The sequence below is a fragment of the Synchiropus splendidus genome, chromosome 4 (genome assembly GCF_027744825.2).
Source record: "Synchiropus splendidus isolate RoL2022-P1 chromosome 4, RoL_Sspl_1.0, whole genome shotgun sequence".
Classification (NCBI taxonomy): Eukaryota; Metazoa; Chordata; class Actinopteri; order Syngnathiformes; family Callionymidae; genus Synchiropus; species Synchiropus splendidus.
In genome coordinates, this window is record NC_071337.1 from 33,109,697 (window position 1) to 33,163,909 (window position 54,213).

Sequence of the window (54,213 nt, forward strand, 5' to 3'; positions counted from 1 at the left end):
TCCCACTTCTGACACCAAAATATGTTGGCCAAAAAAACAGAACTGGACAACAAATAATGTTTGGGATCGTTTATCTATTAGATCCTAATAGGATTGTTCACATAATTACAAAAAGATAAAGAAAATGAACCTGTCACACTAAAACAAACCGGTATTGCAGAGGACACTTCTACAAATGAAAACAACACACCACATTACACACGGAACAAATAAAATATGAACATATGGACCGCTAACCTACTTCTCTTTTGTTTGAACCGCTCTTAATCACACACGTGCCTGCTCCCGTTCACTCTGTTAAATGAAAACACACGACATAAACATGATGACACGTAACATTACAGGTAACATAGTTGAACACGCACGTAAACACTCAATTACACATAGCAAACATGAACATAACAAAACCATCTTATCCAAACACCGTATCTCCCATATAAATGTGCGTCACGCATCTGCACCCCGAAACTACTTCGAACTAAAAGTGACCATCAATATTTTGTGAAACGCCTAAAATACGACAGAGTTCACACATATTAAACACTTACGTTTTCTTCTAATGCAGGATGACAAAACACTGAACACACCGATGTAGACTTTGTTCGCTGCAGGCTACTCAGACTGACGTAATGACGCAAAGGGCTTAAGGTGGTCACAATCTACAGGCCACGTGTTTTTTGGGGGAAAAGCTATGAGACTCTTGACTTCAACTTTCTTTAGCTATTCGGTAAGAATAGTCATGTCAAACTTTAGCATATTGGCTAACTTCAGCTGTTGGTACTGATATCCGCTATGTTTATTCTGAGCTTTTATTTCCGCATGTTGATATGATTGGTTATATATATTTTGTGTGGCTTACATCAGGTGCAATTCCATTAGGTATAATGGTATTTCAGACAGTCAGACCATGTTTCTTTCGACAGTCACACATACTAATGTGGCTAATTCTTGTTTGCATGTTAATACGCAGTTTGTCAATGGCGAATATCTGTGCCCTGATCTCAGATTTCAGTTTGTTTTGCATTTCGAGCGACACAAAACTAATATCGCTTTTGTGCAGTTGAAAACGTGCAACAATGCTTTTCAAAGTGCAGTACAATGGAAAGGGTTACATTAGTTACATTAAACATTAGGTGTTACATTAAACTGAACGGTGCTTCATATTCTGAATTCCTCAGAGCAGGTAAGTCAACTTTATTTAACGCATTTGGAATGGCTCATTGGTTAAAGTGGCCATCTTATAAACCAACCGGTTCCGGAGGAGCTGGTCTTAGCCCTGTGGCCTAGGCTTGTCATCTCCCGCCATTTAGTGTGTGAAATAATACGTACTGTGTAAAGTTCAGTCAACCACCCACTGTCAAGAACAGTTGACAATGTTTCAAGGAACCATGTAGCTAATGTAGCTAAAGAGTATACATTTTTTCTGAATTTTGGTCGCCGGAACCGTTTGTAAACTGGTATAAAATAAATTATGGAATATTTTCATCTGTTTTCATATTTAATCATTCCAGGCTTCATTCAACTCTTTTCCTATATTCAAAGCTAAAGAGAAGTTCAACAACCCCACTGAGTCAGGTATATATCTGCTGGATGACACTGGAACAGAGGTTGATGAAGAAGTCTTCAGTGACATCCAGGAGGAAAAATCGGAATTCCTGTGGACGATTGCTGATGTTCTTTCAGTTTCTGGTAAATGGACTTTGGATTATGTTTTACAATGTTTACAGTACTGTGGTCATTGTAGTTGACTTTCCATCATGAAAAGTCAAGGTTCTCACCAATATCCTGTTTCAACTGATAAGCGTACTAACCTAAATACTTGCTTGCTTACGAGCAGACATGGCCTAAAGTGCTTGAATAAACTGTCAAAAATCTCATAAAGCACAGTTTCTTTCTAAGCATAACTCAACCTGTGGGTCCATGAATTAAATCACAAATGAAAAAAAAGTTTTTGAAAACAATTTTGTGTCCCCTCCTTTCAGACTCTCCTGTCCCATTCACATGCACAAACACCTTGTCGCTATCTTAACGCTCCTCAGACTTTCTGATGTCCCCTAAAAGACAAACATATCGATGACTCCTTTCTGATGACTCCAAAGCGACTGTGCATTGATGATACCAATCCAAAGCCCTCCAAAAGTCTATTGAGAATATTGATGACACTTCTTGGCACAATATGTTGTAATTATATGTGTTTTTGACATAATATATATTGTAATATTTTATATGATCTAATCTTTTTCTTATTGTTGTTAGCAAACTTGTCAAAAGAGTTCTGGAAGAGATGCCTGATATGGTGGAAAAGTATGGGTAAATTTGTGCATGATTAGTGCATGATTTAGTGAAGAGTATATTTTTGTGCTTATTTGAATGCAATTACAGATATTGGCAGACTCAAATATTGAAATGTAAATGACAACGATAAAAGAGAACTGAGAATATTGAAATGTGACTGTGGGTCATCACAGATTTTTTCATTTATTCCACAGAAGTGCTCCACCAAAGGCAAAAAAAAACACAATATGCACTGGGGGTTGTGACTTCCATCTCTGAAAGATCCCTACTCCAAAAAAGCCTATGTGAGTATATATTTTAAAGTGTGGTTATTTTTGGCTGACCTTTCAGGTTACCGCAATCGATACTTATGCTGTCTCTTGGGCCTGCTGTAGGCAGACTTCCATATTACCAATATTACTACATGTGCAGACAGCACGGGACCAATCAACATTGTATATGATAACTATTATCATGTTTGTAAATCTTTTCACACTTGCTTTTTACAGCTATCATGCCAAAACTCAATTTCCAACTATGGTTTGGTTTTTAGGAACATTTCTTTGATGCTGATAGCACTGAGGGCGCACAGTGGGACCTCAACAGTGGCAGTGGAGTCAGGAGAGGGACGTCTCACTCTCCACTCGTCAGCGGACCTGAGTTGCAGAGAGAATTGGCTAAAGAGCACCATCTGGAAGGAGACCAATGTTGTGAGGCCATTGCTCTTCTGAAACACAGCACAGACCATGAACAGGTCTTCGTGAAAATGAGAGCAACCTTCAGCCATAGACAAAAGCTGATCCACGATCGTCAGAAATTTACACAAAAGGCCTTGTAACTACACATTGTTTAAAATTCATTGTCTCTCAACAGGTTTGCTGAGCTGTATATGGTATTTCTTCTCACTACACCGCTGTAAAATGAACTTACACATAATTTCTCCATTTATAGGTTTTGCAGGACTTTGAGCTGTTGTATGGAGCTGAGACCTCTCAAAACTACTCCTTGAGAAATGGAGAACACTACTGAAGGCAAAAGTGATAGAGCATGCCAAAAACCTCAGTAAGACACCCCTGCTTGTGCAGCGGAGAACCCTGATGAGGATGAAGAGGTGCCAGGTAAATTACATTAAAAAAAAAAAAAAAAGATATTTGTTTGTTTGGCTGCCTAATTTTATGGAGTACAATCAATGACTGCGTTAACAATCTTAAAAGTGTGTCAGTCTTTTGCATTTCAAAAGCTCAAAATCAGCCTCACCACTCCTTTCTCAGGTTGAAATGGTGACATTTCCTTACTACTACCACTGGTCTTCTTCCTGCCACCACGACCACGAAAGAAAGGAGCTGTGAAGATCAGTATCCGGGAAGCTGTTACTGGTGTTGTCAAATTTCAAAAGGCATTTTACACTATCCAATATACAATTGTGTAACTTAATAAAACTGTCAGATCTGTAGTACAGTAAACACTTTTTCATACAGAGGATATAAGTATGGATTTAATGTCATCTTGGAGTCCCTTGTACGTGATCTCAAAGTACTGCAGTTTGTGGACCCATTGCACAGGAGGACAATTTAGGATTACACAGCGTTCTTGGAAACTATTTTTGCTGTTTTTGTCTGGTCGACAAACAGACCTCACAAACAGCTTTCAGTGACGATGATCCAAAAATAGCATTCTGCAATAAAGCACTGCATGCCCAGCACTGCAAAGACCTCATTGCAGACCCTAGTCTGCCATCGACATTTGGAGTTAAGCAGGTTTGTTTATTTAATGATCTACAGTACTTCTATGTTTCTAATAACTATGCAGTGGACAGAATCTATGGCATCTTGGAAGGAGCGGCACAATTTGACCTCACAGACAATAACATCATATCCAAGACAGATGTTTGTAAGCGCATATATTCATACAACTATGGCTTTCTTGAGCGAAAAAATCGAACAACCAGAATCTATTTGGAACAGACTGGAAATTGCATTGGTCTCAATGCCATTCAAGCATTTGGAGATGTTGTGCAACAAGGAAATGAACACTGGAGACTTTTGTTACTTCTGTTACAAATTATAAACATCATATCCTCTCCAGTCATTACTGATGGCATGACAGTAAGTCTAAGGCATGTCATTGTTGAACATCATCAGCTTTGGTCAGCTAAACATCACTTCATGACTCATTACCCCAAGTGCATACAAAAAATAGGTCCAATTCTTCATGTTTGGTCAATGCGATTTGAAGCCAAGCATATGTTTTTCAAGACCACAATCAAAAATACAAAAATACAAATAAAACATAACAAAGCAAAAAGCACCAGATGCCAATAGCATTCGACTGGGAATCAATTCCATTTAAAACTATTGACTGCTGACCTGCAAAAGCTGTTCAGCTCAATGCCTTAGAAAATGGTGAGGTTGTTGCTGAAGAACTGCAAGTTGACTTGGATTGTGAAGTCTTGTGATATCTTGGATCTCTTGTTGTGGGACAGAGTATCACCCAGGGCTGCTGGTTAGCACAAATGCAGATTATTTGCCAACGTTTAGTCAGATGAAAGACATTGTTGCGCTCAATGGTGACTATTTCCTTGTTGCAGAGGATGTCGAGACAATTTGTTTTGCTGAGCATTTTCATTCTTTTCATGTGAGACAGAGAGATAATCATAATGCTTCAATGCTGAAAGTTAACGGCTAGCATTTCTTTGAGCCATTTGATATGCAGACAACTTATGGTTTTGACAAGGAAGAGCAGTATGTGGTGCCTATGTGTTCATATGAGAAACCTGTTCAAAGTGTTTTTTTGTAGTCTGCTGTAGTCTGATTTTGTATAACAAGTGTACACTTTATTTTCATTTTGCACCAATTTAGAATCAAATTTTATGTTAGGTCGAGTTGCAATTGTTTACATCATTGTCATGTGTGAAACCATTTCGAAATTAAACTTTGAAACGGTGATTTTTCAGAACTGCTCTCCCTCTCTGGAATGTCTCATCGTGAACTGTAAGCCATTTCAGAGTGAGTTCACTTCATTCTTTCTGGCTGCCATATATATCCCGCCCAGCACGGATGTACGTGAAGCTCAGAGTGTACTCGCGGATCAGGTACTGCATGTGGAGCGAACTTTCCCGGACTCTCCTGTGATTGTGCTTGGTGACTTCAACAAGGCGAATCTGAGCGAGGAGTTTCCCAAGCACCTCTCTGGTGGGGCATACTCAGCACTCCGCAACTCTTATACCGCCCTCCCTCGAGCTGCACTGGGACTCTCTCACCACTTGATGGTTCATCTTGGTCCCACATACAAGCAGAATCTGAAGCTTGCAAAGCCTGTTGTGAGGACAAGCGAAGCTAGAGAGGAGCTGCAGGCTTGTATGGAGACCACAGACTGGGAGGCGTTCAGGGCTCCGACCAATAATCTGGATGAGTATACAGACACTGTGACTTCATGGATCAGGTACTGTGAAGAGTGCATAGTTCCAACGCGCACCAAGGTGAGTTATGCAAATGACAAACCTTGGTTCACAGCTAAACTCAGCCAGATTAGGTGGGAGAAGGAGGCAGCTCGCAAGAGTGGGGACAGGAACTGCTATACAAAGAGTTGAAGTATCGGTTTCTGAGGGAACTGAAGAGAGCTAAGGCTGCATACTCTGACAAACTTATGCAGCAGTTCTCAGCCAATGACTCGGCTGCAGTGTGGAGAGGGCTCAAAGTGGTCACAAACTACAGGCCACGTGACCCCACCCCTCACCCCCACCCTGAACAACCTCGCTCTTGCACAGGACTTGAACAACTTTTACTGTCGCTTCGAGCAGCCATATTGCCCCAACACCTCTGTGGTCTCTCCAGCACCCTGTTCCACTTTACAGCAAAGGACTATGCTGTCTCTTAGTGACACAATTAAGACAAACAATGTCACTGACAGAGCAAAGTTGACCACAATCACAGATGAGCCACCCCCTCCCCTCTTTCTCTTGACATCATGGAGCAGGCTGTGTTCAGGAAGCTGAACCTTTGGAAGGCTGCGGGTCCGGACCGAGTTTCCCCTGCCATCCTGAAGCATTGTGCTGCTGAGCTGGCTCCAGTGTTCACGGACATCTTCAATTCTTCCTTGGTGTCCTGTCATATTCCTGCCTGCTTTAAGTCCTCCACTATCATTCCTGTTCCCAAGAAGGCCAGGATCACAGGACTGAATGACTACAGACCGGTGGCACTCACGTCTGTGGTCATGAAGTCCTTTGAGCGCCTGGTTCTCTCTCACCTGAAATCTATCACTGCTTCTCACCTGGACTCATTGCAGTTTGCCTACAGAGCCAACAGATCTGTGGACGATGCAGTGAACCAGGCCCTTCATTTCGTTCTGGAGCATCTGGACTCTGCAGGAACCTATGCCATGATCCTGTTTGTAGACTTCAGCTCTGCCTTGAACACGATTCTTCCAGCTCTGCTTGAAGACAAGCTTCGCCAGCTCAACGTGCCAGACTCCCTCTGCAGATAGATTACAGACTTCCTGACCAGCCGGAGTCAGTGTGTGCGGCCAATACTCGGCCCCTCAATCATCAGGTCTCCTCAGGGCTGTGTTCTCTCTCCATTGCTCTTCTCCCTCTACACGAACTGCTGCCCCTCCAGCCACCAGTCCGTGAAGCTGATCAAGTTTGCAGATGACACTACCATCATCGGGCTCATCTCAGATGCATTTTAATTCATTTTAAAAGCTCTTGCATTACATTTACCATGTGCAGCATGTTTTAAAACAAATAATTCTTCCATAGTGTCTTTCAGTTATTTTTTTCACATTCACAGCCTTATATAAGCACACTTGCGTAGACATCAGTGCTGCTTGTTGTATGCTGATGTCCATGATTTCGCAGACTTGATCTGTTCCAGAGAAGGTTTCACTTGATGGCAGAAATCGTCACAGTTAGTTTCATTTGGAGGACAGAAGTCAGAGTGTCCGTTCCCATGGTCTTTCGATACTCTGTGTGTATTTTCCTCACATGGCTGAAAACTCGCTCACTATCATCATTGCTATAAGGCAGGCAGAGTAGAACCTGGTAGATCTTCTTCATCTGTGGAAAATGATCTTGCCCACACCCAGTTTTCAGTTTTCTGTAATCAAGCTGCACTTTCTTTCTAGGATCCAAGACCACTAAATCCCAGAGGACTTCATTTTCGAATGGAATTTTCTTCATCATTTTGCTCACAACTACCTGGTAGAATTTGCGCACACTGGTGAAGAAGAGTGACTCAATTGCTGGTGTGATGCTCGGTTTGCTTTCATCCCCATCATCATTGAAGAGAGCCCTTTTGCTAAGGCCAACAGCAATCCTGCTATCTTCATCCTGTAGAGATCTGGCTGTGTAGTCCACTTTCAACAAGGAGTCAGTAGATTTGATGTGCTCCATTCGCACAAATTTTACCAGTAACTTGCTCAGAAGTCTCTCCATTCTGGCAGAAGGTCACCAATCATGCATTCTTCTGTTTGGAGAAGAACATTGAATCGATTGAGTTGAGGCAGGATGAAGTTGAGGAAGTGCAGTGTGAGAAGAGTGAGAGAATCCTGCAGCCTGTCATTGATTGATTTGACTTTTCCTGCCCTTTCTACATCTCCATGACTTGCAAAGTAGCTTTTGAGCACTTCAAATTGTGATAGAGTTCTTCCCACTACTTTCGCCAGAGAGAGCCATCGTGTCGGACATTGCTTGAGAATTTGTTCATGATCAGTGTTTGTGAAGTCCTGGAGCTCTTTAAACTCCTCAAGTTTTGGAGCTGTGTTTGAAGAAAAAAAAAATGTCCACGAGCAAATCATCGACATTCACTGGCAAAGCCTTCGGACCACCTTTTATGCATTGCCAAGGTGACAAATGCACCCAATGCTGAAGACTGCTCCGTTTTTTTCAATGATTCTCGATAGAACTGAGTTTTTCTTGCCAACCATTGTGTTGCAATTATCACTCGCAAAGTCCACAATGTTTGTCCATGGAATGTCTTTCTCTTCGAACAATTCATCAGTGACTGCAAAGATAGAAGATGCTGTGCCACATGTCAACTCGGGTAAATCTAGTCGAGTTTTTGTGTTCTCGCCATCCAAGAAGTGAGCCAATATAACAAGTCGCTTTTTGGTTGTACGGTCATTGCTCTCATCCATCATGAGGGTAAATAGATGGGTTCTGCAGTGCTCGAAGACGGGTTCTGTGTAGTCATGCGCAATGCTCTGCTTTATGATCATCATTGCCTTGGTACGCAGACAAGCAAACTCCTACAAAAATACACACCACATATTTAAAATAAATAATAGTTCAATCACTTCTACATTTTAATTACAAATTTTGATCACAAATTTTAAATCTAGATGTTTCAGTCGCAAAATGTACTCGCACGAGTGTACTCGAGAGTTTATACTTTTTACAATTGAACAGACAGAGATACAGAGAATTATGTCTAAACAAATTTGTTCTACCAGGGACAAAACTTTCAGGCAGAAACAAGGGTGAATATTATAATGGAATGAGAAATAAAAAAGATAATTACCTTAGCTGTCTGCGAATCCAGGAACATAGATTTTACCAAGTCTGAGAAGTGGTCCGCAGCCGTGAATGGAATGTCGTGCTCCGCAAGGAAATGGCAGAAGAGATTCTCAGCATTTGTAGCCTTGTGGGATGAAGCTGGATTGGCAGCATAGACGAAGTGCTTGGTCAACAAGACGTGTGATTTGGTTTTCGTCACATTGTCCACGTCCTGCAGTTTTAAAATGGCTTTTCAACCACTGGCAGCTACTTTCACATCTTTCTTACAAGGGACGGAGAACGATAATTGGGGACCTTTCATTGATGATTTAATCCGGCCAGCATATTCACCTTGAAGAGACTCCCATTCTTTTTTATGTAGGCCCGCTCCTTGTACTCTTCTCTTCTTACTAGGTGGTAATTAGGATTCTTCCATGCTTACTTCTATAATTTTTCTCTGAATGATTCCTCTTGCAACAACGGATGTGGATCGCAGGGCAACGCTCCTATCATCAAAGCCGAAAGCAACAAGAAAAATAAATGCGCGATTGAGGACTTTTGCTAGTATGATGCGCTGACAGTCGTCAGCTACCAGCGAGATGAGACCATCCGCTTTGGAAGTCGATATCGGTCTGGTGTGAAATGTCAGTTATACGGTGTGCATGATTTGAAATTGTAAAAAACGTATGCAATACGGGGAAAACGTGTAAGTTGACAGGTATGCTAAAAGACTGTACATCCCACACGTTGCCATAACCGATGCTCTCAGGGGCTAGCTGATTAACGTTTAAGGCTTCCATACCGACAAGCGAGGTGTGGCCTATAATGTATATACGAAAATATTTTATATTTTCTAGTTTTCTTTCGAAACTTTGACCTTTGCACATCATATATTCAATGATGCTATGATTATTATAAACATATGTTGCATAGAAAGAGCAGAACAGGGACCTCTAAGTAAAAACGAACTCATAACTGACTAAAAAGACAGTGTGTAATGTGTGTAACTGTGATGAGTGTGATACTATGTGGCATTACAAATGATATTGTGTGTATTTCTGTGAGGCTGAATTTTGAATTAATGCATGCAATTTTCTTGGCATAAAATGGATGTGGAATTTGAGGTTGTATGTGTGAGCAGTGAGTTCATGTGTGTGTGAGAGCTGGAATGGAATGCTCTCCAGAAAAATGAGAGAGTGAGAGAGCAAGTGAAAGAGAAAGTAGTCAAATCAAGCTTTGCACTATTGTCCAACTATTTGATATGCTAGTGTGTTAGATGTTATGCAGAGTAAGACGCTGTACAAAATGCTAATTGTAAAGGTTGACATCGCTGCTAGATGTATGTAAATAGAGATCTGTTTAAATGAGAATCAGCTAGGAGTTGTTTTGGCGTAGGGTGCGACTGAACAAGTTGGAAAAAAAAAAAAAAACATTAATCTGATCAAAATGTATTAGTAGCCTAAGAGGGGAGACAATAACATATGGATTTCTGGAAAAATAGTCAAAAACAGTGGGTTACGCAGTTCAAAAATTGGGTAGAGGCCATGTATCGCAATTAAAATTCATGCAATCAAGGTGTGATCCTGTGAGAGAGCACAGCTCCATAGAAAGATCAAAGTGATTCTGAGGCAAATTCATTGTTGTAGAATAATTTGACGTGTCATTAGGGACACATGCAGCGGTTAGTTAAATGAACTTGTTTCTCTGTACCAATGGAATGTACCACTCTGTATTCCAAATACGCCAGAGAAGGCTACCTTGGGGTGAAGACAGGACTGTCTGTTTTGTCTGGAGCTCCCTGAAGGTCCCTGAGACGTGCTTGTGTATTTTGAGAAACGCTGTGAACTGAGAAAAGCATTGTTATGAGTTACTGCAGTCTCTTGATGCCCAAGAGTTGTTTTTCTTTTTCTGGTGAATTAAGACAGGGGAATGTGGCCAGATGGATAAGGGACGAAATCGCCCAGTGGCCTCCAGTTTCTGAAATAGAAACTGGACATCCATGGCCGTTGCTCTCAGGGGCTTTAAGGCTTCCATACCATTCCATATCATATTTTATATGGATTCCTTTAGAGAGTTTGACTTCTCCACGTCAAAGTCTCTAAAAGAATATCACGGATGAGAATCTGGTGGAGACAAATTGTGACAAATAGTAGAAAAATACAAAAGTCCAGGCGACCAGGTCGTGAGATCCTGAATAGTACAGCACAGTCACTAGGGGCTCATAATTAATGACGCTATTATTATTGTGAACAAATACTACATAGAAAGAGCAGAACAGAGACCTCTGACATAGACTAATAATGTATAATAATGTTTATGTGTGTGTGGCCATGATGTGTTGACATGAGGTGACATTGTGTGCATTCGTGTGTTGAAGTGTTGAACTTTTTTTCACTGTATGCAGTTTCTGTGACATAGAACGAACAGAGCTGTGGACGTGGGCGTGTGTGAAGGCGTTCAGCCATACGCCGGGACAAGAAATATAGAATCAACAGATTAGAATGGTCAATGGGTGACTGATTGATTAAAAAAAAGGGGGGGAGGAAAGGATGAGGAGTATATAAGTCCAACCAGACGATATTCTAAAAACCGGCTCAAAGTTCCCGGACTCACTCTCTCTCTGTCTTTTTTCATGCAACATTATGTGAATAAGATCCAGATATAAGCTGTGTGACAGAAGCTGGGTGTGGTCCAGCGGAAGAGAGTTTCTCTTCAACTTCTCATCCCTCAAGTTGCAGACATCTGGAAAGAGCGCACTGCCTGCACTATGTATCACTCCCACATGATCTGGCTGCTTGACATGTCAAATACGATGACACAGAAGATGAAGATAAGTGTGACTACAAAACAGGAATGTTGAAATCTAAGCACAGAGATGTCCCAGAAACTGATGAGGTATCGCATTCAAACTCATCGAAGTACACATTTTCCAATGAGTTGTTGAGCTGACAGCCAATGCCGGCAGCACACTTGAGGGGGCTCTACAAGGGGCCTCCACTTGAGCAACTACAATCTGAACACAGAAGTTAAATGAAGCAAAGCCTTGTGCCTTTGTTCAGCAACAAAAGGGGAAAAAACAGGGCAGTGAAGTCAATGATTAAGATAGTCAAAATGTTAATGATTAGGCTTCTTTGGTTTGGTTGTCACCAGGAGACGAGCTCGCACGGCGACGTACGGGAACCAGGGGATCAAAGTCTCGACCGTGACACCTAAAGTTCCAGCTAAAAAACTCAGCGACTCAGTTCAATGAGGAAACTGTGTCTGCGAATGATCGGGAAGCAAGAATGTGTCTGTGTCTGCGAATGATCGGAGAGACAAGAATACACCCTGTATTGCCCACATGTATTTTTGTGTGAGGTCTGGCGGGACGAAAGGTTTGAAAGGGGGAAGAGAGCACCTACTGAGGTCATTTTGATGAGAGGAAAACAAAGCCCTCAAACTTAGTACCAGTAAAGAGTCTGGTCCACTCCCTGATGTCAGAAATGACCAGACAATTTGGCAGTGTGAAGTCCATCGACAAGCTTGCTGATGCAACTCTCCTGGATCCCAGAACGAGCTTTTGTCAACCAGCAGAGGCAGTGGAGACGGCAAAGAGGGTCATACAGCTGCAGCAGCGATGTCCTCAAAATGGCCTAGTGACTTACCACAATCGGCATCGTGCATGGACTTGGTTGATGGAGAAGCAAAATTGCCGAACCTCGTGAGCTGCCCTCGTCCGCTGGAGGTCGCACAAAATGGCCGACCGTCATCTCACACACCTTGGACTTAGGGGTTCGTGAAGATGGCGGCAGCGTCGTACCTCCTACTGGGAGAACACATCGAAAAGGCCTCAGCAAAGCCGGAACCGCGGAACCCCGTGGCGCATCACCACACAATGACACAGTACCATCAACAGTACATGAATCACCAGGCAGAGATTCTTAATTTTTTTAATGAACTTGCCAGATGGGGGTGCAGAGTAGGGACGTTTGAAGGAGCCCAATCTGGCACGAACTTGGCCTCGAGCCTCCTCCTTCTGTGGAGGGGCCTGGCCTCAACTCGCTCACCTCCAGCTCGCGGGTCCGTGACGGCTCCCGCCTCCAGTCCTGTCTGCTGTCATCCCGGCGTGGACCCCTCCGGTCCTCTTTGGAAGCGGACCGGGAAGCCGTTTAAACTTTAAAGTTTAAACTTCCTCTCCAAGCCCACGCGCATCATGCTCGACAGCGAGCCCGCCGTCTTGCGTGAACTCTCCAGCTTCTCCACGTGGTCAGTAATCCCCTCACCAAACAGCGAGCCCTCAAAAATGGGGACACCAGCGAGGATGCATCTCTCTTTGTTCTCCAGTCTCGAAAGGCCAAGCCACATGCTCCGCGCTGTCATTTGCAACAGTGCTTGGCTCCGGCATCCGGCCTTGATGAAGGCCTGCGCCATCTGTAAGAAGGCCGCCATGGGCAATCTGAGGTCAGGTCCTCTTTGCCATAGAGCATCCGTCCATGGAGCAGGCCAGAAGAGACATATTGTTGGCCAATGCCGTGACCTGGGTCGCACAATTATATGCCCTGTCCACCAGGGCATAAATATAGCTAGAATGCTCGTCCGGGAGGACCTGCTTCCCCGTCGCCCAGAGGGAAGTGGTCGGCTCCAGGCACAAGGCCAGCGTGACGCCCTGCGGAGGGAGGCCTTTCCTCCAGTCGACTCCGTCCACCTTTGCATACGGTTCGTATGTATCAGCTGGAGTCTTAACGTTCGCTGGGGCCTCCATGTCCGTCTTTAAGAATCCCCATAACGACGGAATCTTCGGGCACGGCCTCCTCTTTGGTTTAGATTTGAGCTCGTGCACCGAGCAAGCCAAGTCTTCTTCCTCAGGAGGCACTGGGTCCTGCGGGGGTTTTAATCCCAACCGCTCCATCGCCGACGGGAAGAGCTCCGGTATACCGTCGAGAAGGAAACGTCTTGGTGGAGGAGCAGCCGCTTCCTCCTCTACATCCTCACTCGGGCCTTTCCGCAGGACCAAGTCCTGAGCCGGTGTGGGGACGTCGTCGACGAACAGAAGCTCCGGGTCCTCCTCCACGAAGACCTGGACCTCGTCGTTCTCATTGTACTCGTCCCAGGACTTCATCTGTGGCCGCTTGCCCTTACCTTGGGTGGAGAGTTAAGCCAATCAATTCTCAGGCGTGAGGCGGAGCCTCGGAGTGGTTAAACCAATAGCGAAGCCCGTTAGGGGGCAAAGTACGTATGACATAGAACTAATTGTTCGCAGTTCACAGTTCTTTGAACGGGAAATAGAATTGAACGAAAGAACTAATCGTTCGCAGTTCACAGTTCTTTGAACGGGAAATAGAATTGATCGAAAGAACTAATCGTTCGCAGTTCACAATTCTTGAACGGGAAATAGAATTGAACGAAAGAACTAATTGTTCGCAGTTCACAGTTCTTTGAACGGGACGTAGAATTGAATGAAAGAACTAATCGTTTGCAGTTCTTTGAATGGAAAATAGAACCGAACGAAACTCTACACTGGAAAGGGTAGGGAACGAGAGAAGCAAACAATACAACGGCTGTTACATGGAATATCTTCTTGATCATGATCCATGCACTCATATTGAGGAAATATTAATCCAACAACAAAGCAGAGGAACCCAGCACTTCTGTTGGAGTTACAGCGGACGGTTAAGTGTTATTTATTAGTCATGACATGACGTGCGGTGGTGTCTTTCAAAATAAACTAAAAAATGACGGTGAAGTGAGGAAACTGTATCTGCGCATGCGCAAAAGTGAACTAATCACTCAAATGAACGAATCGTTTACCCATCACTAGCCAGCAGCAACATCACTAAAGTCTCCTACCCAGCCGATACTGGTTGTTAACATCTAACAAACAACCCCTTGGACAATGTGATCAAGCAAGGAAGGCCTTGACAGTTCAAGAGAGCTTTCAAGGATCAATATGACGCCAGACAATCATCAAGACATGAACAAGCCTAAATTGTGGGCACTTATGGATATTAGAAGATAATTTATATATAATATATTAGAATATGTTTTAATTATATTATGAAATTAAAAGTAAACTGCTCTAGTGGGACGAACCATCACAAACTGTACAACATATAGTTGACAGGACATGATCATAAGGATGTAAAAATCTATGTGTATGTGAGTTAAAGAAGACATTATTTATTGATATTCATTTAGAACAAAAAACAATGACCAGCATTGCCTGACCTGAGAGTTGTTTGCGTTACACTAGGATGTATTTTCCATTAGAGTAGAACCAAGTGTTTAGATTCTCAAGTACACGTTTGAATTCTGACATGCACAATGAGGGTCATTGTGCTTTGACAAATAAATTAAAAAATGAACTTTAGAAGTAATGAAAAGCCATTAACAACCATCTTTGGGAGATCTACTTGCAGAACATAATAACATAACATAGCTGTCCTCTGAATCACTGCACCATAGCCAATGGGTTGAGAGACAAAGGATGGAAATCAGGGTAGTGAAACTGAAATGTTTAAGAATCAAGATTAAACGATGATACATTTCATTTGTAGTAACAGAGTGTCTGGTTTGGCTTCCACCAGGAGACGAGTTCGCGGCAAGACGAATTGGAACCACAGTAGCACCAAGGGAAGGGACTTAATGACCTCAATTTTTCAGTTAAGTACGATGCAAACGCGCCTGTTTTTGACCCATGTTTTTGACCCAAATGTATGATCAAGTATCCCAAGAGGAGTTCAATTAAGAATAGAGTAGACACAATGTGAGTGCGGAAAATTAGAGAAACAATTTAGTTGGACAACTGTAATTGCAATAAACCAATTTTAAAAATTGCAATTGTTGATAGCTATTGGATGTGTGAACAAAAACATCTATCTCAATATGTTGCCGCCACATTGAGAGGGACTATGCGCGCAAGTCCAGCTCAAGATGCCAGTGACTGTTGGAAATAAAAAGCACTCAAACTTGACAGTGATTTGAAAATATTGATTTGACAGTAGAAATGGCAGTTTATAATGAATGTGACTGAATCTTTCACGTGAGTTTCACATGTATTTGAAGCATTAGGCAAAGTAAGAGTCTCGACTAGAACCAATGATCATATAGACCCAAATTCTCATTACATTTGGTCTGACGTGCAAAGATTTAGGAACGACTAGGTAAATGAAACACATATTTTATAAGACAAGAATAATAGCAACAATTGTATTAACTCTGATTTTTCTTCAGCATGTTGTATCATACCACTGATGAGAAAACTGTCCCTGAGAATGGTTGGCAACAATTGAATGTCATGAATGGTCTCTGACGCACAAAGATGACTGCTGAACAACAAGCTCAAATGGAAACAGAGCAACCACATCTCAACACGGCTCCAGACCTTTGTACGATTATCTGGAGGACTCTGACAGTGACAACTAACAGTTTCAAGACAATCTGCTGATTAATTAATGTTTTCTGTTGAGCAACAAAGACTTCATAATTACTTTCACTTGACATGAAATGAGATGTGTGTAACTTGTTGTACACCACTTTGCTATGACTAGTCATTATCTTATGATGCATTTGTTTTTGTTTTATGTCTGATCTTATGATGTGTTTATGTTTGCATAAAAAAAAGGGGAGAAGCCTGCACTGTGAAAAGAGAATCAAAAGAAAAACCCCAAAATCATTGAATCCTCATCATGTTGACAATTGTTTTTGATTCTTGATGTTCATTATTGTACACTTGTTCAAGGGCTCGGATTCCATGATATTCACTTTCACGTTTTCTGTTCGGTTCATATTTGCCAAGCTAAGCTAAAAGCCCTTCAAGTGTTCAGTATGTTATCTCGGGAAATCTTTTACGCTTCCGGGGACTCGAACTTACCATCATTTTCCTGCGATGGACACTAACAATACGCGCGATTGGGATTTTCATTAATCAGACAACACTAACCATCTTAAGCATTTTATCCATCACTCAAGTTTAAACTATCATAAGTTAACCTTTCACATACACCTATATTCTATATACTCTCACTGCTCTGCAATGTTATAAAATCAGTCAGAATAAAAATAAAAAAGGATTGCTTACTAAGTTGTGGGCCACAAGACCCACAAAAGGGGGAATATGTTGGAGAATAATTTGATATATCTCATCTGTTTCCTAACGCCAATTGAATGTTGAACCGTGATTCACCCATGCTGGACTCTGCCAGTTTAACATTTATTTTGGACACAATATTCAGCCAAGTTTCCAAATACGCCAGATCCGGTCTCCTGATGAAGAAAACATCTATCATCTGTAATGTCAGGTCGTGATGGCCCAGCCAAGCGTCCTGGGTTCGGGAAACACGTTAACACTTCCAGTAATGTGTTCGTGTGTGTAATATTATTGGATGTATTGAATGGTGCAATGGATTCGAGGAACGCCCTGGGTCTAGTTTCTATTTCATGTGTCTGTACTTTGACTTCTTTGATGCTGACCATTGACGACTAGATGCTGATGCTGATCTGGAATAAACTAAGTCTGCATTCCACTTCTTCTCTGGTTTCTTCCAGTTCTCTTCCTGCTCTCCATACGTCCTGAGATCTATGGAACCCGCTGGCCGACAACACGTTGTGTACGATTTTTTTTTTTTTTTAATTACAGTGCTCTTACACTGAATGAATGTTTTTTAGTTTTTTTGTGGCAATTATTTGAATCAAAAAGGTTTTCCAAGTTACTGCTTCATTGAAGTTTGTACATTATGATACAATGCATCACATTAGGTAATATATAAATAATATAAATAATTAATGCTTTATCATCTAAATACATGGAAATAAAATTATTCATTAACAAAAAAGAAAATAAATGTACATATCTGAAATCAAAAAAGAAGCCTAATTTGTGTGTACTTACCAAATACCTGATTCACAACTATTTTGATTGGTTCCACAAATATTTATAAAGTATTACTAAAAACATTTGGATTTTTTTTTGCATCTTCTTTGACTATTTATTATAATTGTTCTATAGAAAAAATGAACAACATCATGAAACCGTTCATATTTACTCACTTAATCAACATTCAGGTGAAGACAAATACATAGTTGTGGGTTAAGATTAGCGAAGAATGAGTTTATTCAATGCAATAAAATACTATTTTTCTTCATTGTATCAGTGTGGTATATAATGGAATAAAACAATTTAGCTGCTGAAACAACCACCCTGTCACGAACCCCCCTTCGTCTGCTCAGTTTGGTTTGGACTGCTTCTGCCTTTCTCCCTGCCTCACTTCCAGGATTGGAGGTCTTTGTCCCGCCACAAACACACACACAGTTTGATCCCGCACTCATTCCCTTCACTACACAACCGGCATCAGTTTGTCACGTGTACTCCTTGGTAGGACCCTCCGTGTTGATTCATCTCCGGACCATGGACATTTTTGCCATGTGCTTTGCTTTCGTTAGTTTTACTCACTGATTTCCTTTTTTTCCAGTGTGTCTGTGCCTGTGACCCTGGTTCCTCTTCCTCCCAATCCTGTGGACTTGTTTCGCTTTGCTGGTCGACTGTTTCTGTTTGTGGTTATTAGAAGTTGAGTTTGTTATTAAAACGTGTTGGACTTGGCGCTCAGTCCCCTCCCTGCTGCACTTGGGTCTCTTGCCCACACTCTTCACACACCCAATACTAACCTAACATCTTAGGCTTTATAATAAATAAATCCCATGAACTTTTTAGATTGATTCTATATATCTCAATATTCTAGTTAAGGGTGCAAAATAATGTCCATCACACAAACAGGACTTTAGGCTTCAGGTCTGAACATGACGAGTAACCTCCCTCCAGCAGTCGATAAGAAACATGGGCTTTTGGACCAGCTCTTTGTGCGCTGTTTCCAGGGGTATCGTGGGAAAGGTTTCAGCAGATTCTCCTTCAACATCCATAGCCGTCAAGTACTTCCATAAGATCTTTATTGCTTCCATCAACATGTCTCGTCCCTGGCTGCTCACAAACTGCAGAAAATGAGCTTTTGCGTCACTGTAAACACAGTTGAAAAGCACTTGCTCAAAGAAGGGAAATGCAAGTTTGGGAAATAGCGACAATCTTGGTAACTTTTGACAGGGATTCTCCCAACTGCTTACCATTTTTCTACGGGAAAATCATGGCAGATGAGATCCAACACCTGTTTCTTCTCTATTATCTGGGAGTATGTGTTTCACATTGTGTGCTTTGTTCAAGATGGTGTCATCAGAGAAATCTGTCTATGTACGTGTGATTATTATTGTCATCACCTCTGGTGGGTCAGCTGGACTGAGAGGCATAGCTGGAACATTGTAGATCAGTGTGACCTCTGCATCTTCCTCTGTGTTGTATATGGGACAAAAAGTAATTTCTGAATCAACAGAGATGTCCAACCAAAAGTAGAGTTCACTTGATTAAACTGTGACCTCAAACTCTGTAGTTGTTTTCACTGTGTAGCCATCCAATCACAACATTTCCTACGGTTTTCTGCCGCTTGCATGGATAATAGGATGTTGTACTTTTACTGAATAGAAGTGCATAATAATTAGAAATGTGCAACAGATAATTCCAGACATGTACAAAATTTTAAATCACATTTGCTAATAAAATAGTCGACATGCATTAAAGAGAACGGATTACAGTCCTCATGATAATTTAGAATTTCTCCCAAAGTAAAGATGGAAAACAGCCATAGAGCTGAGTACACGTTAATCTTAGATTGTTTTGGGCAGACAATAATTTGGCCTCTTGTGTATTGGCACAAATCAGAGCTGCATGTCACCATTTAGGTAAAGTACTTTTCATTGGGGACAATGTGAGTGTTTTGTGTGCTTTGTATGATGAAATTCACATTCTCCATAGTGCCAGTCCTGGGTGCCAGTGGCATGGAGCTGACTCCTCACTTGATGAGACAGCTCATGAAGGTCCTCTTGACCTCACTCACTCCACCTCATCAAAGCCAAATTCCACAATGAAGCTGGAGTTGGAGCAACAGAAAGGTAGAGTTAGTGTTCAATCAGAGTGATACAGGAGGATACACTGGTCTGCAATCCGCTGAGTTCTAATAAAAACAATAAGATCATCAGTGTAAGCAGATAAAACCATGTCATCATTAAAACTCGTTAAAACAACAACTTGGAGGATCGATTGTATCTTGTGAAGGAGGGGTTCAAGGGAGAGTGCATAAAGAATCCCAGACAGAGCACAGCCCTGGCGAACCTCTCAACACACACACCGAAAGGATGAAATCGCGGATACAAGTGGCTGAGATGAGTTTCCTCCGCAGGGTGGCTGGGCACACCCTTAGAGAAAGGGTGAGGAGTTCGGTCATCCGGAGCCGCTGCTCCTCCACGTCGAGAGGAACCAGCTGAGGTGGCGCAAGCATCTGATCCGGATGCCCCCTGGACGCCTCCCTGTGGAGGTGTTCCTGGCTTTTATATGACCCGTTTTCAACTCCTTGGGAGACGGATGGTGCGATATGACACTGATGTTCCTGGTGCTTGAAGGCCAACTTTAATAGTTTTTCGGGGCTCTGTTGTTGCCATTCTTATTATTGGTCTCCTTGATTTGTCATCAATTTTCCTCCTGCAGCCACGTCCAGGTAGGTTGGAGTCTCATGGATCTTGATTTTCTGAATAATACATGGAACTCTTGTCACAGAAACATCAAGCTGCTTGGAGATGGTCTTATAGCCTTTACCTCAAACAAATAAAGGGAACACTTAAACAACACATTGTAACTCCAAGTCAACCACACAAACAGGTGGAAATTATAGGCAATTGGCAAGACACACCCAAAAAAAGAGTGGTTCTGCAGGTGGCGACCACAGACCACTTCACAGTTCTGATGCTTTCAGGCTGATGTTTTGGTCACTTTCGAATGCTGGCGGTGCTTTCACTCTCGTGGTAGCATGAGACAGAATCTACAACCCACACGAGTGGCTCAGGTACTGCAGCTCATCCAGGATGCCACATAAATGCGAGCTGTGGCAAGGTTTGCTGTGTCTGTCAGCATAGTGTCCAGAGCATGGAGGTGCTACCAGGAGAGAGGCCAGTACATCAGGAGACGTGGAGGAGGCTGTGGGAGGGCAACAACCCAGCAGCAGCACTACTACCTCCTCCTTTGTGCAAGGAGGAGCACTGCAAGAGCCCGGCAAAGCCCAGCATGCAATGAACTCAGTCCATCAGATAAGTCATCCACCGTCCAACCATTTCCGCTGTGGTGTAAAGTTCAAAAGTAACTATTATTGTTAACCTGACCGTGTTCAGCATGGGTGGACCACAGTTCAACATTCCATTGGTGTTGCAAAACATATCGTACTTTAACTGTCGCACATGTTTCTAATAAGATATATTAATTTATTCTCCAACAATAATTAGAAATGATTTAATCTTTTGATATTATGGCAGATCAAATAAATTAAATGATGCTTCTATTGTTTCAGGTACTTCTCAAATTCCTCAAGACAGGGAAAATACTGTATATGCGTGAAAGGCGTAATGAAGACAGGAGTGGTGATAGGGATAACAACTGTAAAACCTGTTACCAACTACCAAGAAACCAACAAGTTATATCCAAGAATTTTATGCTGACAGAGGAGTCTAATACTTGTGCAGAATTCTGGGTCAGCAACTACACCTGACTTGATCTCAGCAGTCGTCTGGTAAAGTGACAAAACACTATCTGGGGTCTTAACCACTTTATACACAAAAATTCTCCACGTGGGCGCCGTCCTCGTCTGATTGGTCCTCAGCTGTTGACGCCAGTGCGATCACAAGGCATGCTCCCCTCCTCCGGACCCAGGTCGCTCTTAACAGGACTAGCTGCTTCCAGCTCCGGAGAAGATGGTACTTTCCAGCCTCCTCCGTCTGACCTTGGACCCTCAAATGAATTACAATGTCTGCTCAGGCCTCTGGTGTGCTTCACTCCCGCCATTGTGCTGCACCTGTAACTTCTCATTCTCAGGCACACTCAACCACACTCCCTTCACTCAGCATTCCTCCATCTGTAAGTAACGTCTTTATAAGTAGCACAAGCAATTCCAATATTAATATTGTATAACTAATGCGCAATTCCCATTAAACCGGACCCACAGAGCCAGCAGCAGGAACATCTTCCACCACAGAGCCAGCAAAGAAGACATCACGAACAGCTGCAATAAATAGCAAAAAGGCAAGCCACCACTAGTTATGTGTTGATGTGCAGATATAAGTGAACCAACTACACCGAGAATTCACTACTGTGTTGGATGAAAAGAGCAGACTGACAGCATGGACGGCTTAAATGTAGTTGGTACCCAGTCTATTTATTTGATTTTATGTTGGCGCATGTAGCATGGTGTACAGCCCAGCATTTAGTTGTTTAGTAATTTCAATTTTTACATTTTCCATTTTTTTTACACACGACATAAGTGGAAACAAAAGAATCTTCCTATCACAACATACATCAGCCAGAAAAGTTGCCAATGCATGCTGGAGGGGCTTTAACAAAGTGACAACTGTCAGATAGAATTTTTCCTTGCTTCAGATGGCAACACGTCTATTTTCAGTCGGCATTTCTCCCATGAAGCTCAGCAGAAAGTTGTCCAGTGTGAAAATCCTTCCCCAGCCCACATGTGCATCCATACTGATGAACTCATTCAGATTCATTTGACATGCTGTGGAAGAGAAGCACCAAAAAGTAAACTTTGGGGCATGATCACTTGTAGCACACAAGTCAGTGCATGTAACTGGTTTCAGCAGTTCACCTGTGTTACTGATTGCAGGATAATGTGGCGGGGGCATCTTCCATTGTCCAAAAGCATCCTTCATGTGTGATCGATCAGAGGCGAAGTGCTTCAAGTAGCAGGCAGAAGGTACAACACGTAACATCCTGTTGCATCATAAAGCAAAGCATTTTGTTATTAAAAAAAAAAAAAAATAAGCTGGTGGAATGATTTTGATCAGTGAAGGCATAGTAGTTGTTCACGTTTGCAAGATCACTCTAAAAACTGACAGTGACAACAAACAAGCCCCACAACATTTGGATTAGTACACCATATTACATTTGGCTGGTCATTGCAGGTAAATGTGCATGTTTATCATGTATTCAGCTATTCATTATTCATTCATTCATTATTGTCAGGCATTTATCCTGCATCCTAGTGTGTTTGAACCGTATGATCTGTTCTGCCTGTTTTGTATTCATTGTTCTGTTCCCGTTTTTATTTGCGTTGATCGTGCTTTTAACGAACATGTTAACTTATTCTCTCTGGTCAGAGTCTTCTGTCATCCTGGAACGATTAGCTCTTGGATCAGGCCCACCATGACCACCATGACAATAACTAACAAAATAAAAATGGAAATAAGCAAAGTTAAATAAACTTCATAAAGAAGTGAAGAGTATCGGACAGTGATCAGTCTCAAGTTAGATACTGAAGGGGTCATGGTGGAGGTGGGACCACCAAGGCTCAGCTCTGAGCCCCTTCTTGTTTGTGATGACGATGGACAGGTTGACAGATGAGGTGAGACAAGAAGCCCCTTGAACGATGATGTTGACACTGACGAAGCATGTCTAAAGGAAGTCGTCATGAGCCGCACGACAACCTATTTACCAACATCGGTTTGGCCTCCTTATTTCTGTCAATTCTTAATACTATGAGTTGTCCTCACCTTAAATATTAACTAATGACGGAACTCCGCCACAGCTGTAACAAAATGTGGCCTTTCACAGCTATAACTAAACATGAAAGAGTGTACATGTTTATTTTACAAATAAATAGCGAAAAGAAGCTGCGTAATACGAAGCATCTTTATTGATCCACACTCTCATAACACATTGAGCAAAGTGAGAGAGATTACTGATGATCAAGAAGGTTTTAATCATTGAAGTACAGATCCAGAAGTCGGAAATGATCAATAGTAGATGAATAGTCTGGTGATCTTCAGTAACTTGGGGAAAATCAAGCTGCGTCTTTTCATCCTCACGGTCCTCCTCATGCAGACAGCCACAGCCACATCATAGCAGTAAAACAGTTACTGTAGGGCGCAGCCTTATTGATTTAAGCAAATCTGTCTGTCAATAAAATTCGGTGTTTATCAGCCTAACACACTCTGAACAACCTCACTCTTGCACAGGACTTGAACTCTAGCCCCCTGTTCCACTTTACAGCAAAGTACGATGCTGTCTCTTAGCGACGCAACTAAGACGAACGATGTCACTGAGACAGCAAAGACAAACACAGTCACAGATGTGCCACTCCATCCCATCCCCCCTCGTTCTCTTGACATCGTGGAGCAGGACCTGAACCTTCGGAAGGCTGCAGGTCCCTGCCATCCTGAAGCATTATGCCACTGAGCTGGCTCCAGTGTTCACTGACATCTTCAATGCTTCCTTGGTGTCCTGTCATGTTCCTGCCTGCTTTTACTCCTCCACTATTATTCCTGTTCCCAAGAAAGCCAGGATCACAGCACTGAATGACTACAGACCGGTGGCACTGATGTCTGTGGTCATGAAGTCCTTTGAGTGCCTGGTTCTATCCCACCTGAAATCTATCACTGCTCCCGTCATGGACTCATTGCAGTTTGACTAAAGAGCCAACAGATCTGTGGACGATGCAGTAAACCAGGCCCTTCATTTCATTCAGGAGCATCTGGACTCTGCAGGAACCTATGACAGGATCCTGTTTGTGGACAATTCTTCCAGCTTTGCTTGAAGACAAGCTTCGCCAGCTCAACGTGCCAGACTCCCTATGCAGGTGGATTACGGACTTCCTGACCGGCCAGAGTCAGTGCGTGTGGCTGGGGACGACTGTCTCCGTCACTCGGATCCTCAACATCAGGTCTCCTCAGGGCTGTGTTCTCTCTCCATGGCTCATTTCCCTGTACACCAACTGCTGCCCCTCCAGGCACCAGTCCGTGAAGCTGATCAAGTTTGCGGATGACACCACCATCATCGGGCTCATCTCAGATGGAGATGAGTCAGCTTACAGGATGGAGGTGGAGGGGCTGGTGTCCTGGTGCAGCCACAACAACGCCCAGAAGACAGTGGAGATGATCATGGACTTCAGGAGAATCATAGCTCCTCTGTCCCCTCTCATGTTAGCTGGTTCGCTAATTCCGATTGTGGACTCCTGCTTCCTGGGAACCACCATCACAGAAGACCTCAAATGGGAGCTAACCATCAGGTCCCTCGTCAGTAAGGCCCAGCAGAGAATGTTCTTCTTGCGGCAGTAACGAGAACTACGACTGCTGACAAAGTTGCTGGTGAAGTTCTACGTACACAGCCATTATCGAGTTAATCCTCACATCCTCCATCACCGTCTGGTACAGCAACATCACCTCCAGGGACAAGAGCAGACTGCACCACACTGTGAGTTCTTCTGAGAAGGTGATCGGTTGCAGTCTGCCACCTCTTCATGACCTGTATGTCTTGGGGATCCAGAGACGTGCAGGTCTGATCAGAGCTGAACCTTTTCACCCTGGTCACGGACTGTTTGTCCTGCTTCCCTCTGGCAGGAGGCTGTGGTCACTCCAGATCAGAACCTCTTTCTGACTGTCTTAGGTCGGCGTCAATCGTCCCCAAATTAACACAATACATTTGATCAATACAAGAAACGAAGATAAGTCTCAAATGATGGTTTGCACTTGTGCTCCTGGCAAACAATGCATTCTTGGGTTAAGAATGGATCCCTCCCTCCCTCCGACCAATGATCAGTATGGTCGAAGGTGGTGAGAACCACCTTCTTGAGGTGGAGCACAAGCCGTGTGTTGAGTGCTCATACGCTGCTTCCCTCTGGAACAGGGGCCTCTACGGCAGGACTCGGGGCGTAAGTCGCAACACAGACCACAGTAGCTGCATCATGCTCAGACTCAGCCAGGACACTGTAGTAGTTTGTGAGTGCTGGCACTGAAGGTGGCCCACAGATTACGCGTATCCACACGACCACCACAGTTGCATCGAGCAGGGTACGGTGGATCTATCTCACGCCACTGTGTTCTGAATGGTTTTTGCACATGCATCTGGTTGATCACAATAAGAGCCACAATCATTAGTTCTTTCACCCCAGGTACATCGCCGTGCCTGCAAATGTCCTCCCTGAGCCAAGAAATCGCATCCTTCAGGTTTGCGCAAGTTGGAGAGAGAGAGAGAGAAAAATTCAGACTCTTTCATCAGATATCTGAAACACTGGGGGAAACTGTCAAAGATGGTGTGCTGCATCGGATTTCAAAAGATCCTCTGACAAAATTGTCACCTGAAGAAAGAGCCATTTGGCTACGACAGGTTCAGATGCACAAATGTTCATGGACAACTGCACATCTCATGAGACACCAGGGTTTCCCCCTTATTTCCACTTTTTTTGGTCACACTTGACCATTGAAGCGCTTTTCAGCAATCATCCTTCAGTGGTGTTATGATACTGTATAAGTATATGTGACTTCAGTGTCTAAAGACCAGGAGGCGGCGACGTAGCATTGGCCAGGAGCAGAGACCAAAGAGCAAATGTGACATGCTCAACTGTACAACAGACAAGTAAAAGGAGAGTCATAGAGATTGGTGACAAGTCATAGAGAGAGGGGGTGGGGGGTTGAGGGGTGGGAGTCAACACATGTGGACATGAATCCTCAGACACGCACACACTACAAGATACGGAACATGGACAGGAGCATGATAGGAACATGTTGATGGCAGTTATTTTTCTGCCTGCTGATGTTGCTATTGTTAATAATTAATTAAAAAGGCAAAGGAAATATCAAAATGCAATTCTTGATTTAAAAAAATAATAATGATCAACATTACCTGTGGAACTGAGGTTTAATTTCATGGTCCGACCGCAGGGCTTTGGTGGCATATTGCTCAAGGGTACAAGGAAAGGGCATTACAGAGTCCAGATCATAAATCAGGGGCTCACGCTCTGTGCTGGCATGCAGAAGCACCACATGATAGTCCTGAAAGGAATTCAGGATATCACAAGTCATTCAGATGCAGTCATTGCCATTAGGAAAACAGGATTTACCCAGATTACTGGTTCATCTCCACAGCCTGTCTTCTGCTTCCAAAGTGGTACCTTAAAGTAACAATGCATAACATTTAGACATAGATGGATTATTTTCAAATATCCTTAGATGACAGGTTTCATTATGAACATTCCAAAATCCCAGAGTCAGACTCTGCAGCTCTGTTAAACGCTCCCTTGGACTATCTTACTTTCTCTGGGAAAGCCACCCCACTCGCATTCTGTGAGTGCCGTCACAGCCCTTTACCTTACGGCAGAAGGTCAGAGCGACTTCGGCAGCGAGCTGAGTTCCTTTGTTTACATCATGGCAGAAGAATGGATTGACAGAGCAGGATCCCGGACAAGGGTCAAGGGGACGCAATTACAGCCTGGCAATAACTGAGAGCGACAAAAGACTTTTCATCTGATCCTGCAGCCGCAATGTATCTCCTCGACTTGTAAGTCAATTTTGTGTTAACTGCTGTCTCTGTTGTACTGCCAAATCATTATACAAATGTATATATGCTTGTTGTATACAAGTGTATTATATACACTACCGGTCATTATCTTGCTGTAAGATGAACCCCTGACCAACTAGACACATACCAGAGGGTATTGCACGGCACTACAAGATGCTGTGGTAGCTGTTTTGGTTCAGGGTGCCTCTCACTCTGAGCAAGTCACCAACCCTGGATCCAGCAAAACAACCCCAGACCATCACACTCCCACCTCCATGTTTGACATTTGAAGCCACACACTGTGGAAACATCCTTTCACCTACTCTACACCGTACAAACATCCTGCGTGATGAACCGAAGATTTAAAATTTGGATTCATCAGTCCACAGTACCTTTTTCCAGTCTTCAGTAGTCTAATGGCAGTGTTTCTTCGCCCAGCCAAGCCTCTTTTCTTATTTTGACGTCCTAACAAAAACAATCTTGCTGCAACTCGTCCAGTCAAATCTTCGGTTCATTACGCAGGATGTTTGTACGGCGTAGAGTAGGTGAAAGGATGCTTCCACAGTGTGTGGCTTCAACTGTCAAATATGGAGGAGGAAGTGTGATGGTCTGGGGTTGTTTTGCTGGATCCAGGGTTGGTGACTTGTTCAGAGTGAGAGGCACCCTGAACCAAAATGGCTGCCACAGCATCCTGCATCGCCATGCAATACGTTCTGGTATGTTTCTAGTTGGTCAGGAGTTCATCTTACAGTAAGATAATGACCCAAAACATAAGTCCAAGCTATACCAGATCTTGCGAAAAAAGAACAAGCTGGTAAAGTTGAAATGGAGTGGCCAGCACAGTCTCAGGACTTAAACCCCATTGAGCTGGTTTGGGATGAAATGGACAAAAGAGTGAAAGCAAAGCAACCCACAAGTGCCACACATTTATGGGAATTTCCACAACAGACATGGGAAGAACTTTCCGAAGAACATTTGATTTCTATTGTAGAAAGAATGCCTCATGTGTGTTCAGCTGTTATATCTGTCAAAGATGGCTACTTTGATGAGTCAACAGTTAGAAGATTAGAATACATTTTGGTCTATAAATAGATTCCATAATTTCATTTTTTGACTCCAATTGCATATTTATAGTATGCTTTCACGTCTGAGTGCAATGACACATTAAACAGCATAATTTTCAGTAAAAACTGGAAACTGGAAAAATTGGGGTGTTCTAAACCTTTTGACCGGTAGTGTATATTCGTCATGAAACAGTTGAACTGCAGTGCTAAAATGGGTGCTAGAAATACTTTGTGTATGGTGAAAATAGTTCTTCAATGAATTGACAGCAAGCGAAAATGATTTGCTCATGTTCTAACACAGTTAAGGATGTCTGCTGTTTGTTGTATTGCACTGCCGAAGCGCACAGTGAACGTATAGTTGGCCAAACCGATTAGACACAATGCTAATAACCATGCTAGTCATGTTAGTCAATATAATGTGTTGAAAAACAGTGTTTGTATCGGATAGAAAAGTCATTATTTTTTGCTGACTGCGGGTCTTTATTTTTGAGATGATAACAAACTTGTAAGTGTCCATTACTTATTTTATTGTGTTTATCATAGTATAGTGAAGACATAACCTGCAAAACGGAATAGCTCCAAAATTAACCACTGGCGGCTGGCGTCTGTGGCTAACGTCCACTAGCATTTAGGCTGTGTGCCATTTCTCACACTTGCACTTAACAAGAGCACTTGGTTTTGAATGCCGTCCACTATGAAGTGCCCTCCGACGACAAAGTGAAGTAATTGACGTCCCTAAGAATTGGGACAACACTTCATGACGTCACGCGTAAAGACAAATTGGCTGCCGTGCTGTGTTTTGTTTTTTGCTTATCGAGTGTTGGAGATGTTTTGGAAATGCCAGCTTCAACGATTTTGCAACCTCTTGCATCTGTGCTGATAATCTCACTTGGTTTAGATAACCAACGGAGAAGAAATGGGCCGCCGAAGCTGGCTTTGCCGCTATGTTGCGGTGATTGATCTGTTGAAGGGATGACAAAGTTAACGTTAGCCTGGATGCTAGCTGACTGTTGTTTGTTAAGAAGAAATAAAAGCATACAGTTGTACGAACATGTTGTATTGTTCATGTTGTTGGACATGGTAGACCACTTGGGTCGCTAACGAGTAATACGAGAGAAAGTAAACAAACAGAAGATCATATTCCCACTTCATTTCAGTGGTGAACAACGAGTGCCATCTGTCTTGGGAGTATTGGCACACTACTTACACGTGAACGTGCAACACCAACTGTCAGGGTCAAAAACGACTGTTAGGGTGGGAAATGGTACACAGCCTTAGTCGATTCACTGTCAATTGCAGTGTTTATGGTCCATCTGGTTTGGACGAGTGTAACATGCCATATATGATGTTCTATCGGTGGCTGCTGCCCTTGAGTCCTCTGATCTGCAAATCTACTCAGAGCTGGTGAATGACGTGACTAGTCTCTGGTGATTGTTCTGGAACTGACTGAGGAAGAATAGTTTCTAACCGTGATGTCTTAAATGGGAGCCGATGAGATGAACATGACGGTTTCCAGCATGTTTTTCCAAGGAAGACTCCACAATGAGTGATGTCCGTTGCTCGCCGAACGCAAGTAAGCATTCCATTGTGCATTCCAGCCAGACATGTGAAGGAGATGGACCCCTGATGATGGCTGCATCTCACAGATTTATTTCTCATAACTAAAAGACAGAAGGTTTGTAGCCACCAAATCAGTAAATGCTCAAACTTTCCCCTTTGCTTCATTCTGAAACGTGCAGTGGAAATAAAGTTTTATTATCGTGGTCTGTTGGGTCTTGCAGCTTCTTCCGCTTCTCAGTGGATCCTGCCTCTCCTCACTCGCTGCATGACAGAGTTCGATCTCTGATGTTGAATGATATTGAATGCTTCTAGACTTGCCTTTGCAAGTATCAGCTGGACGGTGTTGAGTATATTTCCATCTGTGATTTCATTTTTCGCTGTTTTGCCACGGTCTTCCCTCATGAACAAATGTAGGATGAGGGGGCCGACCGGAGACCAAGCTTTACGACAGCTTGCAATTACACTCATTTACCTGTGGTGCTGCCAAAAGCAAATATTCTCAAACTACAATCAGTTGCTTTAAGGAAAATTAAGAGGTACTACATGTATTCTAAGAACCACATCAAGGATCTGTATTGAGCCAATAAAAATTAGCAACAGCCAAGATGAGAAAATTCTCACCGCTTTCTTGTCATTGGAGATGAACACCACAAAAAGTTGATCCAATGGAGCAGTTCCTTCAGTCTTTATGAAGTCACACAATTTCCAAACATTTTCCTCACTGTAACACACACAATATTCAGTGTTGTTGTAAGTAGTAGCATGAATATCAATGATGGCAGGTGGCCGTATTAGCACAAAGTAGTGAAATTGGGTGTAACATGCGCGTGCGCACACGCACGCACACACATATATTTTGGAGTGTATAGTTGTTGTAAACCATTCGAATATTGCTGGCATTATTGTTGAAAACAAGTACATGTATTTATTCTCAACAGTAATGCATGATTTTTAATAATTGTAATGGTTTTGTAGTACTCACCAGTAACAACTTGTGTAAACACAATCTTCACGTTTTGGTGTTATGCTTCGATCATCAAAATTCATGGTCCACAGTCACTTAAAAAAAAATTCAAGAAACCAAAGTTCAGTTTGAATAATTAATAAAATATCATAAGAAGACACATTTTTAAGGTACTGATATTCTCATCAGTTTTCTACATTGAAATATTTTAGAGTACATAATTAACGATTCCAGAGGAGGTAAATTTTGGAACAAATGTACTGTTGACAAATAAATAATTCCCTGATCATACTTATCTATGTTACTAGAAACTAACATCCCAATCTAATCAGGCATTTAGCTAGGATTTTGAAACAGGGCATCCAAAGCCCAGCCCACCCACCCCACACGACATGTCATGCCATTAGTGCTGTGTTTAAAAAAATCGATTTTCCGATTCTGAATCGATTCGTACATCAATTCCATAAAATCGATTCGCAGGTCCAAAGATCAGATTAATTCATTTATGTTTTAACACATATTCTCCGGGTGAAGTCCAACCCCTTTGACGCATGCACGCACCTGTGACAAAACCAAAACAACATGGCTTCTCACAGTGGCAACGCTAGCGATATGCCGGGTTTGAAAACCCCAGAAACGCTAAAAGTGACCGTCTGGCACCATTTGGGGTTCAGAAGTGACCAAGACAAGAACGCGCTCGACAAATGCAAAGCAATTTGCAGGTTATGCCAAATGGAGGTGAAGTATTGCGGAAATATGACCAACCTACGATCACCCACAGCTCCTGTCCAAGCCATCCACCGGGCCACAACAAATGACACTCGAGCAAACTTTACGACTACCGGGTAATTCTGCACGCTCTGTAAAAATAACTGAAGCGATTGCAGGCTTCATTTGTAAAGATATGCACCCCTATTCCGTCGTTGAAAACGAGGGCTTCAGGCGGCTAATGAAAGTCACAGAGCCACACTACATTATGGTGTCTCGCAAACGTCTGTCTGGAGAAGTTATCCCTAATATGTACCAGTCTGTGAAACAAAACGTGAAGAGTAAGCTTCAGTCAGCAGTGAGGGTGGGCATCACAAGTGACACGTGGACAACGCACTATATTGATGAGGAGTGGAACCTCATCTCATATGTGCTACAGACCACAGAGGTTGAAACTGACCATCGTTCTGTGTGTCTGGCTGAAATGTTGACGGCAGCATTAGAGCAGTGGGGGCTGGTGAGCAAAGACCCTGTCATGGTGACTGACAACGCTGCAAATATGGTGCGTGCAGTTGATATCATGGGGCAATCTCATGTGGGCTGCTTTGCACACATACTCAACCTCGCCTCGCAAGCCGGTCTTAAACTCCCTAATATCGCATGTTTGCTTGGGAGAGTGAGGCACATTGCAAAGTTCTTTCACCGCAGTACAGCAGCCACCCGCATTCTCAGAGAAAAGCAGAAGTTACTGCAGCTGAAAGCACACAAGCTCACAATTGACGTTGTGACCCGGTGGAACAGTGCTCTGGAAATGCTTGAACGCTTTCTGGAGCTCAACCTGCAATCTCTGCCGCTTTGCTGTCACCCGAAGTTCGTAGAAATGAAAAGGATCTGTGCAGCCTAAAGGAGGAAGACATAACAGATGCAGAAGATGTGGTCAGAGCCCTGAAGCCAATGAAAACAGCAACTCAAGTTATGTCAGAAGAAAAGTCCCCAACTCTCTCTGTCGTCGCACCCATGCATGCCCTGCTGCTGAAGGAGATGACCAGTCTCCCTGAAGACTCTAAAGTTGTTAAGGACATCAAGGATGAGATCAAGAAAAACCTCAGCACAAGGTAGGCGTGCGTGCGTGCGTGTGAGTGAGTCTATATGGGAGACAGTCTATGAAGAGAAGAATAATTAGAGAAACACAGTATCCTCCTTGATGGTATAGGTTGATTTAAATGTGTGAAATTAAAATTTCAGGTATGTGAAACAGAAGGATATGCTGCATGTCGCCTCTGCTCTCGATCCACGCTTCAAAGCCCTCCCATTCCTCAGTGAAGAGGAGCAGGACAACACCTTTTCCAGACTTCTGACTGAAGTAGTCAGTGGGATGGAGGTCGCAGCATCTAATGTAAGTAATAAGAGACCCCTTGGGGGGAAAAAAAATCAAGCAAATCCTGTCTCTGTACACATACAAACACGTGCACCTCTGTATGCAATACACATTTGTTCTCTTCTCTGCCACACAGAAAGATGATGCTGATGATAAAGCTGGTGGAGTGGAGAATGAGTTGAAACCTCAACCCCCTGCACCTAACCCCAAACAATTCAGTGCTTTGGAGTGTCTCCTTGGAGAAGCCTACAGAGCAAGTGAGGAGAGCGGAGCACAGAAAACTCAAGCTGAAAAGGCAGCAGATGAAGTCAAAAGTTACAGGGCGAGGAGACCTGCAGGACAATCCTCTCGACTGGTGGCGAGAGAATTAAATTGAGTATCCTCATTTGGCTCTTATGGCAAAGCGATAACTCTGTGTCCCCGGAACCAGTGTTGCATCTGAGAGGGTTTTTTCGACCGCTGGCAATATCATCACAGCAAAAAGGAGTTGCCTCAACCCCGGGCATGTGAATGAACTCCTTTTCTTGCAGAAGAATCTTTCAATTCCCAAGTGATAGTAGTTGACAGTAGGGCAGTTTCTCTTCAGTTTCAAGTTCAATGTTCAGTCTGAGCTCAATTTTCTTTGCACTTTAACCAGCCAATTCCTTTCCATTTCCTATTTGTTTTCTATTTATAGTTTAAGATTAAAATACCCTGTTTACATGTTTGCACTTTTAATACGTACAGAAAACTGTGAAACATTCATTGTTACTAAAGTTTACATTTTCACTGGCTGACAATCTTTTTTTTTCATATTGATAATAAAAAGGCATTTGTATTAAACAGCAACATCATTTGGGTGGATTTTTAATAGATAGATAGATAGATAGATAGATACTTTATTGATCTCTGAAGAGAAATTCCCATTTCCAGCAGCATGACAGGTGGAAACATAAGAGCAAGTAAAACAAAAATGCTACAATGAGATAGGAAATTAAAATTAAAATAAAATTAAAATAAATAACAACAGTTCAGCATGTGAATGTGTGTGTGTGTGTGTCACGAACTAAAGTGCACGTGTGTCTTTGGTGTGAGTGTGTAGTGAGTCTAGAGTGTATTTGTCCATTTTATCGTCCTTCCCGAGAGATGTTGAAGAGCCGAATGGCGTGAGGGAGGAACGATCTCCTCAGTCTGTCTGTGGAGCAGGACAATGACAGCAGTCTGTCGCTGAAACTACTCCTCTGTCTGGAGATGGTGTTGTGCAGAGGATGACTAGGATTGTCAATGATGGACAGAAACCTGTTCAATGCCCGTCTCTCTGCCACTGATGTTAGGCTGTCCAGCTCTGTGCCAACAACAGAGCCTGCCTTCCTCACCAGTTTGTCCAGGCGTGCAGCATCCTTCTTCTTCAAGCTGCTCCCCCAGCACACTACTGCATACATGAGGGCGCTCGCTACCACAGACTGGTAGAAGATCTGTAGCAGCTTCTTGCAGATGTTGAAGGACGCCAGCCTTCTGAGAAAGTACATGCGGCTCTGTCCCTTTCTGCACAGAGCATCAGTGTTGGCAGTCCAGTCCAGTTTGTCATCCAACTGCACTCCCAGGTATTTGTAAGTGTGGACCACCTCCACACAATCTCCTTTGATAGTGACTGGTTCTGAAAGATGATGGCATCCTCCACTCCCGTCTTCTCTCTGTATGCAAACTGCAGTGGGTCCAGGGCGTGGTGGATCTGTGGCCTCAGGTGGTGGAGCAGCAGCCGTTCCATGGTCTTCATCACGTGTGACGTCAGGGCGACTGGCCTGAAGTCGTTCAGTTCACCAGGGTGTGGTTTCTTTGGGACTGGGATGATGCAGGATGTCTTCCACAGCTGGGGGACCCTCCCTTCTCCCAAACTCAGGTTGAATATGCGTTGAAGGGGGTGTCCCAGCTCCCTCGCGCAGGCCTTCAGTAGTCTCGGGGATACTCCATCAGGACCTGCAGCTTTGTTGGGGCGCAGCCTCTTCAGCTCTCCACAGACCTGAGCTGCTGTGAATGTCGTTATGGGGGGAGGGGAGGTGTCCTCTTCTCTGTTGATGACGACTTGAGGGAGAGTGGGGGCTGCTGTGTTCAGAGGTGTGAATGGTTTGGGCTGGTCAAACCTATTGAAGAATTGGTTAAGCTGGTTTGCCATTCCTACACCCCCCTCAGTGGGGGCACCTCTCTTGGAGTTGCAGCCAGTGATGGTCTTCATCCCTTCCCACACTTCCCTCATGTTGTTGGCCTGCATCTTTTGTTCTATTTTCTTTCTGTATTGCTCCTTCGCCTCCCTGAGCTGGGCTCTTAGTTCTCTCTGTATCCGCTTGAGCTCCTGGGTGTTGCCCTCTTTAAAGGCTCTCTTCTTCAGGTTCAGAAGGCCCTTGATGTCACTTGTTATCCAGGGCTTGTTGTTAGCGAAGCATCATACAGTTCTGACTGGAACCACAGTGTCCATACAGAAGTTAATGTAGTCCGTTGTGCAGTCAACCATCTCCTCCATGTTCTTGCTGTTAGGCTCCTGAAGTGTTTCCCAGTCCGTGATTTCGAAGCAGTCCTTCAGGGTCAGCTCGGCTTCAGGAGACCACTTCCTGAATGAGCGCGTTGTTGTGGGTAGTTTCCTCACTCGGGGTGAGTAGTGAGGTTTCAGCAGGACAAGGTTGTGGTCTGCTTTCCCCAGTGCAGGCAGGGGGGTGGCTCTGTGTGCAGCCTTCACATTTGCATACATCAGGTCTAAAGTCCTCTTCCCCCTGGTGTAACAGTCCACATACTGGTTAAAAGCAGCCAGTGTATTGTCCAAGGTGACATGGTTAAAGTCCCCAGAGATTAGCACAAGAGCCTCAGGATGCTTCGTTTGGAGTCTTGCCACAGCGCCGTGGATGACGTCACACGCAGCCTCCGAGTCGGCTCGCGGGGGAATGTAAACTATGAGCACAATGGCGTGGCTGAACTCCCTGGGCAGGTAGTAGGGACGTAAGCTCACAGCCAAGAGTTCGATATCCCTGCAGCAGTCATAAATGTCATATTTCTAATAATGCACCAGTCCCATGAGCAGTCACATCTGGCCTTCTGTGTCTGGATCTTTATTATCATTTACTATGAATCCTTCATTAATTTCCTGTTGAATGTCAATATGATACTAGTATTAGTACGTTGCGTAACTTGTCATGTGATCATGGCAACAGCTCAGAAAATGGTTTAAATACTAACCTGAATCGAGATCGGATCGGATCGAATCGAATCGAATTGAATCGTGATAATCAATTCTAAGTCATGAGAATCGGAATCTAATCGATTCTTGAAATTAGAATCGATACCCAGCCCTACATGCCATCTGTACTGAACAACTTCCTTTGTAAAAAAAAAGAAGTTGGATACATCGATTTGCACAAAGATCACTTTTTTACTAGAACTAAGCCAAATAACATTACAGAGATGAAGTGGCTGTTGGCACAATAATACTTTCAGTAGAGGGTTGTCCTGTGCAGCTATTTTACTTGGCTGACACTGATTAACTTGAAAAATAAAAGTGATGCTCCAAAAGATCAGCCACCAATCATGATCGGCGATCTGTGAATGCCAATCACTACCTGTCATGCTTACTCGGGAGCAGCATGTCTGCAGTGGAGGTTCTTTCAATTTGTCATGTAAAGTTTACATCCTGCAGCACATGCACGGGAAAATGTTATGCAGAGAAGTGTGTTAAAAAGCTTCAATGCCCCGAATGAAATACGCCATTTGAAGCACTAGCACTTGACGGAGCTGTTAGCTGACGCTGAGCAACATCCGCTGGTCCGAGCGTGACATTCGGAACGCGAAGCAAATTGTACAAAAAATAATTTGGTATTTCACCAATCTAGATGACCAGCATCGGGCGTCACAAAGACGAAAACGACTAATCAGTCGCCGGTCTTGGAATCGGGTACAGGCTTATTAGCCTGAATCTGAAACTTTTAAAAACATCAGAGTGTAAACTTTCAGAAATCGTACACAAACCAATCGCACATGTTTAGAGTACACTAAGACACTTGATTATTTATTTTCCTCTAACTAACCATAGCACCGATGCTTTGAGAGTAGAAGAGACATGACATCTAGGGCTGCAACTAACGACTATTTTTGTTGTTGTATTAAAATAATGACACATAATGCAGGAACACGTAGCCCTGTGAAGCATATACCATGAAACAGTTGACAGAGAGCTCCATTTCTTTAAAACAAGGGTCTTTATAAGTCCTTGAGAACAATTTAAAACCATAAATGTTCATATACTCTGTACCTCATCCAAAATATTGGTCTTATTTGCATAACAATCTAAAATGCTGCATTCAGTGTTCAGTTATGGTTATTATTAGGAGTAGAAAGACAGGGTACACTTCACTACATCACTGTTTGATAACTCTCGTGTTTTCACCTTTATCGGGCTGATAAACATCTGATTTTATTGACAGGCAGATTTGCTTAAATGAATAATTTTGCACTCTACAGTAACTGTTTTCAGTGCAGTGATCTCTCAGCAGCACAGCTCTCTGCATGAGGATCATGAAGAGGAAAAGACACAGATTTTTCTCAGGTTACCAGACTGATTGATAATTTCTGACGTCTGGATCTGTACTTCAATGATTAAAATCTCCTTGATTGTCAGTACCGTACTCTGTCTCACTGTGTTCAACGTGTTGTGAGAGCAGCGTGGTTTGCACAATTTCTTTGTAGAATTAATATGACAACAGTCTTTCATGTTTAATTTTGGCTGTGAAACACCACATTCTGTTACAGACGTGGCGGAGGTCCTTCATCAGTTAATATCTGAGGTGATGATGACTCGTAGTGCGAAGACCTGACCTAAATAAGGTGGTCAAGCTGATGGTGGCAAATAGATTGCCGCCTGGCTGATGACGACTTCCTTGAGACGTACTTTGTCGTGGGTCACAAACCAACTATTTTGCACAGAGCACCACCAGCTGAGAAGATAAAAAAACAATGAGATGCGAGGCTGCACAGTTGGGGGCGAATCTGACTCAGGCCACCTGTGACAGAATTTCTCAGTGCTTCGAAATAACAACCAGTTCTCTATGCCCATCCCGCAACCCGACCCAGACAGCAACATGAAGCATCAATACACAGATGTTGACGTAGACAAATTTTTGTTGTCGTTATCGATGACAACTTATCATTGCAGCCCTAATTACATCATTGGCTAGTTAAATAAAGCTGTGTTTCTAAAAACAACGAACATGCATAAATGGACGGCCAGTTTCCCAAATTGTGAGTTGACATGACTAACATTCCCCATTTTTGTTCCTACTCAAATGCCATAAAAATATGGTGAATTGCGCGTGCATCCACAATTCGTGCACATTTCCCAACTGGTGCACTGACAACCAACATCAGCATTTACTAAATGGTAAGATAATACATAGTCAAAGTGTGCGGGGCACTGGCATATGAGTGATATGAAGCAGGAAGATGCTACATTATAGTGAATATTTACACCGGAGTCAAGGCCGCACCAAAATGAAACTCCGCAATTCCACAGTGCTCACTCGGCAACCCCTCCCACATGCAGCAGCCACACACATAGACGAACAGTGCACCTGCAGCAGACACACTACATTCACTTCTACAAAAGCCTATTTTAAGGCTCTGAACACATTATTTATTTTTACATTAATTGTAATGGGAAAAATTGATTCAGATTTCAAACAATTCGCTTCTCGAATAGACGTCTGGAACGGATTGTGGTTGAGAACCGAGGTACCACTGTAAAAGGGATGGAAATATACCTTATTGTTTTAGAAAAAAAAAACTCATAGGTCAACTGGAAGACACCCAGGAGATGAAATTATTTTTCCAACTCTAGATTTAAAAAAAAGTTGAAAAAAGTGTTTTTCATCTCGAGGCTAGATTGAAAAAAAGCTGGAAAAAAAGTGTTTTTCAATTCAACTTCAAATCTAGACCAGTGGCATTTTGTGGTCAATCTAAGGAACTTTTCACAATATCAATATAAATGTATACATATCCACATTCACTTGAGCCATTTTCAAAAGGCTTTTATTTGGAAATGACACATGATATTGAGTTCAAACTTCCTGGATGACTTCTAGAGATGCTCTAGTTCAAATCTAGACCAGTGGCATAATGGTCAACCGAAGTGATTTTTCACAATGTCAATATAAATGCATACACATCCACATTCAATATAAAGATAATTTTCAAAAGGCGTTTATTTTGAAATGGCACATGATATTGAGTTCAAACTTCCTGGATGACTTCTCGAGATGCTCTACTTCAAATCTAGAACACTGGAATAGTGGTCAACCTAAGGGATTCTCCAAATTATTATTATAATATATATATACGTACACATCCACATTCAATAAGCAGGATTTTAAAAGGCTTGTACTTTGAAATGACACATGAAATTGAGTTCTAACTTCCTGAGTGTCTGAGCTGGATTTTCTAAAACAATAAGGAATATTTCCGTGCCTTTAAAATCGGTTTCGCTTTGGCATTACCGTGTGGTATACCCCGTAATACTCAGATTACACGAGCACTGTGGAATTGCGGAGATTCGTTTTAGTGCGGGCTTTACAATATTAAGGCGAACGCGTTACTTGGGTTTATGCTTATCAAACGCTTTCATAACACTTCACATGCCGTGACTAGGAACGTAGCTCATGTGTGTAAAATGCGAATGTCACACGCTGAACGCGAGATATTCGAGAGCCTACAGTCCACATCTGCTTTCCCATCGCTTGGGGTGGAGTCAGTTGTCCTTTGGCCGGATGGAATGACCGACAGTATACTTACATAAACCGCCGGAGGCAGACTCCTCGTCATTCATTCATTCGATCCTCTCAAGAGCTCAGTAAGTATTTTTAGGCTCACAGTCTGGGAAATCCATCGCTATTCAACCATCTTGTTCACGTTCTCTTCTACCTCCTCCTCCTCCTCTTCCTTCTTCGGTTGGCATAAACGTTTTGGCGCATTACCGCTACCAACTGGTAAGGAGTGTCACTGCCTGATCTAGTGTGACACTACCTGGTGACACTGCCCGATGTGGTCCGCCTGCCTGATGCGGTCCGCCGGAAATTTCGGGATTGGAACCGGAAAATGCACATGTTTTACCAACTGACGTTCACCTTTAAGCGCATGCGTCCATGGTTATATCGCGCACAGGCAATGAAGATTCTTTAACATATTAAAATATGTTTTACTTCTAGAGTGTAGATGAAGAAATTGTATGATTTAAATGATTATATATATATATATATATATATATATATATATATATATATATATATATATATATATATATATATATATATATATATATATATATATATATATATATCAGACATTATCATCATTGTATAGGAAACATTTCTCCTTACATTTGTTTCACATACACTCAACAAAAATATAAATGCAATACTTTTGTCATGAGATGCACTTAATGATGTAAAATTAATTCCAGATACACAATATTACCATTTCTCTCAGACATTGTTGACAAATCTGTCTAAATGTGTGATAGTGAGCACTTCTGCTTTGCTGAGATAATCCATCCCACCTCACAGATGCGCCACATCAAAATGCTGATCTGACATCATAATTAGTGCACAGGTGGGCCTTAGACTGGTCACAATTAAAGGCTGAAATTTGCAGTTTTGTCTCACAGCAAGCCTGGCACGTAGGAGAGGTGTTCTCTTCACAGATGAATCTCAGTTTACGTTGTTCAGGTCAGATGGCAGACAGTGTGTCTGGCATCATCTGGGTAAGCACTTTGCTGATGTCAATGTTGCGACACTGAACACTGAACGAGGTTTATGTCTAGCATGGTGCAGTGCTTGAGTTTGAGTTTGGATTAAAAAAAATCAGTAATCAATATCAGATTTAAAAAACCCACAATTTCTAAATCTAGACTATTTTAAGTACAACAACTATTTTAATACGTAAAAAAAAAAAAACGTCATCACCTTTGCACGATATAACCATGGACACATCCGCTTACCAGTAAACGTCAGTTGGTAAAACATGCACATTTCCGGATCCAGCACCAGAATTTCCAGCGGACCACATCAGGCAGTGACAAAGAGTGTTGATCTGGTCGAGGGAGCCCAAGTCACGCCCATCTACATTTGTCTCGTGGTACTGTAGTGAAAAATATGAATATGAGTCATTGTTTCTGAATTTTCTGAGCCAGCTTGAAATATGGCTTAGAGCTCACATGTGATGTCTGTGAATTTGTAAGATACATTTTAATGTCGAAAATGCACTGATTTGTAACCATGGTATCCAATTTTTTCTGAAGGTCTCACCTCAGCTAGGAGAAAAAGCATTTGAGGAAATTGATATTGCACATAGAAGAACACTTTTTTGAAGGATAAAAAACATGGATTGAGGACCTGACCAAAATGGAGAAAGATTCCAGAGCTGCTCTGTGGCCTGTGGTCAAAAAAACTTGGTAGAATAGTCAGTGAGCCTTCTTTGTTGGTCTGCAGACTTTTGTGGAAGGTTAAGAAGTTAAATCGAATTAACTTGAAGAGCACAGTATATTCCAGAAGAACTAATTCAAGGCAACGTTTATTAAAAAAAAGGGGGGTTAAATATATTTTAGGGTCATCTTTAAAACTATGTTCCAGTTCAGTCTCTTCCCATTTCTAAATGTTAGAATAAATCCAAGGATCAATATTTTGTGTGTTCTATGAAACTGTTTTGGTTCTAATCATTTGATACTCTAGCACAGAGGTCCCCAACCAATGGGCCGTGGACTAGAACCGGTCCATGGGTCAACAGGCTGTGGGGCTGCGGCTAATGCAATACGACGAATTAGAAAGGCCATGCCGACAAGCTGATCGTAGTTTCTGTGATTCCATATCAGCGACTCAGATGACTTCGACAAGGCCTACAGCGTCATCATGTCTATGTGGCTTGTGAGGTGCCATCACTCTCAAGAATAAACTCAGTTATGGTGAGTTGAAATAAACATGAACAATTCCCATGATGCTTTGCAACCAATGAACCAATCGTAGTGGTGATTACCAGACTACAGGACTTTCGGCCAAGCCAGCTTCATTCGCTAAGATTGTGCCTCGTGATGTCAGACCAATGAAACTACAGGCATTTTATTGAAGTTGACACACTTAAATGCACTGTTTTCGTCCATGTGTGTTCTCACTTCTCAGGTGTTCCTGCTTCTCCTGTGTTGAACAGCTCAGTGCACTGGAGCTGATCAACCACCGTGTTGATGTCAGAGTTTGCCCCCTTGTTGGTTCCAGCCATGAACCTGAACACGCCAGCAGGTTGAAATTTGCATGCGGGAACCTGCACAGGGCCGTGTCACCTTTGCCCTCATGCCTTCACTATTGGTTTATCCCTTGTAAGGCATCACCTTTGCCCTGATGCCTAATAATAGATAAACCAATACCGACGTCTGTCCGCATGTTCTCATAAAACTGGAGTTACATCCTGGTAACTAGTATTTCTTTTATGGCCATAACGCTTGGGGGGAGTTATGGAGTTGCTTAACCGGCAGATATACAATTAGGTCAGTAGAGAGCAGGGGAGGACCGAGGTTGGTAACAAGGAAGTAACTTTTTTTCATTACTTTTCTCACCACCGACAAAACCACATTTTGCTGCAGGTTAATCAAATTCATTTGTCTATCATATTTGTTCCAGTTGGGATTAACTGATTTGGGGTCTGAGTGTGTGGGTGTGTGCGTGGATGCAGTGTTTAAATATGCTGTGTTTTTTTGTGTTGCCATTGCGCGGGTGATTGAGTTGTGTGGATTGCTCATGGTGTATTATGGTGTGTGATGAAAAGTAAAGTTTTGTTTTTTCTCATCACTAACCAAAGGCTTAATGGCAGAATTATACATTCAGATGAAAAGCAATAATGCATGTGGTTGATGATGTGTGGTGTTGTATGATAGAGTGAGACGTTTGTGAGTGATGTGTCAGAGGGATATCTACTTGTGCTATGGGTTACCACATTGAAATACAGAATCCCTTGGATTAAAATGTCAAATAAAAGATTACAGAGATTACAGCACCGACAAACGTGTAAGCCTCATGTATCTCTGTACACATTTTGTTGCAGATGGCATTCCGCTGATCACATTGATACACCACATTATAACTGTATGCAAGGTCACAGTATTCAGACCTGTTACATTTTCATGGTGGTGATCCAGGCCAGAGTAGGTGTAGGAGGCAGATGCTGGAGCCAATTTTCTTGCTTCTCCAAAGAAATTTATTATCAAGCTGCTCCAGGATGCAAAAAACAGGAAAAAATAAAAGAAAAACCATGGATTGCAAAGAAACTCAACAGTTAACTCAGCATAACTGAAAAGACTGAAATAATTTCAACAGAGATTACTCTTAAGCACTTGTGCACACCTCTGCACACTGCAGCCTCTCTTCTCTGGCCTCCCCGCTTCTCTCTTTAAGCGTTTGAATCTGGACTGTACCTCTCAACAGGTAAATCCCAAATACCACCAACAACCATAACTCATTTCCTCAGTAAGAAACAAAGTCCTCTGCTCACCATACTTTGAACACGTGATGCCGTCCCGTCCGGCATCCGTCAGCTCCTGAAGTGTTCCAGAAGTACATTGCGCAGAGCCTCGAGGGTTTGGAAGGAGTGGTGAACGTAGTGGATATCTTAGTGTGGGGAAAAGATGAAAAATAGCATGACATTACACTTGGAGCGCTGATGGACAGGATCAGAAGCATCAACCTAAAGTTAAACAAGGACAAATGCAAAATTCAGAAAGATGGAAATCACATACGTTGGTCACATTCTGTCTGCAGAGGGAGTGAAACCAGACAAGGAGAAAGTCAGAGCAATACAAGAAATTCCTGAACCAGGAGACAAGGCGGGTCTGCTGAGGTTTTTAGGCATGCTACAGTATTGGCAAAGTTTGTCCCAAATCTCTCTGATGTGAGTGCGCCACTCCGGAAACTTCTGGAAGGTGACGTAGCATGGCATTGGGAAACAGAGCAGCAGAAAAGTTTTAAAAAGCTGAAGATGCTTGTGAGTGAAGCTCCGGTGCTCAGGTACTTTGATGTGAAAAAGGATATCACGTTGTTTGTGGACGCAAGCTCAGAAGGCCTTGGAGCAGTTTTAATCCAGGATGGACAGCCAGTGGCCTACGGTTCAAGAACAGTGACGGAGTGTCAGAAAAGGTATGCGTAGATTGAAAAAGAGCTCTTAGCCATTGTCTATGGTTGTGAGAAGTTCAAACAATATGTTTATGGCAAGACAGTACATGTGGAGTTGGACCATAAGCCCTTAGAGACTGTGTTCAAGAAATCACTTCAGAAAGCTCCACCGAGACTGCAGAGGATGTTAATGAGCCTACAACCTTATGATTTGCGGGTAAGCTACAAGCCTGGAAAAGACCTCTACATTGCTTATACACTGAGTCGAGCTCACTTGAAAGAGACGACAGAGCAACTACTGGAAGATGAACTGCAGGTACATCAACTAACAGCTCAAATACCAATCACAGAAGAGAAACTGAACACATTCAGAGCACAAACAGCAGCTGATGAAGAACTGCAGGTGGTCATAAGGATGGTTCAAAAAGGATGGACGGCAGAAATACAAGTACCAGCAGCAATCAGAAAGTACTGGACATTCAAAGAGGAACTTACATTTGTTGATGGCCTACTCTTCAAGAACACATGGCTCGTGGTTCCAAACAGTGCTGTATGTAATGCATTCAGGAGAAAAAACACTAAGGAGCCACTCATCTGTCATGACATTCCAGAGAGAGCATGGGCAAAAGTTGGAATAGATTTGTTCCACGATGAGCAAGGTGACTATTTGCTGTGTGTGGATTACTATTCAAAATACCCGGAAATTGCTAAACTCACAGAGACAACCGGCCGACATGTGGTTACAGCTCTAAAATCAATGTTTGCAAGACATGGGATTCCAGACGAGGTCGTGTCAGATAATGGTCCACAATTCATGAGTACTGAGTTCAGGACATTTTCAGAACGTTGGCAGTTTGTACACACCACATCCAGCGCAGGATTTCCTCATTCAAATGGACAAAGTGAGCGTGCAATACAAACAGTAAAGAACTTACTGAAGAAAGCACAAGAGAGTCCGAGTGATCCTTACATTGCACAGCAACAGCCCCAGATCGTTGATTGTTCAAACTGCGGATGGAAACATCTACAGGAAAAATCGGCGACATCTGTTAAAAACCAGGGAAGTAACTTTTCCACGATCAAGCTCTGTGGACGCGGAGGATGGGTATCGAGTCAACAGTACACCTGCAGATACTGATAGACTTGGACTTAGACTTTCTTTATTGTCATTGCACCAAAACATATCACTATTATGGCAACAAAATTTCGGTCTGAGGCCTCCGGTTACCAAAAACAAGAACTATATGTCCAAAAATAAATAAATATGAGATAAACATACAACCCAAAAAATTATATACTAAATATCAACAAATAAACAGTATTACAGCTATTGTCCAACGTTCAGCAACAGGCGTTGGCTGAGGACACATCCCTGAGGGGAGCTGATGTTCTGGGAGATGACACTTGACATGTGACTTCCTACTCGGACAGACTGGGTTCTGTTGGTGAGAAAGTCCAGCAGCCAGTTGCAGATGGAGGTCTCCACTCCTCGGTGCTCCAATTTATGTACCAGGTCCTGTGCGATGATGGTACTAAAAGCTGAGCTGAAGTCCCGGAACTGCATCCGAACCAGAGCGTTCTTCTCCTCCAGGTGCTCCAGGCTCAGGTGGAGAGCAGTGGAGATGGTATCCTCAGCGGAGCAGTTCGGCTGGAACGGGTTGAATGATGCGGGGAGTGTGGAGACGGTGTGGTCCTGCACCACCCTCTTGAAGCCCTTCATGATGGTGGATGTTAGTGCAACGGGGCGAAAATCGTTCAGACACGTGGTGGTCGGTTTCTTGGGCACAGGAATAATTATGGCCGACTTGGCATTTAGGGCAGCTGGTCAGCACATTCCTTGATCAGTCGTCCAGCAATGTTGTCAGGGCCTGCAGCATTACTTGCGTTCACCTTCCCCAGACTTGTGTCCAGTCTGAGCGTCTGTTCGTCAGGGTGGGGGCCAGCTTTCCTCGCAGGGTTGGTATTAAGAGCTTCAAACCTTCCAAAGAAGTTATTCAGCTCATTGAGGAAGCTGATGTTGTTACAGCAGGGAGGCGTATAGCGTAGGATAGCCTGTGACTGTCAGCATGCCCTGCCACAGTTGCCTGGTGTTGCTGTCATCCTGGAAGAAGCCTTGGGCCCTCCGACTGTGGGCGCATTTTGCTGCCCGGATTTCGCGGCTCAGATTCGCCCTCGCTGATCTGAGTGCCGTTTCATCTCCAGATTTGAAAGCAGCATTTTGCTCCCTCAGTCTTTCACACACCTCCTTCGTCATTCAAGGCTTCTGATTGGCCCGAGTGACAATGGTCTTGTTGACTGTGACCCCCTCCATGCACCACTGGATGTAGCCAGTGGCCACTGGCGCGTACTCCCCCACGTCTGTTTGCTGATTGCCGTCCGTGATGGAGGACACTTAGGATCAGAAACTCTATGTCCACACAGCAGTGACTGGAGACCAGAGTCGTGTTGATACACCAGTTGTTGTTGATGTAGATGCAGACACCCCCTCCCTGGGTTTTACCTGTGAGCACTGGGTTCCTGTCCACCCTGAACGCCGTTAGCCCTTCCAGGCTAATGGCGGTGTCCGGGACAGAAGAGTTGAGCCATGTCTCAGTGAGGATCAGTACGCAACAGTTCCATGTCTCCCTACCGGTGTTCAAGTCCAGTTTCAAATTATCCAGTTTATTTTCTAGCAAGCGCACGTTAGAGAGCAGGACCGACGGTCGCGGCGAGCGGAACGGGTTAGCATTTCGCTTAGCCTTAACTGCGCCGCGGCACGTCCCCTGTGGTGATGATCCCTGCTGCTGGGGAGGGGCTTCGCTGTGCTGTAGGTCCCTGGATCGGACTGGCGGGGCTTCGCTATGCTGTAGATCCTTGGATCTGACCGGTGGAACAGGCCGAGGTTGTGTAGCGTCGTCCGTGTCTCCGCGCTAACCGGATAAAAGCCATTGAAGTCCCTCAGACTGATGATCGTCTGCCAGTCATATCCGAATAAACGTCCACACATTGCTCCGTTTCCATTGTTTGTTTGTCTGTTGATTGTTCCGTTGTTTGTATTATTCATAAATTTAGCTTTGTTACCGGGAGCCTCAGTAGCCGCTGCCTGACGAGGCGCCACCAAAATTCCACAGGAATTTCCAGAGGTCGTCGAGGACAACCTGACGCGACAAGATGATGAATGGTGAAGTGAGCTAAACACGCAAGAGTGATTGAAGAAGTGCACCACTAGGTGGTCCACTGGCCAGGAGCAATTTGATGGTCAAGGTCACTGTAGTATCACAATAAATAGAAATTATTTGTCTGATAGTTTAATTCATATAAAAAGAGTGAATAAAGCCTTTCAAACGAGGCAAAACCAAATTGAGCCTTTCAAACGAGGCTTCTATCGAAACACAATTCACCTTATTCCATGTCTGATTTAATATTTACAAAGAAATGTTTTCTATTAATTCAGTACAACATGCATGCCACTGAACTGTAATAAACCCTGAGATGCACCGGTAGCACAAGTAAAAACCAGAATTGTTGAAAACTTACTGCAATAGTGCTGTGGTGGTTCCCTGTCTTCAGTGTGGGAACCGTATACATGTCCATGATGTGAACCTTTTTGTCCTGTAAATGAAAACTCGTTCAATGTTACTACATTACTAACAAGAATCAATCATACAAAGAACCGCTGAAAAGAAAGTGTGCCATGCTAGTGAAAACCTTACATGAAGTTGTGTGAAGCTGAGCACACTCAGAAAAGTGTGCTCAGCTTCAGCATAACAGTGATGTAGGATGAGGCTGAGTGAGCGAGTGAATGAGGCGTCCGGTCAATCATCACAAAATCTTCATCCGCTTGGAAATAAAAATCCGGAGGTGACAAACAGGAGAGAATTTAAGATCTGTGGCCAGACTGGAGAAAGAGGACAAAAAGAGAAGCTCTCATACACCAACCTGATGCACCAGATTGACCGAGGGCTCCTGAAAGGACACAGTGAGGCTGAAGTGATGGAAGCGGTCATCAAATCCATTAGCCCTGGATTGAATCTTCGAGATATGCTGGAAATTACAAGAGGTCTGACTCTTTCTCAATTGATGACAATACTGAGGGGTCATTTCAAAGAAGACAGTTCCGCAGACCTCTATCACAAGCTTGTAAATATAACTCAAGAAAGTAGAGAGTCTCCTCAGAACTTCCTGTTCAGAGCTATTGAGCTAAAAGAATGATTATTACTCACTTCCAGAGAAGTAGGGTCTGATGAGCAGTACAGTCCAGATCATATTCAGAAGAAGTTCCTGAGGTCAGTGAGTACTGGGTTAATAAGTGACGGCATCAAATTCCAACTCAAACCACATCTTGACGACCAGGGAGTAACAGATGAAGTGCTCATTGAAAAAAATGAATGAAGCTGCAAGCGTGGAATCTGAAAAGCAGTCCAAACAAAGAAAGAACACGAGCAGCAAGACCACGAAAGTCAATGACTTCAGACAGCCATCCAAAGTGTGTAGTTGTCTGAAACGTAAACGCCAAAACAAGCCAACAAGAGCACCCCTGGTTAATATTACGACAAATTATCTATTTGAGATTGTTTCAATTGACTTTTTACATCTGGAAGTCTGTAAAGGAGGCTACGAATACATGTTGTGATGGATCATTTTACGCGGTTCGCTCAGGCGTATGCGTGCACCAACAAATTGGCCAAGACTGCAGCAGAAAAGATTTTTGGAGACTTTGTTCTTGAATTTGGATTTCCAACTAAGCTGCACCATGTCCAAGGGAAGGAGTTTGAGAACAAGTTATTCCACAAAATGCTATGTACTGCAACATCTTAGGCTCCCGCACAACACCTTACTACCCCGCTGGAAATGGACAAGTGGAGAGGTTCAATCGAAGGGGGTTGTCTATGTTGAGAAATCTGACAGAGGATGCAAAGTCAGACTGGAAGACATCACTAGCCGAAGTTGTGCATGCATATAACTGCACCTATTGTGAAGCTACTGGATATGCCCCGTATTACCTTCTGTTTGGGAGGAACCCAAGGCTACCAGTAGATATTATGTTTGGTTTGACTCCAAATGACCAGAGTGCTTCTCACAATGATTATGCAAGTAAGTGGAGAAGGCATTCAAAAAGAACAAAGGAGGGCTAAAATATATCATGACCAAAAAGCACATGGAGGAGAATTGCTGCCAGGCAGTCGTGTGTTAGTTCGAAACTTCAGAGAGCGAGGAGGTCCAGGAAAAATTAGGTCCTACTGGGAAGTCCAAGTTCACGTCGTCAAAGAAAGGAAACACAAAGATGGTCCAGTGTACATGGTTTGTCCGGAGAATGGTCAAGGAAGGCCTAGAGTTTTGCACAGGAACTTGTTACTGCCGTGTGACTTCCTACCGCAAGAAGAAATTTGGCATGCCACAAAGAAAAGGAATGAAATTGATCCAAACACAGTGGAAAAATAAAAAAAACTAACAAGGAAACAAATCAGCGAGAATAAGTCAGACAGTAGTTCTGAGGATGAGGACGAATGGTCGTTGATTGCCACACACCCCACAACATCTGTTGATCCACTGCAAAGTCAGCTCAGAGTAGAGGCAGAGGAATTTCAACCAATAGCCACTCAAAAAGGGCAGGAGCTGAGTCACAGGGCTATGGAGGGTGAAGAGGATGATGACACGAACCAACGCTTGGAAAGTGAAGGAGCGGCAGAGACGGTCTCGGAGTTGTCTACCGATGATGAGAGTCCTGCTCAGCGAGTGGTGTCATCTGCGGAAGCTGAGGAGGTGGTTCCAGAGCCAGCGTTGGCAAGAAAATATCCTTTTCGCCAAAGAAAACCACCCAAAACATTTACGTATGACACTCTAGGTCACCCTTCAGTAAAACACATATATTACTGAAAGTTCAATAGTATGGTTAGTTTCAGTGTTATCATGCAATAGCTGCATAATTATTGTTGATGTAGTTGATGAGTAGTTTAGGGTCTGAAAAAAAAAAAAAAAGGAGTGGTGTCCGTAGTAGAGTACCATAGCTAGACCATAGCCATATCTGAGGTCTGAGATTCTGCACCCGCTGTGAGCGGAGTATTGCATCAGATGTTACCTGGCCAGTGATGTCTGCTGCTTCCACTTGACGTAAGATGGGAGATGTGCGTCATGTGTCAAGGCTGTTGGTGAACTGAATGTCCAGAAGTTTGACTCCCTCATCAGAAGTCGTAGACTCCGGGAAATGCCGGGACAACATGTATTTTGGCAGGGAGAGTGTGGGACTCACAAGTATAGGCACCCCATAGTTATTATTATTTATTTTTATAACGTTTTGTATTATTTTGTACAATGAAAATACTTTTTGGATACATGCACAGATTCGTGAATAGGCACAGACATTTAGTCAGGCATGTCAAGGACGGCTGAAGGCTGCTCCGGTGGACTCTGCAGGTCGATCTCACTCATTAGCGAAGATGAACCTGCAGACGAGTGACGTGTGACTGTGTTGTAGGTGAGTGCGGGAGTGAACTATATGAAAGTGGACGTAAGTGTTGTCGGTGTACATGGGATAGTGTAGGTGAGGCTGTGTACAAGTTGTGTGCGTCCAAGTCGTGTGGTTTATCTTTATGGTGTCACGTGTGCACTGTGCGTTTGGCGGGAGTCTGTGTAAATGTACCCAAAGATTGCAACTGTTAGTGTATTTGCTGTTGAAGAAAGTGAAAACATTTTAAATAACGATTAGCGAGGATGAACCTGCAGACGAGTGACGTGTGACTGTGTTGCAGGAACTTCAATAAAAAAAAACTCTACACGTTTGGACATTGATTCGTTGTCCTAACGAAATGTGTAACACAGACATTAACCAATATCCTGTTCAATGTGCAGTATGGATAATTCATCCCTCTCCTGTGGTTTGGACCTGTCCTTTGTCCGTTTGGAGGTGGTCATCAGGTTTTCCAGCTTTTGGGGATTTTTTTCATTTCTAATGATGTAGCTTTCTGTTGATAGACCTTTTTTCATTTCTTTGTAGAAAGCCACCTTGTTTTTGTGGTAGAGACCAAGGTCGCTACGGGTGACGTCCAGCAGCAGAGGGTGGCTTCATGTGTGAACTCTGTAACATTAATATTGTTCAGAATTACAGTGTGTCATCCCCTATAACTCTGATTCAAACAGTAACTCTACCTTTCTGTTTTGATGAGATGGAAGTGGAGGGGACCTGAGTGACGTCAAGAGGACGTTCATGAGCTGAGGTCTCTTCAGGTGACTGAAGAGTCAGCTCCATGCCACTGGGACCTGGGAATGTGAATTTTGTCATCCAAAGCACACTATACACTCATATTATCCAAAATTTAATGTACTTTACCTAAATGGTGACCTGCAGCTCTGATTTGTGCCAAAACTCCAGAGGCCGAATTATTGTCTGTGCAAAAACACATTAAGATTAGTGTACAGCTCTCTGGCTGTTCTTCATTTTTACTTTGTGAAAGATTCTAAATTATTGTATTAATGACTGTATTCCATTCCCTTTAATGCGTTTCGACAATTTTATGACCAAACATGAGTCACATCTTGTACATGTGTGAAATTGTCTGTTGCACATTTATGCACTTCACACATACACACTAAATGTGCAACATCCTATTCCATAGTAAACTTCCATGTTTTCCATCTTTTTTCTATCTGCTCTTACAAAAACGACTTATATGGCCTTTGTTTGTTTTTGCAGTAATGACACTGCTGTTTGTCATACCAGCCCTCCCATTCCGAAACGAAAGCATTTGTCTCCCCCTTGTGGTGGCAGCATGGTCACTGTATGGACTTTTGACGGACTTTTCAGGTTCAGCCATTCTCTAGCCATCGTTTCCAAGGACATTGGTGTGTCTATAAATACGTTCCACAAGTTCCTCAGATCAGTGTTCTGACAACTTCTTTAATATGTTAGAGGATAATTCGAGATGTCTCATTTGAGACATGTTAAATGATGACGCTTCTACTAGCGCCAATGGAATGTTGGATAGATATCCACTTAGGATTTGGTCAGTTTAAAGATAACATTCACTTTTGTGCAAACATAATGTTCAGCCAAGTTTCCAATACGAGATGACTCCCTTCAGGTGTAAACAGGGATGTCTGTTTTGTCCAGAGTTTCCTGAAGTTCATGTCATGGCTACCGAGCCAAGAGTCTTGAATTCTGGGAAAAAGTAGACACTTCCTGTGTGAAATCAATAATCGTACCAGAGCAGCCACACCGCAGGAAATGATTAGTAGTCTCAAAAGAGCTATGCCAATTATCACAATAATCTCAGGTAATCATGTAATCCATCCGGCACCTGTGAGCCAGCTCCACCAGCCCCAGGTGGATGAGGCAGCGACATCATCTTCTTTCATATCCATAAGCAGATATTCTGCTATTCTGCAATTAGCAGAAACATCAGGAATGAATGTGCAACAGGAATCACCTATCAAGTGACAAAAACCTCCCTGAAAGGCATATAAAATGTCACGTGTTTCATTAGCATATTGCAATAAGCTGCCAAGAAAGGAGTCATAGCACATAGCAGTCACTAAAGCAGCTAAATTCTCGAGTCTGATGTGTAACTTATCAATGTTATGGGCGTTGTCAACGGTTTATCCCACAGGGAAGGAACCCTCACAATAATTCAGTTTCTGGGGAGGTCATGAGTCACCATAGGATGGTGGAAAGGTGGATAATGATGAGTAGTGTGTAATATATCCAACACAACTGTTTACTAGTATGTATGTATGTATTGTATGAGGTTGTGTGTTGCCTCCTGAGAAGGACCATCGTGAAGCGGCAGTGAGGACAGGTTTGGCGTCATCTTGTGGTGATTACGGGTGCTGTTTTGTCCTTGATCTTTTCACCACTTGTGCAGGGATGTCTTCTTGGGGAGGTGTAGGAGGAGGTCTTTGAATTTGGGGCTGGACAGCAAGCCCCAGAACCTGGTGTCTTGCGAATGGCAGAAGCACCCAGTCATCATGTCCTCGATGTATGACATGACTTAGACTCGGACAAAGACCAGAGAAATATTCATCATTTTGCAGTCCTTCACACTTTTCTTGCCTTTCCTGCTTTTGATCACATTTTTCACGCTTTTCATCACAGTTTTTATCACCCCTGTCCTCAATTTTCCATTTTATTGTGTGAGGCCACTCTACCCTGGCATTCTGCCATCCACATTTTAAAACATTTCTGATGTTTTTCAAACTTTCTCACACTCTCCATTTCAACTTTCTTTTGCTTTGTCATCTTCTCAACTTCCTGATTCAGTCTGTCTCTCAACATTTGCAATTCATTCCTACTCAATGTACCTGTCTTTCATAATTTTCATACACGGAGGTCTCCACTTTTGCTCCTCCATTTTACTGTTGTGGTAAACCGTTTTTCTTCTCTGTTCTTGACGAAACTAATCGATTTTTAGTCACAATAAAAACTCCTCGTTTCAACAATGATCACAGATCCCAGACCTCGTGTTTGCACTGAGTCCCCGACTCAGATAAGCGCTTCTATTAATGGTGAATGCGACACAGATCCCTGACACGGTCTTTACACTGAATCTCCAACTTCATTCATTTATGGATGTGAAATCCATGATTGTACAGCTGGGTCCTGAATGCAGATAAGTGTTCTGTCACTTTTTGTAGTAATAGTGCAATTATAATTTTCCATCACACTCTGAAATCTGATTTTACAAAAAGAAAGAAAGAAACAAACAAAATAGACCCCTGTAATGTGTAGGGATCGAGATTGCTGCTGGCAGTGGATTCCCTTGCTTCCTGGTAAACAAAGTACACCCCGCCCAACTGGCAGAATAGAAAGCGAGAGGACCGACAGAATGGTTGGCTATTTTTCCCTCAATATAGTCTAGTCGGTTGCGTGCCGTTTGTTGTAGTCGGACTTGTCAACTCTTAGCAATGAACGAGTCGTCAATATACAGTCAAGTTTTTTTTTTCTTTTTTAATTCACTGGGGAAAAACAAATCAGTCAATTTGAAACTAAATGATTTGAGTTGCCTAAAGGTTATGTTTTTTAGCGCGTGTGCGCGCACACACACACACACACACACACACACACACACACACACACACACACACACACACATATATATATATATATATATATATATATATATATATATATATATATATATATATATATATATATATATATATATAGACACCAGGCCCAACAATGCAAATGAGCTAAAGGCCGCTATTGAAGCATCCTGGCCATCCATAACACCTCAGCAAT

At 43.0% G+C, this 54,213-nt stretch overlaps 1 protein-coding gene across 2 annotated transcripts; it reads right to left on the minus strand.

Annotated features, from left to right (window-relative positions):
- Positions 1-22,012: 22,012 nt before the first annotated feature.
- On the minus strand, positions 22,013-39,818 carry ntaq1 (N-terminal glutamine amidase 1). 2 transcript variants are annotated; one of them, XM_053862211.1, is made up of 7 exons: positions 39,643-39,812; positions 30,771-30,847; positions 30,410-30,509; positions 26,728-26,778; positions 26,511-26,659; positions 22,480-22,604; positions 22,013-22,389 (listed from the first exon to the last, which is right to left on the minus strand). In XM_053862211.1, exons 2-7 carry the CDS (start codon positions 30,833-30,835, stop codon positions 22,256-22,258), a joined length of 624 nt encoding a protein of 207 aa, XP_053718186.1. In that variant the 5' UTR covers positions 30,836-30,847; positions 39,643-39,812; the 3' UTR covers positions 22,013-22,255. The 2 variants fall into 2 exon arrangements, with proteins under 2 accessions (XP_053718186.1, XP_053718187.1); XM_053862212.1 differs by lacking the exons at positions 30,410-30,509; positions 30,771-30,847 and having other exon boundaries at positions 39,643-39,818.
- Positions 39,819-54,213: the final 14,395 nt, after the last annotated feature.

Excerpts from the sequence above, each read along its gene's own strand:
- ntaq1 (XM_053862211.1), bottom strand. The coding sequence starts at position 30,835 with ATGAATTTTGATGATCGAAGCATAACACCAAAACGTGAAGATTGTGTT. Across the intron at positions 26,660-26,727 it reads GAGATGAACCAGTAATCTGG|GACTATCATGTGGTGCTTCT; the intron begins GTAAATCCTGTT and ends AATTCCTTTCAG. Across the intron at positions 22,605-26,510 it reads ATTAAACCTCAGTTCCACAG|GATGTTACGTGTTGTACCTT; the intron begins GTAATGTTGATC and ends ATGATGCAACAG.